This window comes from Salarias fasciatus, chromosome 4 (genome assembly GCF_902148845.1).
Source record: "Salarias fasciatus chromosome 4, fSalaFa1.1, whole genome shotgun sequence".
In the NCBI taxonomy this organism is placed as follows: domain Eukaryota; kingdom Metazoa; phylum Chordata; class Actinopteri; order Blenniiformes; family Blenniidae; genus Salarias; species Salarias fasciatus.
In genome coordinates this window covers 4023843-4095931 of record NC_043748.1, presented here as the reverse complement: position 1 = coordinate 4095931, position 72089 = coordinate 4023843, and the positions used below count along the sequence as shown (strand labels likewise).

Here is a 72089-nt window from a genome sequence, read left to right as displayed (position 1 = left end):
ACGAGTCGGATTGAAAGAGTGTAATCCATTGTGACCGGCGTGTAAATCTACTTCAGAGGAAGTGCATCCGCCTCCGAGGGGAGAGAGAAAGTTGAGTTCTGTACCTTGTTATTGGAGGTTCAAGCTTGACTAACTGTATCCTTTACTGTCTAATCTGATTTGCACAGCTAAATGCTTATGCCTAATGCTACGTGCCAGTGTCAACCTACTTTTAATTAGAAACAAACCTCTGGTCTTTCACTTTTCATTATTCTTGCTGTTTAAGGACTTTGGGTATTCCCAGTTGGGCTGATCTGATTACGGAGATTCGCGGCACATGTGAGACACCGAGCCCTCCCCGCTTCAAGAACAGGCAGCTTAAGTGCTCTCTCCACTTCACTTTGGCTTCTGAATGATTAGACAATGGAAATTAACATAGGCAGTGATGATAGTTTACACAATAAATCCCATAATCTTGTATGCGACACCTTACAGACGCCGCAACATGTGTGCGGCGGCGCCGTAATGAGACTTATCTAATGTGTGCATGCTCAAGTGGACTCACTTATTGGACTGTGTCACGGAATAAAGTTCAAAGCGTACTTATCTTTTCTTCAGTAATTACCTCACTGCGTTTGAAATCTGTTTGATGAATATGAGGGAGGGAATAAAAAAGGGACGTCTTATGTGGGCAGCGCTCAAAGCGCCGCCGCCGCTGCTTCTATACGTGGCGCAGTGGTTAAAAATGAAATATAAGTGGCCGCGTCAAGGCTTTTGAAAGTTTCCGTGTCTGAATGCATCGAGGCGCCGCGGTCGCTCTTGGCCGTCGTCCTCGCGGCTCGGACTGCAGCCAGGCCTTCGCTGAAGGCACCTTCTGAAAAGACGGATGCGGTTTTCAGCTTTCTATTCTACTGATTAAAAGTTGAAATTTTTAGGGAGAATAAGCTCCCTGATGCGGCGTGACTTTGACCTCCTGCCACAGCTTTCATCAAACGCTTTCTTAACTCGCCAAAGTGCATGAACCTGCGGCTTTGTTAAGCAGTCAATAAGAGAGAATAAATTGGATGAGTGATTAGGAGCAGGAGATCCTCGAGCTTCTCTTGGTTTCAGTGGAAGATGGCACAATGCGCTCGCTGGGAGCACGGTCCTGTTTTCAACCATTTTTGAGGAGGTCAGTAAGCATCACTTGGGCGAGATGCTTATCATGGAAACAGACTCAGTTCTGTCGCCTTTTATTGAGCTGCAAAGTAATGCAGACTCTTTTTTTCCAATATGATAATTAACAGGTTTCTGTAATCCCTTTCAAAGAAATTATAATAAGATTAAGTAGTTTGTTTAACCACCTTGAGCTCATTAAAACTCTTAGTTTCTCTATAATCTTTTCTTTTTTTCCCCCCCACAAAGCTCAACATTCACTATCAAAACATTAATCAGCTTAAAAATCACACCTCTGTGCTGCATTTTACTCCTTTTAAATCTGTGCATAATCTTTGTTTCATCTACCTTATTAGATTGTTTAAATAAAACCGTGGCTGTTCCTCTGTCTGGAGCTTCCTGTGGAAGCAGTCTGTTGGAACGCCGCTCGCTCTGCCACCGCTCATTTGCATTTCTATGCATCAAAACCCGTGCAAGCCCCGAACACATGGGACTTCCCGGCGACCCAGTGTTGGAAGACACACACCATGTAACCACCACGTAACTGTAGCTGAGGGGCGTCGCCACGTGTCACGTCCTGTTCTTTCCTCCCGCCTGCAGTGGAAAAACAGAAAGCTAAATACAACCAACTCATAATATTCATATTCAATATGATAAAAAGATTTTCCAATGTATTTCTCTCTAATTCATCTTATCTATGAGTGGTTTTAGTGCTCCAATCTATCCAAGCTTGCGCTTTAGGCCCAGTTTACATGACGTTTTTTACGGCGTATTGCTCTCTGTGGCCACCTAGTGGCCTGGCATGCTAACTACATCATTTTCAAAATGTCGAACTGTCAACTGTTTACTGGTTTCTGTTTGGCAGCACGAAACAAACGATGTCTGTTCTTAAAGAATCAACAAATTGATTTTTTTATTGCTTCAACCTCCCGAGAACATTACTCAGGAATTACAGGAGAGCGTAAAGAATCAAACAAGTTGCAGCAAGTTGACATCTTTTTTTTGGGGGGGGCTTTGAGAAATACAAAAACATTGTGGTGTTTCTTTTCTTTATTTTTTTCATAAGACTTCAAATTGATGCCCAGGGTAAAATACTGTGCATGTAGAATATTATTATGAAGGGCTCACTATCTCAGTGAATTATATGCGTCTGCTCAGCCCACATTCAAAACAAAACAATACAATTCATTTTCTGCAGCATTCAATATGCAAACGTGTCCTTCTTGTGAATTTATATTTCATTCAAGTTCAAATATTGTGTCCGATTATTTTCTTTATAATTTATTTCTCCACTCTGTTTTTCGTCTACCGACCAACAGAGAAGTATGAGAAAGGAGACTCTGAAGGAATTACATAAGAAGTCCTCACAAAAATGGAGGGATGCCAGTGGCAGCTTTGAGGGACCAGCGAGACAGAGCTTCTCTTCTTTTTTTAATGCGCTCTGGATACACAGCCATGAGCCATCACACTTCTCCTGCTACCCTACATACACACTTCTCTCTTTCTGCCCTTTGGATTTTGGCTTCTATATCTCACAGCATCTGACTTTCGCCCAAAACGCCAACATTTGTATTAAATGGGCACGTGGGAGGACAACTCGGCTTCATGCGTTGTTTTTATTGACCGAGACGGTTTGAGAGCACAGAGTGAGAGTCCTGGAGAGGAAACAGAGGTGTCTGGAGATCCTGTGCGAGAGCTGCTTTATGCTCTCAGCTTTGTCAACGGACGCTCTCATGCTCTGATCTTTTAGTGCTGTCAAGTAGAAGAAGAGAGGCAAAAATGTATGAAATGTTTGTTGAAATGGCATTTAAAAAAAGGAGAGAGATAGAGAAAGGCTAAAATCTGTATTCCAGAGACAGGAAGTACAATCTTGCGCCTTTATTTTCAATTCAATTTCCAACATTTCCTGAAGCATTTGGAGAACTTAGAAGCAGCAATTTGCTCATTTGTAGCTGAAATTTTAAAGACATCAAAACAACTTGCATGACTTTTTTTTTTTTTATTTTACAAAGGAACATTTCTGAAATTACCTCAGCAGGTCGGTCATTTGTGCAAGGATATATTGACTGTAATTTTGCAGACATTAAGAACAGGAGTGATTGCGACTTAACAAATGGTTACAGGAACTTATTTAACCAGAACTGTTGGTTATGAGCATCTTCTGGATGTTAACAGTCAGTCTGGGACGATCCACCTTTTGCTTGTAATTTGCACTTCTTGCAGATCATTTCCAGCACGGAGCAGGAATTTGCTTCTAATCATTTGGAGATCTTTCTCTTAATTCTTTTTCCAGATTCAAATGCATTTGCAGCCTTTACCCAGGGCCTCAGAGAGCTCTTTAGATCTTGGCTCAATGACCCCACACACACTTCAATAGCTGAGAGAACAGCAGAGTCTAAATGTCAGAGGTTTAAATAAGACAGATTCCCCCCATCGCTCCCTTATCTGGTTGTAATCATTTCCAATCATTCGGACTTAGAGGCGATATAATTGCAGGGCGAATGTTCTGTCACCTTAAGGCTTCCCTCCTTTCTGTCAAAAGCTTCAGAATACAAAATGTTAATGTCTTCATTATTTAACCACGTTGCTTTCATGTTAAATAATATAGATGCACCAATACTAAATTACTCAATCTGAGCTATGATATGAATCTATAATATTGCAAATATTCAAATGTTTATTACTGACAACTGAAATCTGTTTTTACGAAAGACTATCATATAACCAAACATGGCCAAAAAGAAGATCTTTAAAAAGATATTTTTCAAACCAAATGGTTTGCATTGTGGCCGCCTTACAGCATTCTTGTTTCCACAGAACAGAAGCAGAACAACTGTTGGATTTATTGATTGTGGTACTTTGTCCTTGACTTTAGTGCCTCTGACTTCTGGCCTGTTGTTATATTTTCAAATGAACAGATTTACTGTGGCTTTCTGGTGGAAACTTCATGTCTGGGTCGGATTTCTATGAGCAGCTCGAGGCGGCTGCTGTCAAAATTTACAATTATGAAATATAAGGCACAATACAAGAAAAAAAAAAAAAAGTATTGCTGCTCAACCTACCAGTTGAGAATATATGACCGGCTGGTCACAGTCCGAGTTGTTGTGGTTCTTCCTGAAAAAATGTCATCGTTGATCTGTAGGTGCTGAGAGGTTGCAGGTTGGTGGTTGCGAATGTATGAATAAGATACGCTCACAGTAACGTACAGAGACCAGACGCTGCGTTTCTTATTGGTGCATCCATATGTAATAAAGACTGTCTGGTTTTGACTCATCCCACCACTGTCCTCAGAAAAGATCTCCAGCATTGTCAGAGCGTCATTGCACTGATGAACAAATCACCGTCATGATTCTCTTTGTGGTTTCATTGTTTGCAGCAGGCCGAATCGGTTTCTGGCTCTGATAAAATAGGTGTTTATCTGGACACATATTACAACCGTCGGGCGCTCTGATTGCACGGCGTGCGGCGAGCGGGGGGGCCACACGGACGCCCTGCCACTCCCGCGGGCTGCGAGCTCTCCCCATGCACTCCTCTGAATTACCTGTCAGCATCGATTACAGAGAGTCTGTGTGGATGGGATCTTGGATTTTCTCTCCCTCAGAATTAAGATAAGCTCCTGCCTGCCTGTTTGAGATGCCCCTTGTTGACCCACCTGTTGAGTGTGATGCGAGATGTGTGTTCCGCCACCGTGGCCATATTATCCTTCCAGCCACACACATGCACTCACGCCGGGCTGGCAGCACTCACTGTCCTCATCTGTTCATTTTCTCCCCCCATCGCTCCGGCTCCTCGTCTCTCCTCTCACCTTTGTTTTCAGCCCCTTGTATTTATTTCCTCTCGCTCCCCTCTAACCTCCCCTCGCCGGAGCTATCTGTCTGCTTTTATTCAACCTCATCTCTCGCGCCACACCTCGTTGACAGCGAATTCCAAAGAGAATGTCCCATTTCTGCTGTTATCCAAGCAGAAATAAAGCATTGTGCTCATTTGCTTTGTGAAATTGGAGACGTATAAATATAAATTGGCCATTTCCAGGTAGTTTGGGTGCACAGCACTATTCCCCTCTCTTTTTGAACAAAAACACACGTCTGCATGTACAATGTTTTCCTTAAACGCTGAAGTGATAATCTCATTTCAAACGTTGAATACTTATCCCCTGCTGACCTGCAGCTCATGCTGGATCGGCTGTGTGTTCCTCCTGACACTGGTTAATGTGAGTCTCTGTGAGCTGAAGTGGTTTTTAGATCAGGTTTCAGTGCGTATTGGTAACACTGATCATCAGGACTAGCGAACAAGGTGAACAGTGTATTTATCGCACAGGCTTCTGTATCCATGTGCGTTTTCTGATGCACTGGTGGTGCAGTGGTTAAAAATCCCTGCTTGACTTCTGTGCTTTGAGGCTTTTTCTGTGTTTATGTTTTTTTTCTGAGCATGCAAAAGCAAAATATGAGAAAAGTTTTTATCCTAAAAGAGAAATTTAAGGTTGTTTCTGAGAGAAAAGCTCAGCAAATAGATCGATCACAGTATCTATTAAGCATGGAATTTAGATCAAGCAAAACATCAGAATATCCCACAGACTGTTTTTTTTTTTCATCCTATTTGTTTAAGTCATCAACTTTCTTTTCATCTGAACCGTTTGGAAAAGAAGCATCTCGGCTGTGTATTTATCCCCAGATAATGATTTGATGAAATCAGAGTTAGGGATGAAAACAAACTAAATCCTCGGTTTGGTGAAAATCCAGCTTCTAAACTCGCCGTTTGTGTTTCGCAGACGAGTCTTACCTCAACATATGCTGCTGTTCATTCCAAAACCACTCAGTCATTTTATTTATTTTTACTTTTTCCGGGGAAAGACTGGCTCGAACAGACAGTGCAACAACACGAATAACAATGCAGAAGCACTTTAGGAGGTTTTTGCTTGTCAAGAATTCAGCTTTTTATTCTCTTTAGGAGATGGGTGGCAAAATGTTTTTACCTGCAGCAGATGTCGAACAACATTTCTATCATATGTAGGCTGGCGCCGTGATATTCAACTGTTTTACATGACAGAAATATATTTCCAATTATGATAGAGCAGTGATGTTTAACCTCGGGCCCGGATTAAGGATGTGAGGTTGAAAAATTTAAACAGAAAAAAAAGATGTTTGAGATCAGACTCCATTTATGTGAAACTCACAATCAACAAGCGGTTAAAAAAGATGTTTTGATCGGGTTGTAGGTTCAAATCCCGCACTAAAATCTAACATAAGTATCGTCTCTTTTTTTAACCTGCAGCCTATTCATGCTGCACGTTATTGGATTTCTTTCCAGTGTTGATTGTCACAAAGTCAAGAGCCTCTCAGTTCCGTGCCGCACTATTTTGGGGAGCGGTGGAGTTATTTACCATTGTGAAGTCCTATCTTTCCTCCGTTTCCCCGCAGCCGCCCGTCTCTCAGCGTGACAGTGACTCAGGCCTTCGTGCTGCCGTCTTTATCAGCCCGTCTCAAACACGGCAGCGAGATTGTGTCTTCGTCAAGCCATTTTGTTATTGTACTCGCAGTCCCTAATCCCAAGGTAATCCCATCGACTTCACTACAGCCACAGCATCTCGGGGTAAGCTTTCCTGGACAGCTGTCATCTGCATCTATGCAACTGTCAAGATGTTCGTACGAATTCGAGTTTATTCGCGGGAGGTGATGTGGTCAGGAGTTTTATTTAATTTTTTCTTTTTTTTTTTGGACTGCCTGTCTAACTGTGCCCTTATGAAGACGTTAATACTTGTGAGGTATGAGAATAACAGGCCTATAATTGGATTCATTGGGAGACGATCATTGTCCCCATTAGTACCATTTGTGTACAGTGATGTAGACGCCATCTTTTATTGCCGTCCGTTGCCTCCCCCTCTCCCCTTGGAAATGAACAATTATCTTCTGCAAATTGATTTTCGCCACACACTGAGCAGCACATCACACACACACTTGAACATGGAGCCAATGTGTCCGAAACCTCACACTTCCCCTCACTTCAATGTCACGCTGCACACACGCAGGGAGCGCCGGGCTGTTTCTCCCCTTCCTTTTGTGCGAACATACATCTAGGTCACCGGGAAATTCGAAAACATACGACGCTTTTCATGTTTGCTTGCCTCTAATCCCACTAATAATATTTGTCATGCTCGGAGAAGCGCTCCCCGTGTTTGAACTCCGGCAGGATGGAGTGATAATGGTGAAGAGAAGGACTGGAGAAGTCTGCGGCTATCATTATCAGCTGACAGTCAACACCGCCTTGGGCACATCCAATCCCGCGCCTGACACCATTTCTTCGGTGCCATAGCCGATCTGATGTGTGTGAGCTGACTGGGAGGGCCAGTGGACGAGCCAAAACGCACAGACGGGATTCCATAGTGCAGCCTGGCTGAAACACAAAGTACTGAAATGCTCAAAATGTTATGAACTCAATATGCAACACTGTGGTGTTTGTTTAATTTGCACAACAGCCAAACATAAAAAACTCACACCTGAAGGCAAATGCATCTCAGCAAACTCACACTTTTATATTCTTGAAGATTTCTCGTTTCAATGAAACTGCAAGGACTTGCTCTAAAAACAACACGCCCCTCCCGAGTGATTTGGCTGCGTTGCGTCCTCCCAGCCGTCTCCCACATGAAGGTCGGTGGTCAGATTGATTCGGCCCCTCCCGACCACACCCCCACAACTCAGACGGTAGGATCTAGTTCTCCGTCACTTCTTAATCTTCATCGGTCCCGTCGTAGCGAACGTCTTAATTTGAGAAGATTGAACTGGCTAGCCTGTTTCTCTCCCTTTTCGTGTCTTTGTTTAAATCTCCTCCAGTTGACGACAGCCTGGAATCTATCACAGCAGAGTGGTTTCAATTTCATCCACTGGAACCCCCGCGAAGCGATAAGGTGCATTTCCCTAATGAAATGACATTTTCTGGATCACATCTGAGCTGAGTGAATGCTTCATTTTCTCTCTCTTTTTTTTTTTTTTTTTTTTGTGGGGGTGGGGGGGTGGGTGTTTTTCTATCATGAACACTGACATTCTGAAGCAAATATGTGTGTGTCTTGTTACCGTGGGAAGAGGATTAGAGCGAAAAGTCAAACGGAGCAAAGCTCAATCTCCGCCTTGTGTCTCCGTGATCTCAAACAGCTTGAGACGTCGCCGCGTCGCGAATGCTAACAAACGTCGTCCGCGCTTGGGAGGAGAGCCAGGCGTCAGAGCGAAGTGCTCGCGCACACGGCGGTGGCTTGCCGGGCCCCAGGAGGGCCGCCGCGCCCCTTCACGTGCCGCGGGGCTGCAGGTGTTCTGTGGACGCACACGCTCGCCAGGTGTTGTCTGAGATGCAGTTTAGACCTGGGTCTCCTCTGCTGCCGCTGCCTTCAGGCTGTCCTGCCTCGGCTCCGCAACACTCCGTCTCACTCTTTGTTTACCCTGAATGCCTCCACAGCCTCCCACCGCAGAGCGAGGGGGGGGGGTTACTGACCACCACTGACAGAAGGAATCTTTAATATAGTCTGTTACTTACAGGCAGTGAGCTGGAGCCTCTTAAGAAAAAGTCCTGGCTCGTTCTTGCGGCGCTTCCACCTCCTCACAGTGTTTACTGAGTTTATGGGCACTACAGACGATCCACAGCTTTATTTTTTTTTTTTGTCTTTGCACATTTTCGATTTGACTTCATCTCTATTTCCAACAAGTCCTGGAGAAGATTACCAAAAAGAATTGGTATTTTTGGGTTTGATGAAACTGGTCAAGTCAGGAGCCTTGAAGTATGTACTTGATTAGGTTGGAAAAGCAGCGTTTTCGGTTTTGCTCAAATAACAGGGCGGCCCAAAAGGTAGTAAATGATTTTCTGGTGTTTTTTTCTGATTCCTTCCACTGATTTTCTTTTTGGCTATTCTCTTGGGATTGGATTTCAGGGTTTTTTGTTTTTTTTTTATTGCACAAATCAAAACATCAAAATATGCTCTGTGTTTTTTTTTTCCCCCTTGAGTGTAATGTAATACCACAATCAAAACAGAGACATCAGCTTTACCACAGTAAACTACGCTCGTCCCACAGTGGGAAGTTCAGGTATGGTTAATTCGACACAGGAAGCTCTCAGTCAGAGAATGTCGGCTCTTCTTCATCATGGTTAGGGGCCGATTTCAGTCATTAAAACACCTACTGCAGGAGAAACAGACATAATATATAGTGGTTAAAGCCCAGTGCTGTGGTTACCCTTTGATTCAGCCGCTCTGCAGTAACGTCTCATGACCTCGGCTTTCGCCCTGACAGACAGGAGTTACAATTTCTTCGAGCTGCTGGAGGCCTTGTCACAAACAAATGACAGCTTTAGACATCTGTGATAACAACTCACGAAATCGCTTTTGCCACTAAGGACAGTTTCCTCCGCATGTGGACTTGCAACTATTGAAACCTTTTATTTTTTTTATTTTTTTCCAGAACCTTCCAGGGTAAAATAACATTTCTTTTGGCCTTTTGTTTGATAGCTGCAGTGGAGATAGACAGGAAATAGTGCAATGAATGCCGAAGTCGGGGAGGTTCAGCGAGCGAAGCGAAAACAGTGACTGCAGAGTTCACTTCGGAGCTGAAGATCTCCGCAGAAAGACCTGCCTTCTGCTCTCTATTCACAGAAACTCTATAGTCTTGCTGTCAATGGCAAGTAACCTCAACCCGCCCACCGCACCGGCATTACTTTGACTGTGTGTTGAAGTAATTGAAATTCAGGAAAATGATTTTAGCTCAGGCTCATGGAACCCATGACTCATTGTGTTAAAGGCATAAAGTGGGCTCGAGAAAATGCATTTGCATATTGCTAAATATGCAAATGCATTGTAAGAAAAGTCGCAGGATTTACCACAGAGTCACCAAATCCACCTTTAACTGTTCAGTCTGCAGATTTGAAAATCTTCCATAAACAGAAGCTGGCACAGCGAGCAGTGAACAATTCACTGAATCCAGTTACTGCAACTCTTTCAGAAAGTATGCATTCAACCTGAAAAGTTCAATAAACGTTACTTAAACTATAAAGAAGTAGTTACTGGTAAACACGACGAGAACAGGGAGACAGCAGCTCTGGTTTCATGTGGAACTAGCAAATAAGACGTATCTATCTGGGAATGACTTAAATAACATTCACGATAGTATTTCACTGGCATCACTAATCTGGAGAAGTAAATCTGTCTGATTCAGTGACACGTTTGTCGGCCTATAATTTCCAAGGATTTTAAACTTTCGCATTAAGCCGTGACCTGCAGTCTGTGATAACACAGCAGAACTCTGATGCTTGTTTGGGTCTGTGACAGCACACACACTCGACAGACCTAAGGTTGGAGTACTGTATGAGGGGGAAAAGAAAAAAAAAAAAATGCAATCTGTCATACAAAAGTGCTTCTTTTTTCTCAGCTCCTGACAGATGAGTCGCACCTCTCTGAGCACTGAGGCATGAGTCAATCACAACTGTAAGCACAGGACACGTCTGCAGGTCCCGTCTCCCCCGAGCTGCCTCCGATACATTACGGTGATGGGCGTGTGTCAGATGGGGAAGGAGTCAAGTGACTTACAGCGATCATTCGCTGCCTTACATCTTGGCAGTTCGGCGGCTCCGTATAAAACGACGGAGAGACAGAAGCAAAGTGTGGCTCGGCTTTTCTTGGCGGAGACGGACCTCTTCCTACAGATCAGCTGTTAAAATCGTGGAACTGACAGTCGGTGCCTTTCTTCCTCAAAGAGGCTGTAGTCAGCGTCTGCCTGGTGTGAAAATGTTCCATTTTTGAAACGCTGGTCCGCGTACAATATTCGTTTGAGTATTTTTTCTTTTTTTTTTTTTTTTGCCGACTGGGCCAGTTTTTGTCGGAAACGGCTGAGGTGCTATGACAATCTGTGCCGCCTCCCAGCTCAGTCCCACACTTCTCCAGGTGAGGCTGCGCCGGCTCGCGTCGGAGGCGCCGTCAAACACAAGCTAATGCGGCCATGTTGCGAAGGCGGCGCCGAACAACTGTGCACCGTGGAACCGCTGTGGGGGATTTCACAAGACCTGCGTTGGTAGTTTAGAGGCGATGGATGGTAACATTTAGCTGGCCCCTTATCCCACAGCCTGCCGTCCCCTCGATTTAATGTTCTGCCACGAAAATACTCTTGAACAGCATTCATAACACAGAGGAGGAACACTCAGGGGTTTACCGACCATCGCCGTGCCTAAAGGGAATGTGATACGATGCTTCAGCTGCTTTTGACATTTTCACTGTAAAAGTCAAAATGAGTTTTTTTCTTCTCTCGTGCGTGACTGCAGCTCCCTCAGCTTTTCTCCCCGAAAATCCAAATTTCCTGTAATCATCTCATCATGCTTCCCTCTGTTCTCTGCTCACAACAGACTCTGCCTCCTCTCTTACGGTTGATACTGAGAGTTGATGCGTTCTGCCCCAAGCGCACCTGGAGTTAGCTGAAAGGTATTTCCCTTCTTTATTTTCCCTGTCAATACAACTCTTTTTAAAGTTTCCTGAGGCCTCCCAGGGGACGGACACTCACACTTTAACAGAAGATTGTTGTATCAATACACAGCTATGTGTGTGTGTGTGTGTGAGATGTGAGGTGTTTACTCTCTTTCGTTTATTGCTATTATTTAAGGCTAATACCAATAACTACCAGCTTCCTAAAGAGTTTTCAGTGCTCGTCATTAGCTCTGTTGGAAAAGTTAAAGCTTATTTACGTATTACACAAATGGGACATCACAAAATGATAGTCACCAAATGTGTGTGTGTGAGTGCATGTGTGTGTGTGTGTGTGTGTGTTGGTCATTAAAGAAGCGAGCTGATTGCGGGAGCAGGAATCCTGCTGGTTTTGACAGCACTTGAGGATCCATTGTTCTAAAGCATCCATTAAGTGCAACTCCAGAGATTGAGCAGGCTGATTAAAAGTTGCCATGGCGATGAAAGTTACATGTTGTAAATCCGACTCCACAATCACAGACTGTGCCCGTTAATGGGCGCCTCTGCCACCTTTCCCTTAATACTTTGCACGGTGTAATTTGCATATGCTCAGCCGTGCGGGGTGATCCAGCTCCGTCCACGATTTCGCTTCGGTTTGAGTGACCTGGCTTTGACTTCATTATCGCTGAAGTTCGTCCACGGCGGCTCGCATTGGTTAAGCCTGACGCAACACGTCAGCAAGGGCTGTTTGCCAGTCCCCAGCTATTCTGAAAGATTAGTGCATCAAGCCTGAGCGACGCCAGTCTGAGAGGAACAAGCCAACACATCGCTCCTTCATTAAAGACCCTCTCCACGTGGGGATCAGGAGGCCTGTTTAGACACTAAATTCATGTTGGAATTATTCAAAATCGGGAATTTTTTGCAGCATATGGTCAGTCATCTCTTAAAACCATGATGGACTGTGGCTTTCCTGATATAGCTTCATTATCATTATACCTTGTTTCAAGGCTCCTCCATCACCACTAGCTTACACTGCTGGAATGTTTAGGATTTTTTGTCTTTAATCAAGAATATATTTATTTCATGATTTTATCGGTGGATTTAAGACCCTGAATTCAGGTTATGTATGTTCTGGACTATATAGTAGTGATAATTGAGCAGCGGCTTCTTTGCTGCCCCCCCCCAACTAGAGTAGAGAAAGTTCTTTACATCATTCTTTAATCGCTCCTCGTTATAAGACTCCCAGCATACCTCTGGAAATTGGTCGTACCTGAAGAATAGTCCACTTCGCATTGCGTAGCTCTAAAGCTGGACTGTAGGCAGGGCGGGATCGCAGCTGCTTCTCAGAGTGTTTTGCATATGCATGAAGGTTCCTCTAATCCTCCATATATGTCACACGCGCCGGGTAATGAGTCTGCAGCGCCGCCGTAACCCGGCCGGCGCCACGAGTCTTGTGAATCAGACGGTCGGGGACATTTCGGCGAGCGCCTCCCCGCCGTAGAACGGTGATGTAAGCACACGGGCTTTTAGCGTGCTGGTGTGCAGCCAGGTAGAATGACATATGGCAAGGAGGCATGAGCAATGTGCCGCAAATCACACTTAGGTGAACACAATCTCTGCCTCGACTTTCAGGTTCCATAAATAATGCAGCGCGGGCCAAGCAAAACATTTGGATTTCCCAGGAGTGAAGACAAATACCTTTTTAAATTCCACTTTTAAGTGCACTTGTTTTAGAAAAAAAAAACAGAAGACGAAGAGGGGTACACCCACCCCTCTCTGCACGACGGTGGAGGATTCTGTACAAGCTTTTTGTAGAGTCGTCTACAAATATCACTTGATATGTTTAGCTTTGACCTGGAAAAGGAATCATCTATTTAGAAACGCACCACAAATGCATCTGCGGCCACGTTGGCCGAGATATATTGAGAAAGCGCGGCGGCCGATTCAGTCAAAGTTGAAGCACGCCAATTATCACGCCAAAACTTATAATTGGGAATTTTGCTGAAAGTGCTATACATTTTCAGACGGTGTGCATAATTTCGTTTAACTACAAAAACGGAGAAAGTACATCGAGTTCCAGGTGTGAACAAAACTGTACAAGGCAGAGGATGCAGAGGAGGTCTGCGTACGTTTCATGAAAAATGGAGCGGCTTAACCGGTGCAGGAGGGCCGACTTCAGAGGGCGTCGACAGAGAAAGGACCCTCGTGTGACGTGTTCGGGCACAGAAACAGACGCCCCGCACTTCAAATAATCAAAGACAGCACAACAAAGAGCATCAGAGCAGCAGCGTCACTGCAGTGATTTTCGCTGTCTAGGGAGCTTCACCGTAATCACAGGTATCACTCTTTTTGGGGTGACTGTAGTTATTTCAGATATCCTCCCTAAAATGGCTCAAATGGGCCCAGATTGTGTGTATTAGGCTTGAAGAAGACTGTACACACACACACACACACACACGCACACACAGTCGTATTGGAAATAAATGAGAGCAAAAGTGAAAAGAAGAGGGAAGCAGAAAGGAAAAGAGAGAGAGAGAGAGAGAGAGAGAGAGAATTTAGGCTTTTCTGTTTCTGGCAGCTTGTGGGCTTTTTGTGTGATAGCTGCTGGCTGTAGGAGGCTGTGAAAAGATAAGGTTTGCTAATGGAGTGTTCAAAAGAATGTTTCATTTATTATGATACTTTACTAATGCGACCGTTGGAATAATATTGAGCGGGCGCACCATTCAGGCGGGCCCGGGGAGGTTTACGTCGGTGGGAATCGTTAGCGCCGCTTCCGAAAGCGTTCACCCCTGGAAGCTGCAGCCCGGGGAGGACGCTATGAAGTGTGGCTACGGCGCAGCCGTTGGAAACGTGAGCAGCCACTCGGCTGATTCACGAGCCTTATTCAGAGCTGTGAACATATTCCAGTACTGTAGATTTCACTGCAGCATTATTGTTCTTCCGCTGCACCTTGAACTCAACACTCTAATAAAACATTCTGCCGTGTTCTTGGCTGCCTTTGCTTTAGCTTTATACAGTTCGTTTTACAATTTCAAATGATTTCAAGCAAATAACAAGCACAATACCAAAACCCTTATGATTCCATTGATTCATAAAACTGGGATAGAATCACAGCGTTGAGGTAAAAGAACAGCGTTTACTCATAAAAGCAGAATTTGTAAAAATTGCAAAACATTTGTAAAAGCATTTTAACCAAGTCTCATTTCATCACGATCAGCATCTGACAGCCTAAAGAAATGCATTGAAAATAAAATCATATCAGAAAAAAGTGATTCTGTGGGCCAGCCGTCTCCAGAGAGTTATGAGAAACATTTCTGCATCTGTCAGCCATGTAAACAGGAAAGCCTTGTTTTGGTCTGGAGGTTAAAAATTGAAAGGCGTGATTGGAAATAAATATTACATTTGGGAAATAAAATGGAATTCAACAAAAATGCAAGTTTATTAGCTTCACATAATGAAATGAAATTAATATACATATTTCTGCACATATGAGTGCATATTCAAAAAATACAAAGATACAGCAAGATGAAATGAAAGAAAATGAAATAGGTACTATTATTATTAGCAGCAGTATAGTAGAGGCAGTGGTGCATCTTACATCCAGAATTTTCAGTACTGTCAAAGGAAGTTGTTAAAAGCACTTTAAGGGACTAAATGCTCCTTTTTACAGGTAACAAGACTTTTACAAGTTTTCCTGAACTCTACAGAAATCCTCCTGGGACCGCATCACTCCAGAAAATAAAAAAAAAGTAGAAAAGTTGATTATCAGAGACTTTGAGCTATCTTGATTGCTATGCTCGGTTTTCTTCTCACTCGTATTGAATCTTTTGCTCGCATTTTTCAAAATCCAATTTCTGATTTCATGTCGCAGCCTTCTAAATGAATGCTTTCCAATAAGTTTTGCTTCCTAACACAATTTCCACAACAATTCAATGAGCAACTTCGCCAGCTTTCCTGCCTCCGAGTTTTGATCGGAGGCCAAAAAGCAAATGAAGGAGCAGCATTGTTACTGCAGCATTTAGCATTGTGATATATTACCTCACATTTCTGTTGGCTCTCTGATGTATTTAGTGAGAACATATTATTTTTCCAAGCTGCCATCACTGGTATTGCTTGTGCCAGAGAGTCTGGAAGATTTTTTTGTCATTAACAAAAAAAAAAAAAACCTGAATTGTCCTTATACATTAAACAGAGTAATATTGATGTAGAAAAAAAGACACTCAGTGACTGTTAAGTCATGTTAGTCTGCAACAAACTGGCATTTACCTCCAGAACCTGTTATTATGCAGGTATGCAGTAAGAAATCAGATCGTCATGACATTTCCGTAAAATGCAAATTGTTCTGTAATCAGCACTATATATGCTGCAGACCTGCCTGCATTAAACTGCCCGCGAAAGAACAGCAATTTTAACCTTTAAAGAGTTGATCTTGAGTATTTAACATCAGATAATCAGGACATTAAAAGGGATTTGACTGCAGATGATCAACGGGAGCAGAAATATGCGACCGGCCTGGAAGGAGCTTCACAGGCGAAGAGCAGCGTCGAGGAAAGCAGCCAACGCAAACAGATGCTGGAAAATGTATCAAAATCCAATCCAAAGCCAGGTGCTGGATGACAAGGCGGCGGGGGGAAAAATAGCGAAAAGAGGCTAAAAAAGATCTTTGAGGAATAATCTGGCCTGCAGAGGGTCAAGTAAACCAGATTATAGTGAGAGAGTAATGGAGACATCGTGACAATATGAGCCGTAAAAACCGAGGGAAAATGAGATGCGTGTCAGGTCAAATCAAAATGAAAGCCACAAGACAACACAAACGCGACACAACTACACACAAAACTTGTTCGAGAAACTGAATTAAGCTTTACCACCAGACGGTCCAGAGAAATGTTTTCAAACTGAATTTATAAAGAGAAGAAAGTATGAAACATGTTTCAGGAAGAGGGTTTGATGAGAGACCTGACAAGCAGAAAGTGTTAATAATCCCATCAGCACCGTAACTTCAGCAGATTTCAACTTTTACATCATTTCTGATGTTTGTAACAGAAATTAACAGTGAGATATAGTTCCCAGCTGCAGACAATATTAAAACGAACTGCAATGCAACCGCAGTGTGCAAGACTAATGCAGGATTATGCAGAAAGTTACCAACAAAGGACACCGATCCGACATGCACAGATGCTTTCTGTGATGAATGTTTACCTGAAAAAGGTCATCAATAACCACAGAGGATGAAGTGCTTCTAGGGATATCGGTCTGGCTCTCTGCAGCAGCCGTCACGTCTCCTGTCGGATTTTGGCGAAATCCCACCGTGGTCAATCAGCCTGGAGAGCAAGCTGCTCGACAACGCTGCCTGACATGTGGTATTTTCATTATCGTCGCAATGTGAAGATGTTCAGTGGAGACATTACGAAACGCAAACCGGAGTGCAAGTAAATAAAAAGGAATGAAGACGTCCTCACCAATATTTCTAACAGTGCTACTGCAAGGCAGAAAGTCGGCATTGTTTGAGCATAATTTGTTGGCGTGTTCGAGGTCAAAGTTGGCCGTGAAACATCTCACTTCCTCCGCTCTCTTTTCCCACCACCGCTCAAGTCTCATTAGATAGGAAGCCCACTTGTGGGAAAACAGGATCAAAAAGTGAGGAGAGAACAAGGAAAAGGGAGCGGAGGGGAAGTGATTCTGTGCCTAAGCATTAATAATGAGACATTAGCCTGAATGTACAGGAAGCCCTCAGATAACCCCAGTAACTAACCCACTGATGGAGATTAAATAGACTGCGACATTAAGTCCTTGGGTTTTTCTTTTATTTTGGTGATAAAATACTGAAGCTGTTTCCAATATAAGACCACAGAACCTCATGAAGAGAAGAGATTTACTTTGATTATTTGCAGAACTGGAAATCAAGTTAAGCTGCGTCATTATTTATGGGCCTATTATTCACTCATGAGCCGAACAGCACCAGAAGGTCAAATCAAGAGTCAATAGCAGGAAAGAACATCTGTTTGGCGACGGCAGAGAATGTTTAGACCCATTTTTCAAGGGTGGAGCGAAGGCCTCTTATTCAACTCTGCTGCACATACCACAAATGCATGTTCCAAATACGAAACAGTCAATTCAAGGCAGTTTTAGTTGGGGTTAGGAAATAGAAAAAGAGAAACAGATAGGCTGTGCGCCTGGATTTTCAGATATGGTAGCATATAAAAGAGCTAATCTATATTTCTAGTGGTGTAAAAAGTGTTTCCAGGAAGCAAGAAATTATTTACCAAGCACAAGTTTTCTTCCTTTATGTGAAGATTGTCATGAATCAGAATCCACAGTGTTCAGTACAATGTAAAATAAGTGTATCATCAACATAAAAGCAAACCAGGCAGTGTATTCATGCAGCTGTTAGCTTAAAAAGTTTGTAGTTGGGAAACTTACATTTCAGAGTGCTGATGAAACAAGATATCCCGCTACATAATCTGTTTAGAAAAGACTCACATGTCATAAAGCAACACACGAATTATTAGATGATCCAAAAGTCAATGTTACCACCGTATGTCCATTTAAAAATCACTGCTGTTTTTAGTAGCGGGCCATCTAAAAAGGCGAGGCTAATGAAGTTTAGCTGTTTCCAAAGTGCATCATTAAGAAATGCGTTTTTTTCATGTACACCTGCGAATACCGCCATGTTAAGTGGTGTCAAATGTGCTTCCCTCAGCTCTCCGAGTCCTCACGCTGACAGGCTGCTATTCATCTGTATTTCAGGTGTCCATAAAGGATCTTAAACTTTTGGCTGGAGCCCAGCACCAGGCTTGGTCAGTCTTAATTTAATTACTCTGATCTTGGCACTCGATGCCCACGTTAGACCGGAGAGGAAGTGCAGCTACATTAATGACAGCCTCCTAATGACAAACCTAGAAAAAAGAAAAAAAAGAGCAACATGGGCAACATGTACTGGTGCAGCAGTCCAAAGTGTATTAATTTAATTTGCTATGATGAGCACTTGAAAAAAAGTTGTGACAGTTTAATGAAAACTGCAAGAGAATAATTCTGGGCATCGAGTTAGGTGCTGGCTCAGAAACTATATAGAATTTAAACTGGCAAAACTTCATTGCTTAATTATTTTGCCCTTTTTTATTTAATGTGAATGATCCATGTTCTTTAGCACGAAGCTATAAAGCTATAACTTGTCCTGTAGAAGACACACAGTTTGAAACAGCAAACTGTCTCTTTAAATATTTAAATCCATTCGTCTGTAATCACACAGTCAGCCGCAATGCAGCATATAGAATACAAAATACATTATTCTGTCTGAAACGGGAAGAAATAGCCTCGTGTCATTAATATTCCAGTGGAAAAGAGCGGCCATTGTCATCCCATCTAAACCCCGCTGTCTGTGTTCCTGTTTAATAATGTGTCGTGACTGTGTTAAAAAAAAAGAAAGAAAAAAAAAAAAGTAGATGCGAAGACCGGCGCTGACTGCCTGACTTCAATGTTGACACTGGAGCTTCATCAGACTTCAAAGTGCATTACCAGCTCCACTCAGAGCCTTTAATGAATCAACTCTGGCAAGAGCCATCAATATGAAGGCTCTGAATAATGCCTGTGGTGCAGACACTTAGCTTGTTACCGTACTCGCTCTATAAGTGCTGATTGAGCTAACTGAGGAACGCCATACAGCTGGAGCGCTCTCTCATGGTGTCAGCCGCAAAAACGCCTTGACGACGGACCCACACGTGGGATTATCTCTCTTTCACGTTGCAACACTTTGAAGCATGTTTCATTAAAGACCTAATAAAAGGAAATTTTTCAACCTCTGTCTCACACTGTAAACGGAACCATGAAAGGGAACACGGGACGTCTGGGCTGCTCGCTCTCAGACAGCAATACCTGTACATGCACGTATCTCAAGTTACTTTCTACTCTTTGTATTATAGATGATGTTCGGTCATTTTCCCTTTTTAATTATTCAATCCGTTCAGATGGAGCAGATGACATTAATCATCTCTACGCTTCCTGCCATTTGGTGGACTCTCAATTTAAAACACACATTTAACATCTGGATATATATTTTTTTCTGAATCCTTGAAATAAAAGCTCACCTCTTTCAGCCAGGAGCGTTGCTGAGTCATGACAATTTATCCTCGCAGCCGCTCACGCCGCTGTCTTGCCGGCTGCGGAGTAAAGGCAGCGCTTTGCACTGTGATTTATTGAGTGGGCCCACTGCAGTGGGAAGCAGCTAGAATAAAGTGCCTTCACCTGGAAAGTGAGCCTCGCTGTGGTCAGGAGAGATTTTATTTTATTTTTTTATTTTTTTTTCCTCCTTTTTCTTCGCTGCTCACATTACTGTAAAAAGAGCCAATGAGGTCTGAGCGATTCCATATTCATGAGCGGATTAATGAACGGTTGCGGGGAATGGTGTCTGCGGCAGCAAATTGATTCTTAACATTTATCAGTGCTGAATATATGAATGAGGAAGTGTGAGAGTGTGCAAGGAGGCTGGCGCTGCGTCCGCTCGCTCCGAGAAACGAACGCAGTCGGAATACGAGCAGCTGACTGAGTGGGATTTACCCCCCGTAAACGACTCGAACGCGTTCCGGTTGTGGAAGAACTCTGCTCGTTGTGTGTTTCAGGGTTCGCGGCCTCGCAGGTTTCGGCGCTCAGTCTCGCCTGTGCACGCTGAACCGTACGGAGCCAGATAACTCCTGCTTTACGTAAGATCATGTTCCAGATATACATTTCCTTCCCATATTGTGTGCCGCCCCTCTCAATCTTGGATTATTGTTATTTTTTCAATATTTCAGGCACTCAGCCTCAACCGAGTGAATCCTCAAATCTGTGCTGCTTTAGGAATAATAATAAACTTAAACACGGCGGTTTTTACAGCTCTCAGTCATCTTGACAACCTCGCAAACAACTCGAAGGCCTTAAGGGTGCTCGCAGGGGATGAGGCAACTCCGAGCTTTTTACATCTCACAGTCCTCTAAGTCTCCTCTGATCCCATCAATTAAACTGCAAGCTCCCCTTTATAGAGCGCTTATACCTTTTTGTCCTTTACACAGAAATGCCTGCTTTTAAAGATACCCACGTATCCCGGCTGCGACTTCGCCAGCCTCAGCAAAAACTCGCACCAGTGTGGCAGTTCAGACTTTATGATGTGGCAGTAATGTAAAAATCACTGGCAGGGAAGGTTAACTACACACCGGATCTGTCAGAATTAAAGAGGACATACATTTACACTGCCACTAATGTTATTTTTCTGATGTGGTTTGTTTTGTGCTGTTCTAAAATGGTGTTTTTCTTTTTTCATTGCCAGTAGATGTGTGGGCAAAGCAAGCTTAGTCGGTTGAATAAATTTTATTATCGGTAAGAAATACAGTTGTATGAAAGCGTCTTTTTTAAACTGAAAATTGCGCCGGGTGAAGTTCATCTGTACCCGCTGGCCTGTCGGGCTGCGTGTCGTCTCTGCCAGGCGGAGGCTACCGGTTTTCACCCCATCTGTCTGAAAACACCTGGGTCCAGCTAGAAACGCTGCCACCGTCCTCTCGGGGGAGGCTCTCCTCGTGCGGTTTGTTTGGTTGCTTTATTAATGTTTGCCCCCCCCACCACCACCTCCCCACCACCTCCCGTCGTGACCCTGTTGACAGCATCCATTCATCCACTTTTCTATGCCCATTTAATCCAGCTCCGGGTGGCTCAGCGCTGGAACCTGGAACGGCACGGATCAGCCGTCCATCACAGACCCAAAGCCTCTGGGCAGACTGAGTACCTCCCAGCAATGTGTGAACTGGACTTGATGAACTCGGGCGCCGCGGCCGGAGAGGTGGCGAGCGCGGCGGCGGTCCTGGTCGCGCCGCCGCCTCGGCTTCTGCTGCATTTGTGTGGGCTGCTAAGGAGCTTTAGGTCACGGCAGCCAGCCACACTGGGAGGTGTGGCAAGACGACTGTCCTTGATTTTTTGACGCCGTCAGGAGATTATCTCCGTCTATCTTTAGTCACAAGTCTGCGACATCAGCTGTAGGACGTAAGACCACCGCTTTGAAGACGCCGGGAACGGCAGCGCGTCATCCGCTCGTCTTAGACGGGTCAAAGTCACACGGTCTTTATCTGCCTTAAGGCTGGAAGGCAAACAATCACTTAGAAACACATCGACTCCCACCATCAAGTCCTAAAAATCCTCTATTTCATTATTATTATTATTGTTAAAGCTGCCATGTTAATTTTCCTCGACATCGTATCCAACTGTAAAGCAGAGTGAATCATGGTATGTGTTGTTGACTCTCCTTGCAGGTCTCTGGAGCACAGTTTGAATTCAGGCTTAATGGCGGCACTAATGACTGGAATCAGGTTAAATTAGCGCTGAAGTTGTAGGTTTACTTGCCTGTAGTTCTCCTCTGACTCCCCGACGCCGTAATGCAGGAAACGTTGTGCGGCGGCAATAAAGGAGGAGAGGAATCGCCGGACAGGAGTGTCAAACTCACCATCTGTCCTTTCCAGATGTCTTCAGCGATCAGTCATGGGAATATAGCAGAAAGCGTTCCACATGAAGAAACCTCTGTGCAGCCTTTCTGAGGGCGCCGTTATCAAATTCCAGCACGCTCAGTGGTTAGACTACACACCCAATTATTCCTTTCATAAAGGCTCCTCAGATTGTGGGTCTGGCATGAGTTCACCGGGGTGTTACAATTTAAACCATTAGGGGATATTATTATTATCACTGCTGAGGAGGAATATTATGTTCTTTAGCTGAGCTGCATCTTCAGTTATACAATGACACACGGATCCTTTCTTTGCCCTGAAAAGGAGCCGTGTACATTAGCGTCCACATGTTCTTCACTGTTCGTCTCAGGCAATCCTGGAATGCCAGAAAAAAATTTCCCTCTTCATCCGGCGCTGCCCTGCAGAAAATCTGCTAAAAGCAACGAAGGCAGCCGAGTAAAACCACCCGGCTCTCCTGTTCTTCTCCTCGTCTTCCTTATCATTCTACCCCACTTACTCCAGATAATAACAAATTACAAGCCATGTCACTCAAGAGATCTGACTTTGACCGAGAATAAAAGTCATTATCTTGCTTCACAAGATGAATAATCCTGGAGAGCGAAAACAGACACGGGAGTACATTAATGTCTTTGTCGAGCGCATGTGCGCCGGGCCACTCTGCGCCACACGCTGCCCCGCAAGCATAAAGGAAGAAACCACGAGGCCGGTATCAGACGTTAAATGAATGATTCCCTCAGCAAAACAAAACTGCCCCCGAGATGGTGCAACTTAATAGCTTTCCTCCGTCGGCACCCGGGGGTCCGGTCTGCTCACTGAGCGGAGAGATGGATTTAACAAAAGATTACGGATGCACCTCGGAAATTAAGTGTCAACAGCAGGGTTTCTTTCACTATGGCGAAAGGTTAAGTGCATGTTAAACAACATAAGAGGAATCACAGGGGTGTTTTTGCGGAAAATTACATGGTAAAGTACAGACGATGAGCGCCGGAGCACAATTAGACTGTTTGTGCTTATCTGGCTGTGCAGCGGAAGAGAAGAGCAAACACCTCCCCTCACACACATTTACATGAAGAAAAAAAAAAAGTTTTCCGTTCTCACTTGAAAACGTCGTGTGAAAACCTAAGATTGAGACACAATAATCCCCAGTCCCTCATTTCTGATTTCCAATTTTTATTCTTTTTCTATCCTTGCCCTGCCAGCTGGAGCCACTAAATGTCTTGCTATTCTTTCTAAACCACGATAATTCATTACATTCTGATCCCCACTTATGCAGCGTTGACTCAGATGAGCAACGCGTTGCAAAAAATAAGTCATGAGACTCCCTTTGAGCTCGACGTAGTCACACTTTGTGCGTGCCGCTACTGAATTCACTGAGCTGTTAATGTAATTAATAAAGTCAAGGACTGAACAATGAATCAGTGGACTGTGTGCCGTTAAAAGTTCTCAGTGCTGTCACCTCACAGCAGGGAGATCTCCAGTGCGAACCCGCCGAGTGAGTTTTATGTTTAGTTTGCGTTTTCTGCCCGCGTCTGCCACAAGCTGAAGGCATTTGTTGAGGTAACTGATGGCCTTTGCACCGTGGGATGCACTGGAGACCTGTGTAGGGTGGACCAGCTGGTGAGCAGCGGAGGTGTCAAACTCAATTTAGTCCAGGAACCACATACAGCCCAATTCCACCGTCAGTGGGCTGGACCGGTAAAATAGTGCTTTCATAACCTTTAAATTTCATTAAACAAAAACGACGTTTTTCTTGTTGTGGTGCTCAGTATACATGAAAACCGTGACTACAATCTCAACATAAAGCCAATTTTTAATGAAACCTTCTGGTGTGAAATACAGTGAAATATCCAAACAGCTTTTCCTATAGCTGCTGCATTTCACATGTTTTTACAAACTCACCCTGACAGCACGGCTTTGAGCACCGAGGTAGCTATCTTTCACGGCAGCATCACTGATATCTCAGCTCAGGTCTCAGCGGAGTGTTGTATCCTCCACCCTTAATGTGATTGCAAAAAAAAAAATCAAAGTTTTTTTTTTTTTTTTTTTTTAGTTTTCAAGATAAGATAAGAGGTTAGCCTCATAAAAAACACAAAACATTTCTTTTGAATAATGAATCCGGAGCTTTACAGTGCTTCACTTCATATATTTGACGCCGTTTAGCTCGGAGTTGTGCGTCCAGTTTTGTACAGAAGCGGCGAAGCCATGTCCCATTTTCAGACGAGCCATTACAGCATCATTACGCGTGCTCTGGAAGGCCTGCCACGCCACTTTAATATTGAATGAGTGAAGGAATAGCACACCAGTATCTTGCTTTCATGAAGCCATCAGGAAACCCATTCTCCCTCCAAATGTGTTTTTTACTGTAGATAGCATTTACTACGGCTGAGGGTACAGTAAGTATGCGTGTCTATTTTTAGTAAGGTAATTTCAAAGTTTACCGTCTGCATGCACACGGGCAAATGTTTAAATGGAGGGACTCGTGCGTGCGTGCATGTGTTTGTGTGTGTGTGTGTGTGTGTGTGTGTGCGCGCATGTGCAAAGCTTTGCTTAAGGCTTGTTTGTGAGTTCAACAGGCTGCACATACTTTCCCATTCTCCGCAGGGAGAGCTGGCTGTGCTGCTTTCCACTTCCTTACTTTAAGGCTTAACTGAGGCTGACTCACATATGAAATCACGGACTGGAGCACTGGCAAACAATGCATGAATCTAATAACTTTAGTCCCTATATTTCAGGCAGCTCGTGATACGTTGGGAAGCTTTACCATGGTAATATCACTAAATTAAATACCATGACAACCTGAGGGTGATGAATTCTTGCATTGGTTTTTTTTTTTTTTTTTTTTTTCCTGCTCCATGTGAGCCAGACTGTGTTGGAGCCCACTGATCGATCTCGACACGCGTCCTGACGCACTCGCTCTCCACATCTGAGCGGACCTTTGAAAGAGCGGCGAGTTTCAGCCGGCCTGCTGCTCACTCGGTGAACCCTGCCGCCTGTGACCGCAGGCTGCAGACTACAAAGATTTGCTGTGCCTGTTAAACGTCCTCCTTTTGTCACACAGAGACTTGATTCTACTCTTTGGACCCAGAGGTAGTTAATGCATTGTTTCACTTGATGATATAACCCCCATGTTGGCATGCGGGCCTTTGTGATTCAATTTTAACATAATGGAAGCCAGAAATAAGAAATCAGAGTGAATGATCACATTTTCCAAGCAGGCTGCCAGAAACTTTGCTCCCTCTAAAGAAGAATGATTTGAATTCGTTTTCAAGTGGGATGCTACAGGAAGCCGTCTGCAGCATACCGTCGCCCGTTGTAGCAAGGTCAATACATTTTTAAGGACACTTTCTCTAAATTGCGAATAGTTGTTGGTAACACCTGATGCCCACAGGGTTCTCTGAGGACTACAACACTCGAGATGACTCCCACTGGAAGCAGGGGGAGTGCTGGAGTCTTCTCTCTCTCTCTCTCTTTTGGCAGCACTCAGGATCTGCCTCAGAGTTCCTGCCAGCAAATTTAAACTGCTTTCATTTTCAGGATTGGTTTGACCAATGCAGGCTCAAAATGTTGTATTAAACAAAAAATGACTCGGCTTTCTTATCAAGAGCCGTGTTAGTGTACCAGTGCTTCTTTTAGCAGACAAATGTGTGTATGCTGTTTGTTTTTGTTGAAACGGACGGCAATTTTTGTATCTTTGGCCCCGTTTACACGACGATGTTTCAAGTGAAAACGCCCCGTTTTTTGCACAACATGAGAAAAGTAGATTAGATGTCTTGACAAAGACACAATAAAAAACTCCAATTAGTTATTTTCAATTGTGTAATACTAATATAATGTTATTTATCTTTTTTAAATAGTCTCAATCAAACGAGACAAATCCACTTTAACAGTCATTTAATGATTACTGGTGACAAGAAACCATTAAAGGTGGAAAAAGTACCTGAAATGTGGGGTGAAGGTATTGTAATCAAAGGGTAAAGTATTTTAAAAAGCAGTCAAGTAAAAATATTAAGCAATCTTTGAAAAATTCTTCAGCTATTTTCTAAGTATGAAGTCTCAAAAAGTGAACAATGGTCATAATTATGCAAGAATATTAAATCAGGATTCTTCTCATTCAAAAACAGTAAATAAAAACACAATGGTTATTAAAATGCAAATGAAAAGGTTGGAGTTGTGGGTGTATTCAATAGCAACTTGTGATTGCAATCAAAAGTGGCAAACTAGAAAACAAGGTCTAAATTGTACTTGAGAAAAAGTGTCTGACAAAAACGCTCCTACAAGTTCAGCGACCCTGCAACTGCAGCCAATAAAACAGGCTCCAACACTTTTGGATCTTTTCTCTCTTTCTTTCTTTTTTTTTTATCAGTGGGTACAAACCTCGGAGTTTTCAAAAACTGAATAAATTTCTGACTTTAATTTGCAGGATCAGTGTGAAAAACAGCTGGAGACCAGAATAGTGCACTCCTCCATCTAATTTTAGAGCATTATAACAACGAATCATAATTTATAAAGTCTCGGTTTGCACTATCGGTGTTTTATTACCTTCTTAATGTAACCACCTTTACTCTGCAAACCACTTAAGCACACCAATCTCTCAAATTAATGAATGGGCACAACAGGATGGTTTGGCTTTTTTATTCATGAAAAAAGGAAGAGGGCACCTGCAGTTTGACTTTGGGTCACTTATTTTCTGAATATATTAGCCTGAACACGATTAGCATTGACTACCAAATCTAACACATTCCCCATTATTTCTTCACATCTTTATTTTAATGCAATGAATGCGATAAATTGAAACAGTCCTTTACACACTTTCACTTAATACTGCTTGGAAAATCATTTCCGAGATGTTAATCGGGGGTTTGAATCAATTGACAGTGCTTTAAATTCTCAATAGTTGCATCGAGCTGTGGCCCAAAGCGAGCTATTTTTATCCTCATATCCATGAGCGTTCCTCTGCACTTTCGGCGGTTGAGCAGAATCAGTCACATCGGTGCCAGCGCTCAACCTCTCCGTGCTCCGGGTCAGCGTCCTGGAGATGTGCCAGAAACGCTGAGCTCCTGGAGACCGCACGGGGTCTGCCTCTGCAGCTCGACCCGTCCGCACCACCAAGGATGAAAGTCTTTGGAGGGATGCAGCGTTAAATATTCACCTTCAGTCACTATCGGTGTCAGTGCAGCAGGAAAACACTTGGATTTACAGCTTCATGCTGTGTTGCATCTGATTGCTTGCATTTACAGATTAACATTGAATAGGTTTGTGCTTGAAAAATACATGCACTGCTGCTACATCTTCTATCCCGGGTCACAGTGCAAATGTCCACCCTGAACAGGTCATCACTACCAAAAAAAAAAATCAGATGATAACAATCTAAATACGGCGAAAAACTGTCGGCGCACTGATAAAAGGGACCTGGACGATACCTGACAGGTCCGTGCCCAAGAGCAGAGAAGCTTTCTCTCCTTTTCACCTCCAAAAGCGAATGGCCGCATTGAATATAAACCAGCCAGTACATCCCCGATCAATAATGTTCAAGCATAACAAGTGAGCAGTCAAAACAGAAACTTGACCGCAAAAAAAAAAAAAAAAAAAATGTATTGTTGTTGCCGTGTCCTCATGGGAGCAACGTAATAACTTATTCTGCACGATGCGCGGACAGGTAATGAAAAACAATGTACAGTATCAGCAGCGGGGAGGACTTCACACTGGTCAATTATGCAAATATACTTGTTACTTGTTGGGAATTCTTTGCTTGTTATATTTCTTCCTCCAGCTGTTGCTTGGATATCCCTTTATTAAATTTGACACATTTCCTTGATAAAAAAAAAACAAACACATTTTCGCTTCAATATTTACACATATGTGTGTGAATTTGTAAGAACTACAGATATTGACAGTTAAAGCAATTATAGCAACGTGCAGATCGTGGAAGAGTCTGTCGGCTGTTTGGAACAATGGGTCGAATCGGTGATTCACACGTCGGCTGCTCTGCATTCTGAACAAGTCAAGACCCGGCCACGGGCAAGGGCCAGTGCCGCATCTCCATACATTCGGTTCAAAACACAAACTTTAATCACAGAAATGTAAATCTGCTGTTATATCCTCAGGGGAGAAACGTAATTCTGCACAGCACACGTGCAGGTAAACACACATTTTCTGCTCTTGGAAAGACTTCAAACTGGTCAATTATGTGTCCGTATGTGTGAATTTCAAAGATGATGACATGATGGCAGGTTCATGTAGACTGTGTTTGTGTTGACTTATATATATTTTTTTACATGTTGTTTACCAGTGGTTTACCTGAAAGTCATGCTGCTGCACCTTGATCACACGCTGAGCAAATCAAGGCCAGGCCTGGGGGCATAGCAGACGACCAAACCCCTTCTCCCATTCACAGCTGGAACCGCCGCGAGGCTGCTCCGGAGCTAACACCCGAAACGCATTCAGGGAACTTTAATTTAAGATATGCACATACACTTTGAGCCTAGAAATACACCGGCCACTTGTGCAGGAGAGCGTTTCGATATCAACAAGAGTCGTGTTATTGCTTTGACAATAGCTCGGGTAAGATATAGACTCCTGGTCAGCCTCCATCGTTGTATCCATACATTTGGTTATGTAAAATCAATATCAATTAGGATACACATCCCACAAACTCTCTGAAGCGTCGCTCCTGAACCTGATTTAGCACACCCTGTTCAGTGGACCTTCATACAAACACAGTCCCAGCGTCCTCCGCACAACTACAGGCAGAAGATTTGTATGCACTGCTACATTATGACTGACCATAATCTAGTCAGCAAAACAATTACAGCAATGCACAGCAGAATTCATGAAGACCCTTTATTTAATTTTATATTATGAGCTCCGACTAAAAGTAAATTCCCGAGCGAGGCGGCATTTGGGCCTTGCCCCGGCGTGCAGTGATGACGCCGATGCGAATGTGTGAAAGGGTTTTGCAGGGGAAATTCTCGAGCATCCAGCCTTTAAGACCCCCAGTGTCGGGGAGAAAAAAAATGTTCCCTCTTGGTTGAAACATGGCAGCAGGGGCAGCTGCAGGACTGACCCTGCCAAGGACGGAGAGCTTCCCATGCCCGCTCAATGCCGTAAAATGGGTCATTGAACGGCTAAATGGAGTCATTATGATGAGTAATTAAAAGAATACGGCTGAGGACTCCCCAACTCCCCTTTTCTCCTGGTTCCGCTGCTTTTTGAGTTGTCACGGGCCTTTGCTGAAAGGCAGCTGCCTCGGGCCACTTTAAATATCACCCCTTTGACTGGAATGCAAATAGAAGCTAATTGAGTCACATTATCTATTGTCCTCTCGTTTACCAAAACTCAAGCCGTTTTGCAGATTTTCCATAACGAGTCGCTGAGGGATTGCCTTTCGCCTGCCTTCCTTCATCTTATACAACATGTTACACGCTCGCGAGGCTCCAGAACACAGCATTGTTTCATTAAAGCCAAAAGAAGTTATACGAATCCCGAATGTTTACTAAACTGGAGCGTTGCCTTTTTGCAGTCATTAATATGCATGTAGATGGGAAAATTGCAGCCTTGCGCGGCTGCTTTCGGAGACACTCTGTAAACAGAATCACAACAGCAAGGATGAAGCGCGGACAAAAGGGGAGGAAATCGTGCTTCATTTCTTTCTCGCTTATTGTCGGGAACACAAAACATCCATCTCTCTCCAGTGTGAAGCGGCCCTCTTTTTCTTTTGCTTTAACTTCCAATAAAAATGCATGAAGATGTTCCCAAGAAGCTTCCCCCCCCTCTGGGCAGTGTGTGCAGCACATTCTCATTCAATATATAGGCAGTCATTAAGATGATGGGGGGGGGGGGGGGGTGGACCAATGTTTGATTAATTAGTAAAACTAACTTAGGCAACACCGGAAACTGAAACAGAGGATCCCATTAGCTCGTGCTTGTTAGATAAGGTTAATGAGGTGGTTCCAATTCTGTAAGAAAGAAAGAGAGGAACAAAAAAAAAAAAAAAAAAAAAAAGTTCATGCTGCTGAATTCATATTGGAGACCGCAAAGCTGGAAGAAGGTTATCCTCTGAACAAGCTGCTTTTCAGTTCACACAGATTTATCAGAACAGGCTGGCTGGCACTTGTACACTACAAGGGAAGGTTAGGTTCTCTATATATTCTTCAACATGCAAAAACAATTTGTCGTTCCGAGGTGCTTGGAAATAAGCCTCTTCACAGCAGATCAAGCATTTACATATCTTTCACTGATTGCTCCACAGAGTTCAACGGGAGACGTCAGCGAACGTTCGTACGGCTGGAGGACAACGGGGATGCTTTCTCACACGGGAGGTTTCAACGGTACGTGAACGCAGCGCACGGCGCCCGAGTCAACTCCAGCTCTGCATGAGCAAACGCCCCCTAAGAGGATCACCGAGAATCCATCACTAATCCAGTGGTCAATACACAAGACAAGAACAGGACAGAGTCACTCAAAGGACATGTCATCCCGAGACTGGACGCCATAAATATCCCCGCCAGTGTTTATGTTGTGTTCAGGGAACAGTTTCACTTTATTTTTTTTACACTGATTTAATATTAAAAGTTACACATAAATACTTGGAAATTATCTAAAACTGATGTTCTCATGGACGTAGAAAAGAAGCGACCGAGTAACTCAATCATTATTGACAGTTGGACCAACCGACGTCGCTCATTAGTTTAAGTGCCCAGAGCTGCGCTACACGCTACATGCTAAAGAGTTTCGGGGCCCACACATCAATGATGCTACATGCTAAATGTGATTAAAGTATGACTGATACGCTCATCAGCAGCGAGCTGCGGCACACAGAAGGCTCGCTCCCTCAGTCTACAGTACGCATTAGTGCATAATGTCTTTGCACTCAGGCTGTTGATGCACGTAGCTTCAGTGCGCTAAAGGCTAGTACTCGTACTCGTCCTTTGAAAAAGTGGCATCGGTTCATCCCTAAAACATACCATAACTTCAGCTTTTGAAAGATTCAAAATCATAATTGTAAAGTTTATCAATAATTCACCCAACTTGTTTGCAGAAACGAAAACCAATACACTGCAATACAGCAACTGATTAAAGTCTTTTCTTCCTTATATGGTCTGATAGGTACCTGTTAGACCGTATCGTCTGCTGTTTATCAAGATTCTTGTGAAAAGTCTGTTTTTTTTAGATAATAGGAGCTCCTAATGCACCTTGCTGAGAAAGCTTTTTAGCTATCAATCACAACACAGCAATGCAAACCGAAATGTAAGCTTCTTTATTTTTAATGAAAGAATCATTTCCCCCTCTCCTCCTAATGCACAACTCATTTGAATGTCTTCCCGGCGACACAAAAAGTTTGCTTTGTTCTCTGCCCTCTCTTTCTTCACGCCGGTGACCGAACAACAAAGTGCTTGGGCAGGCAGGCAGACGTGGGCACGGTGACAGGATGAGTGTGTGCCTGCTGAACAATTAGTGCTAATTGGTTGGCCCCCACTTCACAAAAGGGACGCGGCAACCCTTGAATCATCACTGACTCACTTTCTCGCAATCTGATTTTCATAACCTGCGCAACCTTTCAACATAACTGAGTCGGCGGTTACTCGGCTGGTCTGTCGTGTAGTGCCGAGCGGGAGGGGGGCTGCCCTGTGGCTTCATTAAGGCGTGTGTCATGTGGTTCAGCGGCAGCCACAGAGGTTGTCGGAATCTGACACTTCCCTTTTGCCCTTTACTTATGCAGTAATTAAGGCTGAAGGGGAACGCCGTAAAATGTCCATACAATGGAAGATGGGTGAGAAATAGCAATAAATTGCTCACAGAAACCACAGAATAGATAGCGTTTGCCTAAATATGAAAATAAATGAATGAATGAATCCATAGTGGTGGAAAATGTTCCCGGGATATGAAAGGTAGACTGCAGTGAGCAGGTTAGAAGGTTGCTATTATTAAAGTGAAAGCCTGGCTGTGACTAAGTGTTACCAACGCTATGACCAGCTGTGATATTCTGATGGTTTGGCTCAGATTGTCTTCATAATGTCAAGCTGTAACACTGCAATCACAAGTTCAGAATGCAACAGATGCAAGCATTCGATACCAACAAACTATTGAGAAACGCAGCGACTGTCCACAAGGCTCCACAACACAGATGTCAAATGGCAGAAAGCAGTAAAAATGTAGTGGGCGTGGTGTGTGTGTGTGTGTGTGTGTGTGTGTGTGTGTGTGTGTGTGATGTACAGTGCCGCAGAATCTACAGCTACAGTTCATTGTCTCTGTTTGTGAGGTGCTGACTGGAGGTCAGAGTTCACAGCTCGAGGGAAAAAAGCTCCTTCTCAGTCTGTTTTTGATGAGGTGAAGGCGGCGGCCGGAGCGCAGTAACTCAAACAAGTCCGCCGTGAGGGTGTTGAGAATCCTCCTTGATCCTCTTGGCCCTGGCCAAGCTCCTTTTGTCGTGGAGGATGGGGAGTGTTGCAGCCCTGGCACGCTCTGCTGACTTCAGGTCTTCTCCACGTGCACGAGTTGTTGCACAACGACAACAATGGCTTTCAGTCCATATTCTCCTGGGACTTGTTAAGTCTTATAAATGGAGAGTTACCCGTCGCAGGAATCCCTCTTCGTCGTCTGTCCATCCGGAATGTCCGTGTAAATCCATATCCTTTTCAAAATTCCTTAAATGCAAACCTTTTCTGAAGGAAAAAAAATAAAAAATTTCAAACGTTGTTGTGTAAATTGGGGCCTCAATGTTGTAACTGCAGCTGAACTTTCCGAGTGAGTCACTCATTAATCTGACCCACACGGCGCTGACAGCTCAGCCGAACAGCCACACGCTCACTGTTTAGACATCCTCATTAAGAGAGACACAGTAGAATATACCGCCTTATAGACACTTTTCCAAATAACTAAGCATCTCTACTTCAAATACAAAATGAAGTGTGTCCCACTAATTTCCAGCGATTTGCCCCGAAGCTACTAAAATGTGCTTCTTAGTCCCAGTAATCTGTTCATAGGTTCATGGTTCATAAAGCACCATGTCTTCCACCGTCTCCACGTACAGTGGTTGAGCTTGACAGTGCTTAAGAAGATATTCAATCAGCTCTTTTTAGTACCCAAAACACCCTCTCTATTGCATTGTGATGCGTTTCCTCCAAAGGGCTTACTGCAATTGATTTTTCAGCTTTAATGTTTCACTCCCATTGAGAGCAGTCATTTATGTAATTTTATTGATGTTGGAGACAATGAGCCTTTGTATATTTATCCTTTGTATTTGTTCTTGTCAGTCACATCTGGAGCCATATTTGGAAAGACTTCAAGTATCAAATCCCTATTGGACACATCAAATATGTGTGTGTTTGAGCACTCGATCAATTGGATGACTTTAATTTAATCCTTGCTGCCTTTCAAGTGCATCTGCAGGGATTTCTTCCCACACTGATCTGTGCGTACGTATATTTTTTGAAAAAAAAAAAAACCCACATCATGCAACGCGCATTATAAACCAACATACATACAATTTACTGCCTTAGTACGGCAAATTTGGCAGCACATGAGAGCACAGAGCGGCTGTGATTTAAAGCAGAGACGCCGCGGAGCTTAAATGACATGTCTGAGGGTCCAGTGCTCACGAGAGACCGAAAAACTCCCAGTTTAATTATTTCATTTCGAAAATAAGTGTCCAGAGCAACATTCTTCAAGGGAACCCATATTTCCAATTTCCCCTGAAGAGGTGTGTGCGCCTTAACTTCACTGATTTCTGCAAAGCGTGCGCTCAAACACAGCAGAATCATAAAAGCCTGCTTTGACGGGCAATATCTCATTATGGCTGCGTTACAGCGGCGACCGGGCGCCGGGTTTCAGCTTTTGTCATCATCATCATTACAGAACGCTGTATGCATTGGTGAAATCTGGCTAACAAACATCGCCGTGTATTTTATTGATCATTCTCGCACAGAGGTCACGGCAGATTGAGCCCTGCAGAGCTGCGCAGTGCCAGCTCCTCCATCAACCCAGATTCCTAATTGATGGCACTCGAGTAGAGATATTTGAATGGATTACCGTAAAGAGCATCATGGATTAGCCTGCGAGAGACATGGATCCCTAGGGAGTCTTAAATTGGTCACATAAAGTGATTATAAAACATCCGTATGGTTGGCAATTATTGGGCTGCCTCCTCATCAAAGCAATTTAACCCTTCCTCATCATTGGCTTGGCGCGTCAATATCACTTTGGCCTATTAAACCTGGTGTTGGCCGCAGTGGCGTTCGCTGCTGCCCACGCCGTGTGAACATTGTCTCCAGGATGGAAACACAGCTGGCGGTAAATATGGCTTCTGGAGATGTGGCTGTCGTCGATGATGAGTTTGCTATGGCGACATCAAGCCAGGAACACACGGAGAGCGGAAAACCTGTCCGCCATTACGGTCTTTGAGGCATGATTGATGGAACATACAACAACCTCCTTGGCAGCGCTGTTCATTCTCAAAAGATTAAATGGCTGGTTACACTTGGTGATTAATCATTCATGTGATTACAGTTTTACTTGGGATGACAGTGTTAAATCAGAATAATAGAACGTAACACAGATCTGCCTCCTCAGTGGGGCTTTGTGTTGATGCATTACCCAAAATGTATCTTGTCCTCGTGCTTTGCCCGGACTGCAGTGGCCTCTGATGGTCTGAAAGCTACTCAATGCAAGCTGAAAGCTGGGGGAGTCCAAACTATCTGTTCTTTGACAAAGACACATTTAAGTCATGTTATGTGTTCTAATGTTCAGAGGGAAAACCTTAAAACTAATGTTTAAAAAAACAGGATTAAAGGTGGATTAACTCTTTTTGGGCTTTATTTGGTGACAATCATTGTCTGCATTGCTTCCAAAGTAATAAATACATGATGAAATAGTTATGCTTTATAATGAGATCAATGGGTTTGAAAATCTTTGACAATCTCTTTTATTCACATTTATAAAGTATCCTTTACTGAACTCATAATAAGCAAATAATCCATTATATTTGTGGACCTTAGCACTCATTAACCTCTCTCAATTTTATTTAACATGTATGGCATAAATCCATCAAATAAGTTTGCTTTTGGTCTGATTGAAGTTCATTGTTCAAAGAAAAAAGTCTAATACTATTGTTTTGTGTGGAATATACATATTTGTTCTGCACAATAAGAACATCTCTGGCATATTACCAATCAAAACCATCGTTACTCATTTAAGAATTCTGTATTTAACAGATTTTTTTCTAACATACACTATAGTTCAAATTCTCTTGCTGCTGTTCTACTTGCTGTCCCTATTGAGGTACAAGTCTTGTACTTAATTGTCCCATCAACCAAAAGAGCTGAGCGTTTCAACAAGTGTCCCTGTAAAGGTTAACGTCTGTGTCTGGAAGTCTAAAAGCCTGAAATCGTGTCTGGAGTCTGTCTAGGTTTCCCGTGAAAGCAGCGCCGCTCGTGGCGCCCCAAAACGATTCGGGGAAACTGGGTCAGCTTTGTTCAAAGCACGATTAGAGAATCCGAAAGCGGCCACACCATCAAAAGATCGATACGTCAAGCTGTGTTCTCTGAGTGATAGAAAAGCAACTTCATCACAGACGCGGAATTTGATAAATAAAGACGGCGAGGCTGTAATCAGCCAAAGTACTGTCAAAAGGAGGCCGTCTGGAGTGAGTGTCGGCCCGCGGGCCACTTGTCAGGAGGGCGGGCTTGTTGTGGGCTGAGGCGCAGCATCATGTTACAGTTTTTTACTGGGAAAAAAAAAAAACATATTCACTGATTCATCCGATTTGAGAGATTTCTGGCAAAAAAAAACGGAGGTGTGAGGAGACAAACAGGAGACAAAGGCAGATAACGCTGCGCATCAAACCCTGAGTCAGACATCATGGAGGGAATGTACACGTCTGAGGATCTGCCTTCATCACTCCGGGAGGAACTATGAAAGTTTTAGCTACTGTTGTTGTAAGAGTCCACTTTATCTTAAGACTACCGGTGTGTCTAAATCAGGGATGTCCAACATAAGGCTTGTGGGCCTCAACTGGACAGCAAAAAAACAGTTTTGGGGCATTTCACTGTATTTTGGGTAAAATTGGCTTCATCTTGAGAATGTAGTCAAACAATCTTAGATCAAAAGTATATAAAATACCTAAATTTAAAACTAACAGTCATGCCTTTAAAAAATAAAAGGTAACTCAAGGTTCATTGAAACAGTGAGGGAAAGAGGGATGAATTTGATAACAGTCAACTTAGACCAGTGGTCTTCGTGAATATCAAACACCAGGTGTGTGAACCAGATCACACAAAGTACTTTACTTTATCATAATACATTAATTAGTGACAGAAAGTGTTTGCTTTGTTTATGATGGTATCTGTTTTTATCATTCCCTCAGCTGGCTCTCCACTTTTATTCATGGATTTTATTATCAAATACAGTGTTCCGTGATTTTTTTTTTTTTTTTAAATCTCTTCCGTTGTTCTTATTCCCACAGGTTTGTCTTTGTGATAGATCATCTCTTGTATCCCAAATAGTGTTTTTGTTATTGTTGTTGCTCAGCTCAGATTAATTCTCCACTATGTTTGACGCACTTGTCTATCAACACACCCGAATGCTTCAAACAATCACAAGGCAAATGTCTGTGCGTCGCTCCTGCTGCTATTTCGAGTTGATCGACTGCAAAACACATGCAAACTGAAGGCGCGGTCTGTTTGAGCCGGCGTGCAATTCAGCCGGCTTCGTGCAGCGTCTCGGTAAATCCGGCCCTCGGCGTCTTAACGAAGCAAGGGGAACACCCGGCTGTAACCCGTCTAATGACGGGGCCAATCACGGAGAAGATGAATCCAGGTTAAAATACGACGAGACAGATTTGATAGACAGCTGTCATCCCGTCGCCGCACGTTCTGTAAAGATTTTTTTATTTATTTATTTTTTTCCTTTTTTCACATCTCTGATAAAACACGGCGACACCTTTCTCAGCCTGACAGGGGACTTTTCTCAAATCATGACACCTCAGTTCTTCCCTCTTATTACATGTCATTCACTTGGCGAGGTGGCAGAAGATAAAGCCGCTCCTGTCTATACGTCTATATTGGAGCCCGGGAAGTGAAAGTAGAGCGAAGCACAAAGGGGCGGCATGTTTGATGCAATGACTGTTTGGAAACATGGAGACGGGTATGTGAGAAAAAAAAAAGGAGATAAGTGAGGCTTTGGTTTATCGCCTGCACAGTAAGCTGGAAAAGCCGAGGCCACTCACCTTTAAAGAAGGATCTCTGACCATCTGCTTTGTTTCCCGCCTTGAAAAGCTGTCCTCCATTTTCAGCATGTTTTTTTTTTTTTTTTTTATTTGGAAATTTCCTGTGAATTTCTTCTGTTGGACTGTCAGACACCTGTCTGCTTTATCTGCATGCTGTATCTGCATAAGCAGTGAGTTTGTACACAGTTTGTGCACATCTAACAGAGATTAATGGGATAAAGGAAAATATGGTGGCAAGTCAGTCATTAGAGAAATACATTTTCTGTACTTAGCAATGGTTCATTGACTTGAAAACATATTAAATAATTTGTCTCAGAAAGCTGATAATTGATACGATAATTACCACTAGTATCTACACTCCTATGGCACAACCGTTTGCATGACGTTTCAAGTGAAAAGGTATTGTTTTTGCACCTTTCCATTATCGTGGAAACAGTGTTGTCATGTTGGACCACTAGTGGGTGTTTCAGAAAAATTTAATTTCCCCCGTTTACATGGCGACAGAGAGAATTTTTTTTTTTTTTTTTTTTTTTAAGAAAAGTTATGTTTTCCTCCTAGATGAGTTTTTTTTAAAGTTCCACCATGTGAAGAGACGCCCAAAATGAAACCAACATGTTCTACTTTCACTTGTAAATGGAACCTAGAGGTACAAATTACTTGAACAACATATTTTTGCTTGTTTCTCATTTGTCTAAACATTTCTTGCTGTTGTGAGATGCGGACGGATTTTCAACCAGCAGCCAAAGGTCGGACATTTCTCCAGCCGTGGCTTCTCTTCATTGGCTGCCAATAAACTTAATCTTAACTTTAAAGGTCCTGCATGGTCAAGCTCCCAATGCATAAGCCACATTCTTCTTCCCATCCTTGGGAGGTCAACGGATCAGAAGTTGCTGTTAATCCCACGCACTGTTTAAAACTGGTGTGGATCCTGCGTTTCAGGCACCAAGGCTGTGGGAGGACCTGCTTTTCTCTCTATAGGGAGATGCTGGAGTAGCTGGCTGCACCATCTCTAAGGATGTCCACTTTTACCAAGACATGTCCACTTTTCATCGGTTCTGTTTTCATAATTTCGTTTTTACAGGCTCTTCTTGTAAATTAACACTTTGGCACTTTGCACAGAATTTTTATCATGTGCAAACACTCAAAAAATAAAGAAAACCGCTTTGCATCTAATCTGCCCACGACATGCGAAAAGTGAGAAGAACTAAAGAGCAGAAAATCCCCGTTCACTCAGCTGGGGGCAAACAGGAGGCGGAGTGCATGGTGTGCAAACTTGGCACGTGTGTTTCAGTGTTGAACTGAATGAAAGGTGCTGGAGACCTCGGAGCTCACCTGGAAGCAGAAAAACAAAAAAATAAACTCTTCCAGCTGAGAGCTCCTCTGCATAGTTGAGTGATTTCTTTGTGAGACAGAAAACAGAAGCTCAGGTTCATAAACTTCACTAAATGCCATTAAAGAGACAAAAAAGTTTCTCTGTCAGTAAGAGTAGAGATTTTAGACTAAATGAAATATTGAGTCACCTCAGTAAAATAAATATTACTGCATTATTTTAGTCTGGTTTTCTTCTGAGGTTTGTTTTGCTCCAGAAGACACTGAGATGACATTTTGGGTCGACTCAAATTAAAAAAACAAAACTAACACTATTTTGCCGCGGCATCATTTGCAAAGCAATTAGCGAGTATTTTGTTCCATTACATTTTAATCTGCCTTTCTTGAATCCTGTGTTTGTTTTCTCCATTCTCTTGTTTTGCCAATCAGATTCTGGTATTAGTAAAATATGTATATAGTATCTGTGCAATTCATCGAACCCTGCAATGTTTCTATTTAAAAAGAACCAACCTCACCATTTCAGGATTGATGTGTTTTTCATCATTATTGTGTTCCTTTCCTCCCTTTTCCCTTTGGGAGATAGCACTAAAGCTGAAAATTGCATCTCTAAAGGATTATAGATTAGTATCAGTGTCTGACTGTCTAACTTGGGTGGTAATATGTTTGGACTGTGGCAGAGAATTGACAAAGAATAAGTCATCTGGTGTGTTTCCAAAACAAAGTGGAAGCGATAATTAACCCACAGCGGAAAAAGAACATTGGTGGATATGAGTTATATGACTAATGAACTCAATATCACTGCTTCAGGTTTCATTACCAGCGACATCAGACATCAGCAGCTCTGTGTACTTATTGCTCCGTCTTCAAATGGGAGGGAATAAAGTGGTAAAGTCAACAGCTGTAATGGTTGACTGCCACTGTACTTGTGTAGTCGAGTGTGTGCGCGTGCGTGCCTGTGTGTGTGTGTGTGTGTGTGTGTGTGTGTGTGTGTGTGTGTGTGTGTGTGTGTGTGTGTGTGTGTGTGTGCGCGTGCGAACGTCTCAAGAATATGAATCTAACCGCACAAAGAAAAGCAGCATTTTTGCAAGGGCAAAACTGAGTATTGGGAAACGGCGGTCAATGAGAAGGACATGAATCCCAAAGGGCAGACGCAAGAAAAATGGATACTTAAAGCAAAAAAAAAAAAGAAAGACTTGGTTGTGCTTAACATCATGTAACTTCCTTTAATTGACCCAAAACGCAATGGAATTTTGACAGTTTCACTTGAAAACGTCTTGTAAACAGGAGCTATTACACTTGACTTCAGTAATGTGATTTCACGAAACTCTGTGAAAACCCTCTTGGAGAACATGCAAACGTTACAGATCCAAGCTAAACACGCCGTAATTCGGCCTCTCATCATCCAGATTCTTTCCACCAGGTTGTGCTATGTGTGCGTTGGCTTTATGGCTTTGTCCTTTTTGCCTTTGCTGAAGACTCGGTGGTGATAAAACATCAGGTCCCGTTGGCCCTATTTAACACTCCACGCTAATCAATAATCCATGCTTTTAGCCGTTCTTTTTTTTTTTTTAATTCAAATTGGAAATAGCTATTTAAAGCTTACACCTTCCACAGCGCCGTGCGTTTATTCATTATCGTACACGGTGCCTTGTTAAAAATAGTACTTCTGCCATCTGACTGAAAGCAGTCACTTCAGCAAGGCGGCGAGGAAAATCTTTCGCTGGTGAAATGATTAATCACGTCACACACACAGAGCATCTGTCCAGTGTGTAATATATCTTGTCATGTGACCTTTCGACTTTGTTGTAGGATGATAATTGCCTCTGCCTCATCTTCTTAGTAGGTTATGACACAGATGACATTTATTGACTGCGCACCCCTGCGCGAGCATTTTAAAAGGGTCGCGCGAGAGGCGATGAAGAGGAGGCGCATCTGTGGAGGAGATTCTCGGCACGGAACATTTGAATTGTCGTCCATGTCGTCGATGGAGGCTGCTATTAAAGACCTCGTTGCGGTGTTCGCCTCTTTAAATAGAGAGTGATGTAGTCCAGTAAAATACCTGTCAGACAGGAGGCGTGTGTGCAGCCAGCAGTGATGGTATTGTTATGACTGTGACAACCGCAGCATCACTTCTGAAAGCTACTCAAGCACAAAGGGGATTTTGAAGATTATTAGATTTAAAAATTAGCAAATAAAAAAAAAAAGTTAATATAAATGTTAGGTTTAGCTCGAAATATAATCAGTGTGTGTGTGTGTGTGTGTCCGTTTATCTTCAACAAAGGCCCCCGGTGCCTCGAGCCGTTTATTCAAGGCACACTCGACTCCAACAGGAAGAAAAGTCTTCACAGCAGTGCACCTGTCATCTCACGTCGACATCTCCGAGTCGACACGGGGCTTTCTGTGGTGGTCCTGAAAAAAACTTTGAGTCCTCCGATAGCGGAGTTCCAGCTCTCCGGTGCGTCCTCCTGCCCTCTTAGCGAGCCTGAGAGAATCGGCCCTGTCAGAAACAATAACTTCCTTCTCAGAGCGGAGACGGTTTTACTTCTCGGCGTAGCTATCACACGAGGTGGTTGTTTTCCATTTGCCGTGCCGGTGTTCCCTTTCATTCCCGCGCTCATCACAGATGGATCAAATCGCAGCAAAAGTCAGCTTTTCCTTTACATCCGCGGTAGCACTCGATTGATTTCATTCTCTGTCACCTTGTGTAACTGGAATCGCTCTTTGGATTTGGTAAAAAAAAAAAAAAAAAAAAGAGGAGTGAGTGCTGTAGTTTCACGAAGAGAACTGAAGTCATTCAAGAAATCAATTTACCTCCCGCTGTACATCATAAAATATACCGACGTCTGTCTAATGAACGTGCCGCTGCAGGTCGTGTTTGTTGTCACTTCCCACCACGTGCTGAATCCGCCATGCGGGACGGATTATTGGACGGGCCGACTTGGCACAGCCATCAGAGCCTCTCTTAAGTGACTTATCGTTTGTTGTTGAAAAGTCCATTTGGCCGCGCCGATTCAAATGTGGGCAGGAAAGGTGACATTGCGCGAATTTACATGGAAACTGAACTACCGCTTGAATCCCTTCAAGTTGAACTTGTCTCACGGCGTCCTCTTATCAAAGGTGTCAGCCGGTCTTACCGGGTCGGGCTGATCGAGACACTGCGGAGAGGGACTGGCTGCTCCTGTTCACAGCTTGTCAATCAGAGCGACGAGGCAGGTTGAGCTGTCACTCAGGAGCACGGTCCTGCCGTCCAGTATAATTGAATTAGCGGCGGTCTCTTTCTGAAGGTTAATTGGTGGGGAAACCTTGGCTGAGCATGGCAAAGTAATTGACAAAGATAAGGACGGCTGGCTTATCGCAGATTTTGTCAGCATATGTGAACTTTATCATTCCTCAAAAAAAAAAAGAAGAACTTTTATCATTCCTCTAAACATCAGATATCAAGACTATAAAGAAGTTAACACAGAGCGGCTCGGTTCAATCCGGCGGATGTGTGAATAACTTTCCGTCACGCTCAGGGTGGCGCAGGAGCTTCCAGTTCGGCTCGATATGTCATGAGTCAGCAGCGGGAGGCATTTGCTGGCAGACGCTTTGGCTTGGAGGGCAAAATAACGTGGCGAGTTGATGGTCAGTTGATGGCCTGGAAAATTGCATTTAAACCTTCAGGTGTTATTCCAAGTTGTATCTCACTCTCAAACATACAGAATTAAATTAAGCTCTACTTTGCTCCTGTCCCTTTGATAAATGCTCTCTGTAGTCCGGCTTCTCTCCGCTGCCTGTTCGGTATGCGTCCTGCACTGTGCTGCTGTTATGGTTTCGTAGCGGAAAGGTCCGCGACGCACGGCTAATGCTAAGAAAAAGCCGTGGAAAGTTGACCAGGATAGACTTCATTCCTCTGGCGTTCAGCAAACTATTACTCTCAGTCCTCTGCTGCATCTGTTTCCCTCCGTGCAGCGTGATTCCACGCCATTCTCCATGGCTTATCATCTTTACAAGAGGTGTCGCCCAAAGTAGAGCTTTTAGTTTGTAATGAGATTTTTTTGCCTCTCGTCTAAGCTTGAAACGCGCTAGGTCATGAGCCTGCTGAAGGACTCTTGATACGCTGAAGAACAATAGAGTGAGATATTGGGAATTTACAAGAGATGGCGGGGCAGTAAGTCATTTAAAGTTTTACAAAGTATGACACCTGTGTGGAATACCAAGTGGCGAGCCAGCCGAATGTAACTTTTGAATAGAACAAGAGACACTTCCCGAGCCCGGGTGCCAGAGCATGTCTGTGTCCGCCCAACCTCTGACCTCCGCCAAGTCATTATCCAAAAAGGAATCTGTTATCTGACATTTAGCCCTAATGCTTCATCACCATTAATTGAGATCTACCAACTCTTCAGCAGTTCTTGTTATCTTGATGCTAATTTGGAGCTAATTAGCGAGGACCAGTGCTAATTGGCAGCGGTGTGATTAGGTGTCTTGTAATAATCAGCATAAAACATAATGGGGCCTGGGCTGAGAGATTACAGCAAAATATATTGGAAAAAATTCACCTTAAATCAGTTCAGAATATTAAACTAAAAAACAAAAACTTATAAATTAAAAATATATTTTTTTAAAGCGAATAATTGTGTGATTGTTGAAGTTTCTGTAATTCAATTTTACCCCGATAGTTCCAAATACAACAAGGTAATCTGAAGGCACTTTTACAGAGAAAAATCTAACATTTTCAAATAATAATAGTAAAACACAGGAAACAAATGTTAATAGTGAAGACTAGCATTTTTCTTTTTTTTTTTTCACATTTCCCTTATAGGTTCTTGAGAGCTCCTACCAGGCCTGGCATGAGAGTTTGAACACCAAACCTCATCAAAATAATCAACAACCTCAGAGAGCTTTTGACATGAAAAAGAAAGCGAGAGAGAGAGAGAGAAAAAAAAGACTAGAGACAGGACATTTGTTTGTCAGCGATTTTCTGATCAAAGCCATGACTGAAGAAGTACACTTCAAGAGATGAAGCAAAAAACACACCTGGTGGAGTCTCGTAAACAAACCAAAGCTGATTCAGAAAAAGTCCACTCCATAGTTCCTCTTCGAGGTCAAAAAAGAAGCTTTTTTTTCCTATTGATGGGAGTGCAAAAGCACAATAAACAAAGCACTTCAGAAATTCAGTCATAACAGATGTATGTATATTCAAAACAAGACGTCCTATAAATCACATTCATCATACATCATCATATATCATCATATATAACATATTTCCAGTTTAGCCTGAAGAGGACAAATTCATGCACCTTGCAGGAAAAGCTTCTCCTACCAGCAGCTATGATTTTTATGAAGGAATAAAAGGCTTTTGCCTTTTAGAAGAAATTGGACTTGTACTCATCCTCAGAAGAAATTATATTTTCCAACTCATATCCTGCTAAACAAAAAAAAAAAAAAAAAAAAAAAAAATACATCCAATGTCCAATGAGTGAGTCGCTGAGGCCACAGGAGGGTCCAGACTTCAGCGAAGACAAAACCATCAATTCCTTCCCAAGCAATATCCCCCCCGAGTAATTAATGTATGACTTTCAGATCTTTCGATATAACTCAAAAATATGTGGCCTTGTTCAAACTCTCTCCGAAGCAATCGGGCACCTCGATGAGCACAATGTTTTCCTTCCCCAAGAGAAGTAGTTCTATTTCAACTCAATTGATTCGCCACTTCTGATTCCCTGTTTTTACTCTCTTTTTTTCATCCCCAGCAAGAGGCGCATGCATTTCCAATGACATCAAATAAAGGGCAGTCATTGGTATGGATGAGGACGGCCCTCGGAGATTGAGGCACCTTCACGCAGCACCAGATAGAAAGCAAAGGGAGAAAAGTAGGGAAAAAAACCCCCAGATCTTCTGATATCTTGTTTTTGTAGATACAGGAAGGTATTAGTTTGCCATGCATAGTGAATTTGTTTGGACGGGCAGGCTGACAAACAGAAAGCAAGTGACAGGCAGAGATAGCCAAAAGGGTTAGCGAGGCGTTGTGCCGTTGCTTTGCATACAATAAACTGTTTGTGGGGACGGATTCTGCCATATTTTCAGGATCTGTTCCCCCCTTTCCTCGCTTGTGCTGGAGCTTCTGTCAGATTTTGGCTCGGAGCGCCGACTCTGGTGGCAGAGCAGCACTCCCGAGGCTCTGCGTGAGAGGGAGAGGGAGGACGACACTCCTGCTGCACGTTTAAGGAGTCCAGCCAGGCACAAAGAGCCACTGCAGCTGAAAAATTTCCCCTATGGAGCCACCCAACCTGTCACTGGTGCCCGCTTCAGCCCCCTCCACAACATTTCACCTGTCGTCTGACGTTTCACAGGACAACTGCATGAAGTCGGCTCTGAATGCCCTCGAAAAATACCTCTGTGTGAGAGAGACCTCCATCTGGTCTGCATTCTCTCTCTCTCGCTCCTGTAATGTTTGCTAACCTTTCTCTTATGAAGAAGGAGCCACTGCATTATGAAGTAGGAAGGGACCGTGAGCAGCTGGCACGGAAATTTAAAAAGCTGCGCTTCAAGAGCGGGATTTCAATAGGTTATCCACAGAAGAGAGAGAGAGAGAGAGAAAGAAAGACCTTCATTACCCGGCGCATAGAGCCTAAATGGAAAAGAGGCTGTGCGATGGCTGCCTGTGTCTGATATGGGAATACTCAGCTCTGATGCCTTAGGTGTTCTGGCCTGCCACACTCAGGGCTCGCACTGGACCATACAGATTGCTGCCATTATGGAAAGTGGGTCTACGGTGGCAAATAGACGTAAGCTCTCACAAGGCAACTGAGACTGTTTGCCGCCCCGGGCTCGTTTGGAGATCTAAATATACAGTATGGTGTGATTTGCATGAAACTAAAGCTGGAAAAATTAATTTTAATGTCGCCGGTTGCTTTGTTTGTCCCTGAACAACTTAGCTCTGCAGGCTGCTGGGTTTGTGGGCATATGGCTGCGAAAGTGCTGCCACACAAGAGCAGGAGTTGAATGTTATACAATATTTAAATTGAGAGTCTGTGTTTTGCCAGGCAGCAGTTATGGCAGTGTCCTGGCCACGCCGGCATGCTTGTGTATTTGTGTTTAACCTTACGAGGAGAGCCGCAGCTTGGCTCTGAATGGCGCCGCAGCTTCGGCGGGGAGGAAGTGAATCAGTCGGAGGCTCATACGGTGAGTCACTGTGGACAAACAAAACAGTCAGTGCAATGGAAATGAAGGGGAGACTTCTCAGATTCGGCTTAAACTTCCGCTTAGCGGCCAGAAGGAGCTGGCCGCCGCCCCGCGCCGCGGGTGCGTGGCGGCCGCCGGCCGGGCCGGACGAGCTCAGTCTCTGTCGTGTGGTATTTGCGATAAAGGTCACAGATTGAGAAATAATAACAAGATACCATTTTTCTTTTAACAGATCGCTTGCCTTGCCAGATACTCTACAGAGCTGTATTTTTCATATTCATTTCATGGAACATTTGATTTGGAAGCTCTCTCCTCCCGGGGGCTTCCGGAGTGTTCTCTTCTTCAATGCCCCTCTGCCAGTGCTCTTTTGTCATCATGAAGGTGGTTTTGTAATGGCAGCCTTTGGCATTCAGAAGCAGTGTCCCCTCCCAAAGCATTTATTCTGCTCTTTATCTGTGCTTGAATAGCTGACCGGTGCTTTTTACTTAATTATCTCAGCTTCACTGCAGACAGTTTCTCTGTACCCTGTGAACAAAGGAGAATGGCAATTGCAAACTCTTCCGATGCCCCGAAATTGCTGTTCATTTGTGTTTGTTTGTTTTTTTGTTCACTTTTGGGTTGAATCTGGGGAGAGCACGTTTAAAGTGAGTGTGAAGTCTGCAAGAACCACAGTTCAGAACTTCAATGAAATCTTCATGTTGGCTTTAACTGAAAAGAATAAGTTTAGAATTTGTTGAAAGTGCGTGGTTTTGTCTTCCCCTTTGTTACTGCAGTGTGAGACAGCTGGCCGCATAATGCTTTTGTCTACCAGTTTTAGTGGGAAAGGGAAATTGGAGTCGAAATGGGAGATATACCATCTTCTCCACTAACAGTGTATTAATAGACAACAGTGTACTGAAAAGCGGGTCTATAAGCTTCCGAATGACATAATCTCACTCTCTGGGTCAAATGTGTGTAAACCATGCAAAGCTTCAGATTATCGTGCCAATATTCCAGTGTCACCGTATCAGCATGTTGTGCCTGTTTGCTGGCTGTGATTCAGTGCAGGAATTCATGATAACGCGCTGTGGATGGTGTGCTGGGGAGTCAGTCTTTCACTGCGTTTCATTATGGCGAATTCCGATGGTTATTATAATGCGGCATGCAGCTTTTGTGCAGCGTGGGTTTTTCGGTTGGTGGCTAATATAGGACAGACACAAGAAGTGTGTGGTTAGCAAAGAGGTGATAAGACAGATGCTCTAGGCAGAGATTTCAGCAAGACTGATATTTTCCCATGATCATAACTTCTCCAAACTGAGTACTTTCACTCCTGATAGTTTGCATCAGTTAAACTGGTGTTCATTTCACCTGATTTTAATTATTACACATCCATCAAGTCTTTCAAAATACACTAGTTTTACAATCACAAAGTGAAAAAAAGAGGTAAAAGGTATGCTTTGGTATCGCAAAAATCACATGATTGGTCTTCCAACATTGATGAAAGTATCTTGAATCCAAGCTATGCAATCTTCTAGATCGGGGGTGTCAAGAGGCTGCAATTCAGCTTCAATTGTTTTGTTTCTTTTAGCAGTTTTCTTAAGCGTGGCGGATACAACACAACACTGGGGCGCGAGCTGTGATATCGATTATGCTGCCATGAAAGCTAGCTAGCTCATTGCAAAACTGCAAACTAGCAATAGTCTCCAAGCCATGCTGTCAGTGTGGGTTTGTAAAAACATGCATAATGCAACAGCTATAGGAGACGATGTTTAGTCTTTTCACTGTATTTTGCACCAGAAGGTTTCATTAAAATGGACTCTACATTGAGATTGTTGTCATTTTCATTATAGCAGTCTTTTACCAGTCCGGCCCACTCGAGCTGATATTGGGCTGCATGTGGGCCCTAAACCGAGACGTGTTTGACACCCCTGCTGTAGATACAGAATCTGATCTCTTCTGTAACAGTGAGAGTTTTACACCCACTTCCCACTCGACTCGTCTATCTCCAGCATGCACACAATGCAGAAACGGTGATGCTTCCTCCAGCTGAAAAACATCATCACTGAAGATAATTTCACATCAAATCACATGTGATTACCCTCTTTCAAAACAAGTGGCCGTTCCAGGGTTACATCTGTCCTCTTTCAAAGACAGCAGGTTAGGGTTCATTATTAACTCCGCAGACACTTCGTTCAACCAGACGAATAAACAAGGCCGCACGTATGAGTGTGACAGAAGCATGATAAACTCCCACAAAGGTCCCATGATAGCAGGAGTGGTCTTTAAGGTCACAGTGGCAAGTAGGTTATCAATTTGAAGTATATCCTCTCTGCCATAAAGTGTCGCCTCCACTCTCCTCTAACAGTGCCATTATTCCTGTTGTGCAGAGCCACACATACACACACACACAAAGCACCTTTTCACTTCCAGTGTGCAAACATCCATGATGGTGGGTCTTCTTTTCGATATACACATGAGTCCTGCAGAAGACGTCCTTCCTGCAGCATTGCAACAGTGAGAAAATCAATTTTCCACAAAGACATCATTCTGTCTGCTTTTGAGCATAAACCTCCCCGTGCTGCATGCTAAAATCAATCCGTCAAATTATTTCAAATGACACACCATTATTGATGATTGCAGTCTTTTAACTCCAATTGCATACCTGTGCGGCAGGCAGCTATTTTTTTTCCGGAATTCCTTGTCAACAGCAGTACGTTGAACCTTGAGTAATTAACCAGTGTAAGGAAGGCTGTAATAATGAGCACTTTGGTGACGTAACGGAGAACGGCTGTGTCCCGAATTCAGCCTGACTGAATCTCTGAAACGTTACGGTGTCGCTGCGAAGTGGAAAAACAAAACAACATGTTCAACAATGGGCTCATTCTTCTAACAAATGAGCTAAAAATACAACCATCTATACACTCTGGGCTCTAATTAGTACAACTTCACACTTTGGGTTGATAGTGTTAACGTGAATTTGCTACACACTGAGTTCAGCTGTTGGATTCTTTGGCTCCTTTATACTATATTTAAGCTGCACTTATAGCTGTTTAAAAAAACAACTTGGACAAGTTTTTTTTTCTCACAAAAGTGTACAGAAAAGTCAGTTTAAATATGGCTTTAAACTGAGTGGAAAAAAGTCTTCTAAAGTTGTCAAACATATGAAAAAAATTATTGCTGCATTGCAGAAATTCTGATAAAACAAACACCTCCACCAGTATCATTAGGATAACATTTAATGACTGTATTGCACAGTATTTTTTATAACCCTAACACAGTAGCAGGAATTAACAAAAAATACTTTGCATTCATGCACATTGACTTTTGGTGGAAAATACTAAATACATTGATTCAGACAGTCACTTGCAGTGCTGTACAATTGATTTAAAGCAGCTTCTTAAGACTGGCCTTCCTCAGTTGCATCTGACAGTCCTCAGGTTAATGGTGTGAAAAAGGGACCCTGTTTTTCCCTAACCTGTCAAGTGGTAATTGGCCAACAGCTTCTTTTAATAGCGCTTTACCACAGGGACTGAAAACATCTCCTAACTCGTGTACAAAATACTTTTTTCAGAGCATAAACAAGGAGGGCCTGACTCAACACGCCATCTCTGCTTTAATGGAAACATTCAGATCAATATGGGAGTTTTCTATGTTGAAACTGATCGCAAATTTTTGTTCTTTTCTTTTTATGTTTCAGGTTATTCATCCATATACATGAGAGCAACAGAAGAAGGAGGACTGTGGCAGAAACAAGATGAGACCATTTAATGATGGTAGCCTCTAAGGAAAAAAGCACAATCCAAGCTGTGGTGGCGAAATCTCTTTTAAGCTTTTCCACGCATTCACTGCAGGTGAACCCCGATGAAAGAAATTCACTATAAAGGACTGCACTCAACGTTTTTTTTGATCGGTACATGGCGACAATATCCATCATCGTACATCCATCAATGAAGAGGAGAGAAATAAAAGGACTGCTTCTGGCCTCGAGAACAGTTCGGCATCCAGCTGATTCCCAGACAGGATCGCCTCGGCTGTACTGAAACCGCAGCGGTTTTCATCCTTTTACTTTTCTTGGCCCTGCACATGACTCTCAGAGAAGCACCAATGGCCTGCAGCTTAGGCATGGTGACGAGTGCCTTGTTTTGGTCTGTAGCCATTGTATATTTGACTCATATTGGCAGGGTCAATGGAGACTGCTGGTTAATTGAGGGTGAAAAGGGCTTTGTATGGCTTGCAATCTGTAGCCAAAACCAGCCACCTTATGAGGCCATCCCACAGCATATCAACAGCACCATAGTGGACCTTCGCCTGAACGAAAACAAAATCAAAAGCATCCATTATTCTGCCCTAAGTCGCTTTGCCAACTTGACCTACCTGAACCTGACCAAGAATGAAATCTCCTACATTGAGGATGGGGCCTTTTCTGCTCAATTTAACTTGCAAGTTCTCCAAATGGGCTTCAACAAGTTGCGAAACCTGACAGAAGGTATCCTCAGGGGTTTAGGAAAGCTGCAGTACCTCTACCTCCAGGCAAACCTGATTGAGACTGTGACACCTAATGCCTTTTGGGAATGCCCCAACATAGAAAATATTGACCTCTCCATGAACCGAATACAGCAGTTAGACGGGTCCACTTTCACCAGTTTAACTAAATTAACCACCTGTGAGCTGTACACCAACCCCTTCAACTGCTCCTGTGAATTGTTTGGTTTTGTCAAATGGCTTTCGGTGTTTCCGAACCGGACGAACGAGCGGATGGTTTGCGACTCCCCGCCTGGCGTATCTGGCTACAGTTTGCTGAGCCAGAATCCAAACAACCCAACGTATCGAAACGCCCTCCACATGCTCACCACGGTGTGCACCGACGACTACGTGACACCGTTTATTTCCATATCCATCGAGCCTACGACGGTACCACCAGACACAACCCTTTGCGGGCTGGATGACTGCCCATCAGGCACCGAACCGGAAGAAATAACAATCAGCACCACTGAGAATGCGGTGCAAATGGCTCCTGTGATGCAAGTGAAGCAAGTGTCAAACACGGGCGTTACCATTTCGGTCGAGATCCCCAACCCCTTCAAGAAGATGTACATCCTGGTTCTCTATAACAACAGTTTTTTCACTGTCATCCAAAACCTAAGAGGTGTAAAAGAGGACATTCATCTGAAAGATCTTAAACCCCACACTAACTACACCTACTGTGTTGCTTCAATTCGCAATTCTCTGAGACAAAACCATACTTGTCTGGTTGTGACCCCCGGCCCTAAGGCTGGAATGGACAGAGCTGTGAACAACGCAACAGCTACTCACTATATCATGACAATTTTAGGCTGCCTCTTCAGCATGGTCATTTTTCTCGGGGTTGTTTACTACTGCTTGCGGAGGAAGCGTCAGCAGGATGAAAAGCACAAAAAATCAGGTAGTTTAAAGAAGAATATAATGGAACTCAAGTACGGACAGGAACTGGAGGGTGGGACTATATCCCGGATGTCGCAGAAGCAGTTGTTAGCGGGAGAGAGCATGTCGCGAATGCCATACCTTCCATCTGCGGCCGAGATGGAGCAGTACAAATTTCAAGAAATGACTGATACGCCAAAAATGTTGAAGGGAAATTATATGGAGGTGCGGAGCATGGATCACCATGAGCGCAGGGAGTGCGACATGGGAATGCCTGGCAACAGTCAGGGGTCGGTGGCAGAGATTTCTACCATTGCAAAAGAGGTGGATAAAGTCAACCAGATCATTAACAACTGCATTGATGCTCTCAAGTCAGAATCCACTTCTTTTCAAGGGGTCAAATCTGGGGCGGTGTCCACCGCAGAGCCACAGCTTGTGTTGATATCGGAGCACCCGCAGAGTAAATCTGGTCTCCTGTCTCCTGTGTATAAGGACAGCTATCACCACTCTCTGCAGAGGCATCGGTCCTCTGATGCTTCACCAAAGAGGCCCAGCACTGCCACAGGAGGGCCCATGCGAAGCCCCAGGCCTTATCGCTCCGAATCCAAGTACATTGAGAAAACCTCCCCGACCGGAGAGACCATCCTCACTGTAACACCTGCCGCCGCCATCCTGAGGGCAGAGGCGGAAAAGATCCGTCAGTACAGCGATCACCGGCACTCCTACCCCGACGCCCAGATCGAGGAGCTTGAGGGACTCGACGGCCACAAGTCCTCCATGCTGGAGCCCCTCACTCACTCCCGCTCCAGAGACTTGGCATACTCCCAGATGTCTTCTCAGTACCACAATCTAAGCTACTCCTCCAGTCCCGAATACTACTGCAAACCTTCACACAGCATCTGGGAGCGATTCAAACTCCACCGGAAGCGACACAAAGATGAGGAGTACATGGCTGCTGGGCACGCACTGCGGAAGAAAGTCCAGTTTGCAAAGGATGAGGACCTGCATGATATTTTAGACTACTGGAAAGGCGTTTCATCCCAACAAAAATCCTAACCTATGAAAGCATTTTTACAATGAACCATACATTGCAGAAATGACACAAGGACTTCGTCTGAATGAATCAATGGATACTTCCATATTATAATCAAGTATTCAATTACATCATCTTCTATTTTGACTGCGAGGGAAATGGGGTAAAGATTTGTCATATTATGTAAAGCATTCATTGGGGAAAAAAATTGCAGATTAATAATATATATGTTACAATGGATAATAGGTTTTTGGGTATCGCATGGCCAAGTCCTGTGACAGTGGATTTGCTGTTGTGTAATATGAAACTACTATATGAAGATATGTCTACTGAAACCTCAATATTTTTTTGAAGAACTGTCTGGAACGTTCATTCAAAGAGAACATTGTTTTTCTTCCTTCCCTGAATATATTTAAAGTATTTGAAAACTGTGTACAGATATCGGTTTCTATATTTGCAATGTTTGCTGTGTAAATGGGGATAAAGTATTTAGTGAATGAATCAGGTTTATCAAGCGGAGTTCTGTTCATTTAGACCCTTTTGTTGCTAAAGAACAGCGCCACGCATTTTGAACCTGTCGAAGCAGTTGTCCTTTTTAACTTCCACCGCCTCGTTTGTTTGTTTCAAACTTTTACATGATTCAGACGGACTCTGTTTCCAGTCCCCCTGAATCACACTGTGCAGTATTCACCGGAAGGATCCCGAAAGACTTCACGCCGGCCAAGGTGCGGAACAGATCGCGCCACGATGACGGTCCTTATCATCGGTTTCATGAACCACCATTTGTATTTTTAGTACCAAAGTAGAAAAAGCTGAAATGTTTACAATACATGGGGGATCATCTGAACATAAAGCAGTAGGTTCATGGAGGTTTTTATTTTTTTAATGTTTCTTTTTTTTTTGTTTGTTTCTTTTTCTAAATTTATGAGTTACTCCTTGAGACACAATAATATCCACAGGAAAGATACAGTGTGAAAGCCTACTATTAATCACTAATACTGCAGAAGGGAGGGCAGCTGTGCTTTGTCACCTGTGGTTGAGGTACATGGACAGCCGTTCTGCCTTACAGGAGCGCCCGATGGATGAATGTAACAGATATATATTCTGATCTGTCTATGGCAGCTTTTCTGTATATTTTCAAGGAAATATTTATTTGATGCTATTAACTATTGTGTTTTTGTTTCAGTTTGTTTTTGTTTTTTTTAATTTGCTTTAATATTTCTTCCAGTGTATTATAATGTATAATGTCCAATCTAATAAATGGAGGACGGTAGTTTGTTATTCAGATGGGCCTTGTTGCTTGCTGAGAGTTTAATTTGATTTTTACCTGCTAGGCTGATCAATCCTTTTTGTATATTATGAAAATATACCAGGCGAATATCACCATGCTAGAGTAAAATTTGAGAATGTGAAACTGAATCCTCTGACTTACTGGCTGTGAATTTGTATATTAATTTTCTTTTTAAGGGTAAATACTTTACTTCTCCTTTGTAAGATGTTTATATAATTTATTCCAAACAGGCTCATGATGATTCATCGGATATTTATAAACGAGTAATAAATACGTGCTTACGCATCTGAAGAATAGTTTTATGTCGCTCTAAAATGGATCATCTCTAGATGTTGGCTCTTACAGCTGCAAAGTAACTCCTGCGTACATGTGGTGAGTAGTGTGTTTATCTTGATATTTGTGTGTTCGTCATGTGATTTGAGCAAACGGAGGTTTTTATGTGCGTATCAAAAATTTTAGTTGTACTTACATTTGTGTTTGTGTGTAATGTTTAAAATCTGTGCGTGGCCACTAGGACTTGTAAATGTCTCCGTCTTCCTGATAGGAGCATTTCAGTCTCTAAACCGCTGGATTTTGTAGATTATCTATAACTCTGAGGTTTTACTGACTCCTGACGGGGACCGGCAGGCTCACTCTCGTCTTGCCTTTTGGTCTTTTCAGCTACTTACTCATCCTTCATAACAATAAGTAGCACTGCAGTGAGAGTCATGAACGTGATATTACACAAACTTAATAAGTGGCTTGACAAAAGTGATCCTGCAAGTCTTGATTGACCTGACCTGAAAATTCAGGAGAAGAACTCAGTCCACATTGCAGACATTTACAGATCCTGTTCACATGTAGAAGTTGTAAAATACGTGCACACATGCTTTGATATGCACATATAAAACTGCACAAATCTCATCCAGACAGAAATATCATTGCACGCACACTAATATACAGGCGCTGAAGGCTGTGTGCACACTGCAGCACAAGTCAATTTGCTTCTATAATAGCCTCATGAACTTTTCGTTTTGATAGCGGTTAATATTTGTATGTTCATGAATGCAAATTGTAATGATTAGTCTCAGGAAATAAGGGGGAAGTGTTTCCCTAAATTGTCCTTGTCTTCTTTTCCTGAGTGTAAATTCAAGCCTAATGCAAATTTTTGATGGGTTTCTATGGAAATGACAAAAAAATCAAATTAATGTACATTTATTCTATAGTAATGTGACGACTGGAATTGGTTTATTATAGTTGATGGAGCCAATTTCCCGGTGCAGAAGAAGAGGACTTGACAAGGTGACGTAATTAGAGGAGCGCCGGTGAAATCTGAATTAAAACGGGCGATTATTTGCGGTCATGTGCGCGGGTCGCCTGTGTTTGCATCATGTTGTCATTGGTGTCATATTATTCATCCCTCCATATGGATCAGATGCTCCGCTGCTCTCTTTTAATTAACGTCTTCATTTGACGCAATTGACTGAACTCTTTATTTCCCACTAATTGTTTGACTTCGATTAACCCTTCCCACTTCAGCCATGTGAAAACCGTCTTGCTCGCTACATCCATTCATTAAAAACTGCAGTTTAAGAATCCAGTGGAACGCCAGCTGATCTTAAAAACATCCTGGATTTTACTTCCTGCTGTCAATTTACCTGAACTGATGATTGTAATTTTCTAATACTCACCCTTTAGTTGTAAATTAATCATAAATAATTCAGTAATCTAATACAATATAATAAAAACAGGTGAGAGCAGGAGAGACGTGAAGTGGGGCTGCTTTGTATGCAGCGTGAGTCAAGGTGAGGACCACATCGTCTGCAATCTGATAGCAGAGCTGACCTGAGGAAATTAATTTATCGGGAGATAATGAGGCTTTTTTTCTTTCTTCCATTTTCTGTTTTTGCTCTGACACTGATGTTTATGGGAGGATAAAGACGGGTATTTAACGGCCCCGTCTTTACTTCTCACTGGTGATTTCCATCCATGTGAAAAGAAGAATCCATGAGCCTGATGTGAATGTTTTATGTAAGCACCTTGTAAAGAGATATCCGGGTCGTCCTACTCAATATTTCAACCGCCTTAAGATTTTGGGATACGTGTAAAAGTGTAAATTTCCTTTCAATTCTTTTTTTCTTTTCCAATGTCGATGCTGTTGTTGAGTCTCCATTTGTTATTTTTTATATAAAAAAGAAAAGCATTTCAGCATCTTTCTGAGAGCTGTCAGGTTTCTAGTTCATTTAGCTATTTAGCGACCTGTTTTTTATACTGCATATTGTAGCACTTCTGTGTCTAATAAGAGTTTCAAGTGGTGAGAAAAACCTTTAGAGAGATCAACAGTTGTTGTTTAAGTGCATCAAAACAAACAAGAGCACAATAATGTGTTTGTTTTTGTTCTTTTTTTTTTTTTTTTGGTTTTCATTTCTTAATACTATGTTATCTGCTTTCAGACAAAGTACTGTGAAATAAAGTTAAGGGTGCACATACAGCATACACTCAGCATGTTTATTCAAGCTAAACCTGTCCTGGTAGGGCTTAAACAGGGCCTAAAAGATTCCTGAAACGACGTCTCATCAAAACGGACTTTTCTGGACTGCGGAGAGTTTCTAATCAGTTTACCAGTCTGATAAATTTACTCGTCTCCTTAAAACGTTTGCTGCTGTATATGGATATGCGCAATAATGAAGACAACAGTTTCATTAGGCTTTAATTCTATTAAAAAAAAGTGGAATTGGACAAATATTTGTTTGATTAAAACCTACAGTTTCACAATCTGAAAGTGAAGACTCGAGCTGCAGTTCAAAACCAACCAATTAATTACGGCATGCAGAAACAACAGCTGTTAACAATAACACTTTTTTATGTTTCTTTAGAAGTACAACATCAACTGGTGTTTGCTACTTGAGGAGATGTTCTGCTTTACTGGAATTTGTTAATACAAACGGATTGAATGCGTTCAATAATAACACATTCATTAGATCCAGGGGTTCGGGGGCAGGAAACATGTAAAACATGCAGAATAGTTCCCCTCCAGGACCCAGACTGGACAGCCTTGCTGCCTGCTTCAAAAAAGGAAAAACAAAACAAAAACATTTTCTTCATATTTATGGAAGACAGTAAAAATGTGCAAGAAAAACAGAGGAAGCACCAGAGTCTTAATATGGGGCTGAATTGATTTAAATCCACAACATCGCTGTAAATTTGCATATTATACATATTTTCCGGCGCCGTTGTCAGAACACGGAGCATGTGTGAAATCTGATCAGCGCTGATGATTACAGAGCTGACCGGGAGTCGTTACCAAGCCGCCGCACTGCAGCGAGATGATTATTTTATGAGCGCAATCACGTCAGAGAAAACAAAAACAATATGTAGGTTAATGACAACATCTGGGTTATGTGATCGGCTACACTGCTAATTAAAGTGAGTAATGACACTGGGAAGTGGAGCTGACGAAAAAACATCCACGTTGATTTGCTTCTTTTTTCCTTTTTTTCTTTTAAATAAACAGTGTTTTCAATGGACAGAGCAACCCCTAAGCCAAAAAAGTCTTCCTGTCCAATTTTTTTTCAGCATCATAACAAATCTTGAGCAGTCCTGCCTTCTCACTTCATCAATACACCAATGGATGCTGCAAATCGCCTTCTGATCTGATAAGTGCATCCAATCTATCAATCAAAGGTGCGGTGGAGGGACACATTGTGATCTGCTGCACACATTAAGAATGATAAAATGCAAATAAATTGCAAAATTCATCCTACTGTGCTGTGTTTCAGCGTGAGTTAACATGTGTGTTTACAGTTTGAATGGGATTAAAGCAGGGGCTTCAAACACACGGCCCACCAGAATCAACCTTGACCTTACTTATAGTAAAACTGACAAAACATACAATCTCTCTATAAACTCAGCCAGAATTTGAAAATGTCCTTTCATCTAACTTTTTCTTTTTGCTGCTTTGACTTTTTCTAAATCAAACTGAGCTTAAAAATAATATAAACAGTAAACTTAATGTACTTAACAACTGTCTTGCATTCTCTAAACTCAGATTTCTCCTCGGTCTTCCTCTGCAGTGAGTAATTGCACCAACAGATGGGGTTTTGCAATGTCATGTTTGTTTTTTTTGGGGGGGGATTTCCCTCAGCATCAGGAGTAACATTGTATTCTAATGCAGCGTTGGAGGAGAACACTTCCCTGCCATTTTAAATCAATCATATGAGACAAAGCGCGTTTCGCTCCTCCAATTTAATCAGCTCCGTTGGACTAAAAGTACTCTCATGTTCCAGGAGCTCTGCCATCTTCATGGCTGCGCAGTAGCTGGAACAGATGGCAAAAGGCTACAATGTGTAACAAAGAAAGAAGCAAGGCTTACTCAAGTCAAAATAAATCTTTTAAAGCAAAAGTCCAATATAAGGTGTAAATGAGTCATTTCCTGCAGGGGTTAGAAAAGAAAAAGTAATCAATCAGCATGTTAGGCGCTTCATGCAGAATATGCACATTACTCCATTGTTTTTTTTTCCCCTCTAAATAGCATCGAAGTTCAGCAAGTTGACTGCACAGACGTGCTGTGCATCAGACACCGAAAACTTAGTGTTTCCATTGCTGCTTCTTCAACACTGTTTTCTTGTTTCTCTTGCCTGGAGGTAAATAGAAGGTGCTTCTTTCCTTTTCCTGTTTGCTAACATCACAGAGGTTAACAATAAGGGTGGAATGAATTAAATCCCAATAACTCATTGTATTAGAGGAGCACTGCTGGCCAAAATCTTCAAGGTCGAGCTGCTTATTTGTTTCCGATGGGTCTTTGATTAGAATTTAAATTGCGATCATGAAAGCAGTGATAGAGCAGTGGAAGATTATTGGTTCTTCCTCTCTTTTGCGAGTTCCAACTCTGTGCAGGTCAAGTTTTCTAATCTAAACAATTAGAGACAACAAGTAGTGTCACTTTTAATTGATGTCAAAACTACTGTTGCGCAACTCGACACCTGTCCACGCTGAATCAAGAACATGGTGATTAGTCAGTGTCGAAGTCTTAATTTGCTCCTCTCCACTGTATAATCTATTCAGTGTTTACTATTCATGGAGTAAGTGAAGAGAGGGAGCGATCCGAGAGACAGTCACATTCTTCAGATGAACGGGAAGCGACACGTGAGGCTGCGCTAGCTGAATGCTAACATCAGCACGTCAACATACCTCTCAGTGTCTCATGTTAATGTTTGCTAATTGTTAGTAAATACAGGTCATTCGTGAGACATTTCAGCTGAGACTACAGTGGGTACATCGACTGACCGATGATCGGATCGATAGATCTGCAGGGGAATATCCCAGAAATGCACTGCTGGCATGACTAAAGAAATGGATGGGCCATTTTGAAGAAGGGAAGGTTTGCAACAAGCACAAAACTTTCTTTACAGAAGACTAAAGCAGAAACAGGACTCACCGTGTGGTGACACTGCTTTGATGTCGGTTATGAAGCTTTGACTGGTCTGCCCATAATAATTATCCATTAACTTTTTTTTCTGCAATCCTAATCTACAACTCGGATGATAAAAAATGCATCTCATGAAGCAGAATATATGCCAAGAACCAGTAAATCCAGAGTCCACACAGGAACCTTGAAGACCAGTCGCACACACAATGAACTGTTTCTCAGTCCTTCTCCAGCAGAGGCCACATCAGAAACATCTTTCTCTTAGTTCATTCAAAGACACTGACCTCTGCTCTGCGCGCCAACATCCTGCAGCCATATCAATGTCAGTGCTGCATTTTATATGAAAACTGGAGCCTCGGAGTGGCAAATAACAGTGAAGCTGCTTCAAGAAAATGCGACTTTTTGAAAGCGGCTTCCAATGTTCCAAACTTTTAAAAAAATTCCAGTCTCTTGGAATCTCTCTCTCTCTGCCACGCAGGTCGTGAACCTATGAAGCAATCGGTTCTTTTGTGTGTTCAGTCCTCCATCAAGCCGTCTTTTGCACGAGTCCGCAGAAGCTTGTTCAGATTCACTGAAACATTCTGATGGGTCAAGATTCTGAATCGTTGATTTCTACAAGCTTCGAATCAGAGTCAGAATTCCATGTGTAATAAATCTCCAGTAAATGAAACTTTCCAGTCTGATTCGACAGAGGTAAGAATGAAATTTACTTCAATAAATTTCAAGGGTAATTGAGGATGATTCATGAATGAACAGAACTGCCGGCTCCTCATTAAATAACTTATCAATTTTTAATTCTGAAGGGAATAATTAACCACTGACTGGTTTCTGACGCGGCGCAGACTGATCTGAGAGCAACAGAATCCATCACAGGGAACGAGGACGCAGCGCACTGCTCACAGAACCGGGGATTTACCCGAGGGTTTATGTTGATCCCGAACAAACAAATATTTCAGGGGACACAGCATAGCGGCTGGATAATAACGGGGAATAAAGGTCTACCTAATCCCCAAACACATTTGTTTACGATGTTTGGGGTTTTCTCTCCTGGAAGAGCAACATTGTGAAAACACAAAACATCATGCCCGTAGCTTAGGAGACATCGCGAAGCGTAAACCACAGAAATGGGGAGAAAGAAAAAAAAAACAGCACTAAATCTGTCCGCTGTGCTCATGAGCGTCCTCCCTTTTTCTTCAACAGAGGAGACCCTCCATCCCTGGACATGGCAGAGTGCATTAATCAGCTGTCAGCAGAGCTCTGTGGCTCCGACTTTAAAGTATTTGAAGAGGAGGAAACGGCAAAGTTCCACAGCTTGTCAGATTCAATGTCTAATTGGATATGGATGATCAGCTAAGAAGAACAGAGGCATCTACAGTGGCTCCGAGATGAGATCTGCACAAAGATCAAAGATCAAATAGCTGGCATAATTAACAGATTGAGCTGGTGTAAAGCTGCATTGGAGGCTGATGAAATGAACTAATGGCATTTCCAGGCAGGACCAGCATGGCCTCTGGAAAAAAAAAAAGAAAAAAAAAAAGAAAAAAGAGTTTTGAAAATACAGATTGAAATAGGGATATTAATTTTTTACAAATCTGCATGTAGCAGCGGCTGCTTAACCAGTCTAGGAACATATGGCAACGGAGGGGAAGGCTTACTGGCATTCCCTGTTTATTTTTCTAAATTATGATTTTACAACATTATTGGTAATTATCACATATGTACATGTCAGAAACATGACGGGGTCTCTCATCATGTTTAAACTCTCTCGTGAACCTGCAGTTCCCAACAGCCCCGTTTACACGATTCAAGTGAAAATGCATCATTTTTGCATTTTTTTTTTTTTTTTTGTTTCAGAAAACTTTTGCATTGGGACAATCTGAAGCTACTTTTATTCAGAATTTTCCAGATTACACATGACAAATTAAGTTTTGCTTCCCTGAAATGCTTTTGCAGGAATAGACGTGGTTTGGAACAACGGATAAAAATGACTGAACATCAGACGTCTTATTCAAGCTCTCACTCACAGAGAGAAAAGCCACGGTTTGATCTTGCTGTGTAAATTCTGTTATCTCTGCTCCTGGTTCTCTGCTTTCCTAAAACACATGCACGCCAGGCCAACTGCTGACTGTAAATTGATCGTGTGAAAGCAAATGTCTACGATTGTCTGCCTCTCTGTGACAGAGCGGCGACCCGTCCAGGGTGCACGCTGCCTTTCATACCAGGTAAGCCGTAATTGATTCACTCCCTCCACCTCCACAACCTAAAGGTGCTTTAAGGCGCTTAGAAGATGAACGGTTATGGGAATTTTTACCTTTGTACAGAACACTGCAGATTCCTCACATCCATCCTACAGAGGACAAACAAAATGGACTTTATGGTACTACTTTTGAGACATTTTCCTTTTTTTTTGTGTGTGTCCATTTAGCAAAGACTTTTCCAGCAGCCAAACCTGCAGCTGACCTAACATCAGGAGTTACAGTCCCACGTATCAGCAGTAACAATCTCCTAATGGAAAGTGTGTGTTTCTGTGTATATCACAGTGAATTACAGGAGGCTCTTTTCTTGGAATGGAGTCGACGTGCAGTGTGGTCGAGGATGTGAGCGCCGCCACCGCCGCCGCCGCCGCCGCTCCCCCAGCAGCATTTTCGCATGCAGCCCCGGTGACTGATACACTCACCGCTGTGGCTTGTTGCCCAAGAAAGAACATTATGAATGGATCCATCATGTTTTTTTGACCAAAGGGTGTAGAAACCTTGTGATCTATGACCACCTTCATGTTGATGGGCTGAAACTCTTCACTCTTGTTAAAGGAGATTTATGCTGATGGATGGCTGCGGAGCCGAGGAAACCCGAGACCCCGCTCATTAATACACAGCGCAGCAGCTGGAGACGAAAGCGCCGGTGATCGGCGAGCAGAACAAGTGAATGATCCTTCAAATGAGCGCTGTGCGGAGGCAGGTCACGGGGACCAGTAGTCAACATTACTGGCAGCGAGGAGAGGAGGAACTGCTGAGCGTACTACCGCAGGAGCAGGAGAGACCGAAAGGCTCATTATGACATGAAAGTGAGAGCAAATCAAAGAGTCTTCACACACTAGAAAATATAAGACGTGTGCCCACACAGGTCACATGACTTTTGTTCCCAGAACTTTTGCTTCTGGCGATAATGAGCCAGCCTGTCTCTTCCCCACATCTTTGGTCCTCCCTTTTTTTTTTTTTTTCCTTCTTCTTCTTCTTGTGCCAAACAAAGACGCCTCTGATCACAGCGGAGTACAAATGGGAGGAGGGTGTGAAAAAGAAAAATCAATGGTTTCATTCTTGTGGGGGATAAAATGCTTTTAGGCTTTAATTATTTCCCCCTCATAGCTTCATGAATTTGCTTACGACAAAACTGAGAGCTGAGGATACGCTTGAACTCGCTTGATAGGCTGGATCAGAATATCCTGTTACTTAGACTGAATTTATCTGTGTTCAAGTGACCAACAGAATTCCAATCAATTTTCTTCATAAGCAGCCTCCAACTTCAATTACAATATAGAATGATTATTAATTATTTACAATATCAGAACATAAGAAGCCAGTGGGAAGAGTTAAGATGTGTATTACATGAAATATATCAAACATGTATGGAATGGGAAGATAAATATAACCTAACCATTTAAACATGCAGCTGAATGGAATTGAAGAGAATACAGTGCTGCATGTGTGCAGTCTGCATGTTCTCTCCGTGCAGGCTTTTTCTACAATCCAAGGACAACGTGTGTTTCCGGTATAGGCTTGTGTATAATGTTAGCTGCAACAGGGGGGAAATTTGCCAACAGCAAAAATGACAATCGAGGCTGCAAGTCAAATTGAGGTTTGAATTTGCTGCTATGAAGAATATACATAGCATGTAAATGAATAGATTTGATTGATTACATTGGTATCATTACCATTGCTCTTAGACGCTATTTACATAACGTTTTCAGGTGAACTCTCTAATCTTTTGTTGCATTTTTGTCCACTTGGAGCCACTGAAAGTGTAACTTTTTCAAACTGAATCCTAAGGTGGAACTTCTAAAAACACTCAATTTCTGTCTCGGATCATGTTCTCTCTGTATTTCACACCTTTTATCATTTCCAGGAAGGATCCATCATTAGCATCGCCTCTTGCTTCCACATCTGTCCTTCGCAGGACTCTCAGCTCGTCACGCTGAAGCTCTTTTGTTTTGCACTAAACTTCAAAAAGGCTGACAAAGGCCCCCTCGCAAGGAGCTCCATGCAACATGCTTCCTGTTCAATCTGGTTTGTTGCAGCTAACTTTCTCCCATCACACGAGCCATTTCAGCCCATTTCTGGGGCGCCATCAGGCCACAATCACAGGTCAGAGTGTGCCGATCTGGCCTGATGTTTTCTTTTCGCCCTCCTTCTTCGTCCCCCGGTCGAACAATAATGGCGTGGAGGTGTGGGTGGCCACTAACAACCCTCTTCAGCTCCATCTCTCTCCACAGCTCCAGACTGCTTCGCATTCGTATGTCACATGAGAAAGAAAAAAAAAAAAAAGACAAAACAGAGGTGCTTCTCTAGTTTTCGACAGTTTTTTAAATGAAAGTACGAGACATGGTCCACCTACACACGTGGACTGGCAGGTTCCCCGGTCTGAACGCAACAGATGGAGCTTGATAGAGATCCATCTGATCCCTCCCATCAGGAGTGAGGGCGAATCGACACCTTCGGCAGATCAGGGATGAGTGGAGCCGCTGCAGTTAACTCATAACTCATTTAGATGATCATTAAGAAGTAATCACGAAACAACTCAATTAATCGTCATTTACACACGGACATGCCGAACACTCGGCGCTCCCAGCTCTTTAAATATGCATATTTTAAGCTTTTCTTTGCAAGTGCTGCAAAGATGAGCAAAAACCTATTTTACATTAATAACAAAAGAAAACTCTTCCTTTTTTGGGGGGGGGCCTGGTTTATTACACAGAAAATGATATAAAGTGCCCAAAGATTGTGATGCAGCTCCGTCTCAGGCTTTATTGACGGAGTGAATCATTTTGCCCGAGGACAGAGTTTGCTGAGCGGTAGTTTAGATGCATTTTCATCCTCGCCGTGTTTTGTGGGATGATGTCCCGCTGCTGCCGCCGCCGCCGCCGCCTTTCGTCTGTGTGTCACTACAGCATCTCGAGTAATGATGCCACAATGTGAGATTTTCGTTCTGTCACACTTTGTTGGTGCTTTTGTTCCCAGCTGGGAATTTACCACGGCGATGTCCTCAGTGTGACGTCTTTTAATCTCAAAGCACTGCAATCACTACTTTTTCTTTTTCTTTGTTTTTTGTTTTTTTTTTTTGCCGCCTCCTCTCAGCTTTTTTTTTTTTCCTCTTTCTCTCTCTTTCCCTCCTCTCTCTCTCTCTCAGAGCACACGCTTCTGATTGCTGAGGCACTTACTTCCTGGATGAGGCTGCGACGCATGCTACATTCATCTAATCTGTTCCACAATCATAAAGTCACTGGAAGCCGTCTCTGATTGCTCTTGATAGTGACACGATTCCTGAAAACACGCCGAAGCCGAAATTATTCACCGAGATAAAGACACGACTGCCAATCCCTTCACGTCCAACATTCATTCACTCAGTGGAAAAAAAAAAAAACAAAAACAACTAAATATTTATGGTACAAATTTATTTCCGGTGCTTTTTAAGAAATGGTTTGAAAACAGAGTCGGTGTTGACATGTTGCATAACTCAGTCAGTACATAGAAATTCAACTTTTAACTGTTTAAGCTGCACTGAATACTTTCTTCTTCTTTTTTTTTTTTTTAGAACTCAGGAAATGACTTTGTGGTGCAGAAAAGAATCCAATTAGGCAGAACCGTCATGACTTCAAATGGTTAAGATTACAGTCCATTAAGGAACCACAATTCCCATGACAGGCAAAAGACTTTTTTTTTTATTTCCCTGAATACTTGGCACTTCTCCTCCGTCTTTTTGTACGAAACAATTCTTTATTATGCCAATTGTGACTGGTAACGGTACAGAAGAGGCAGGAAGCTCTCAGTGTGGAGGCCGCCGCTGAGACGACGCTTCTTCCCCCCCCCCTGCCTCTGTTTTTAACACGTGAATCCGGATGTTAATGTGTGACGACAACGAGTTCCGAATTATTAGGAGATAAAGGAAGAGATGATGAGCGTGAATAGAACATCTGCACAGAGGCAAAGTGAAGGAGACACGCTCTTTGCACCAGGCGTGATGCAGCAAACGGCGCCGAGTCAATGGCGCCACTTTCGGGTCAAAATTAGGGAGTCTAGAATGACTTGATTGGTGTGCGTCTATCTCCAGGATGCCTTATTTATATTTCTAGAGGACTCAATGGAAAAGTAATGAGTGGAGGATGGAAGTACTATACAGTATATAAACTATTTTTTGAGGACTGAATCTATCTTTAATGCTGGTTTATCCAATTCAAGGTTGCAGGCAGGAGCGTCTCCCAAATAACAATGGGTGAAGGAAAGGTTGCATTACAGGTCAAACAAATCAACACACACACACACGCAAGCAAGTTAGGCTCCATTTACATGATGTTTCAAATAAAAACGTGTCATTTTTGTGTTTCTTCAGCATGTTTATAATAATTGTGCTTCTCCACAGATCATTTTCACTCCTCGCAGAAGTGACTCCTGATTTGAAGATTAGCATGTGGCAAACGTATCCTCACTGGTTCTCTGTCAGCAGCAACATGCACAGTCACATGTGTTCTCCCACGGTGATCGCTTTAAAAGCGTTGCTAGTTAATTATTCACTCGTTCATAATATTTTCTGCACCTATGTTACCCAGCCTTGTGGGAGTCGTCCGCATTCAACCTGCCAATCAATCCGTCCTTTCCCAGCGGGCAGAAACCCAGAAATCCTGACTTAGCGCTTTGGCTTTTACAAAAGAAACAACTGGAATATTATCATTTCACATGGCAAGCATTAGTCTCTGAATGGCTCCATCACAGGAATAAAGGCTTCGCTTTGTCACAGCATCAGAATCTGCTTTTCAAGGATAATGTGCTTAAAAAAAAAAAAAGAGGGGGAAAAAGGAGAGTGACAATTTGGACTGAGCCTCCTCTGCATTCTTCTTCACAACAACACTCATGCTGAATAGAAAATGAGATGCATCAGACCAGGGAATGGCGTGTTAGTATGCGCTGTGACTGAAATTAAGCTTTGTTCTTCAATTTACATCCCAGGCATGCGCCGATATGTGAATTCCTACGGCTCTTGTAGGTGGTTGTGAATAAATTCATTACTCCTAGTAGAAGTGTTCTGTTTTGAATAAGAAAGGGTCAGAGTTTCAATCTACTAATGATGCTGAAAAAAAAAAAAAACATCTTTCAGAAAAAAACTTGTCGCGACAAAAGTGTAATTATCTAAAGGCCTTCCAGGTCTCTGTGAATCAATACGTAACAGAACGGATGCCAAGGTTTACAGTGAGGCTATTTTGTGTCTCGGTATGAATCAGGACTCTTTTCTTTTTATGTTCTCTGAAGCCTCGGATTTCCACCCACAGTCCAAAAACCTGGAGGTCAGGTTAAGGAAACTCTAAATTGCTTGTGGGTGTGAATGTGGGTGTGAAGGTGTTCGTCTCCCTGGATGTATTAACCCTGTCATGTTCCGGTGACCTGAGCGGCAGTCGACACCCCGCCTCCCCCTGAGTGACCACAGCCTGACGCCAGGAGCCGTTTAAACTTCAGATCAATGCTTCAGAGGGTTTTAAACTGATATTCTCTTTTCCAAATAAGTCTGTCTGGTGAGCACGTTCATCCATCTTCTATGAAGATTAATCCTGTGCAGGTCGCTGGAGGCGATCCCAGTTTAGTGTGGACAAATGCAGGATACACCCTGGACACGTCTCCAGTCCATCACACACACTCACATCCTACACTGAAAGGCAATTTAAGGTCACCGGCCAACCTCACATGCACGTTTTTGGACTGTGGAATAACATGCAAACTCCATACAGAAAGGCTTGGCTGATATTTGAACCTTCACCTTTTCACTGTGAGGCAAGAGAGCTGACCAAAAATGATATTATAACTTCAGTAATCATTAAACTATACAGGAAATTGTCGATCCAAAAATGAGTCTACTGTGAGTTCAAATGTTTCGTCAGAGCAACACTGCAATGACCAAAAGTCAAGGATACGTGACTTTTCAGGTAACATGTTGATTTTTCAGTAAATCTGCTTCTTTTTTAAGTAATTAGCAGCAATAACTGATACAGCACACTTATTCTGAGTTAATTGCACAACTCTCAATAAAATATATAATTATAAGAATAATAGCTCTGTATATTATAGATTCATCACAAACTACGGTTCTGAAAGCTCAAACAGACAGAACATAAAATGAGAAAGGAAACGAGAAATTTCAGCAAATGAAATTAATCCATTTCATTAACAACAAAAGCTGAGCTATCAAAGTAACATGAGCCTTAAGAACAGATACTACAAAGCACCGCAGGCTAATCACCTCCACAATACACTGTAGGGATGCAGAAAAAGAAGGTAAAACAATCCTCAAGTGCATTTACTTTTCAAACATCAAAACTCCCAAATATTTAATATTTTGAAAAAATTGATTTTTATTTTAAGAATTTAAACTAACTAAACTTACATTATGTACGATCAACCTAAAAAAAAAACCCAAACAAACACACACACACTGCACTGGCAGGATGAATGTGTGTAAATAAAGTCCAAGGCCAAATATAAAAGCAACACTTGTTGAATTCCTGAAGAGTGTAAAGCTATCTAAATAGTTTCACTGTCATTCCTGGAAGCTCGGTTCTTGGCGTTTCAGCACAAAGTTCACTTCAGATAAACGACGTAGAGCCGTTTGTTTGTCAGTGAATACCTGAGCTGATTCATGTCGAAGCCATGCAGTAATATCACTGTATTGTCTGGCAGCCGCGGGCTACACGTCTCCTGGCGCTACCTGATGCTAACAAACAAGTCACTCATCAAAAGATTCCATAAACATCTGCAGCGCGGCGTTATTGAATCACTGCTTCAGCGCCTTTTTCATTAAAGACGTTTTAACACGTCGCAGCAGAAAAAGCAGAGGTGTAAATAACAAAGGTAATGAAGGCTGAACTCCAGTTTCAGGGTCCCGGCGTCGTGCGCTCCGACTCGTCAGATCAATCGTTCCATGAGCGCGACACTTTTCAGATTTTGGACACTGAATCATCTCTCACACCATCATCATCAGCATCATCATCACCACTGACACGTCAAATGTGGCGTTATGGTCGCTTTTTTGCATCGATAAAACGCATTGTACTGGATCGTGGGGTGAGAGAATCGCAAGAACTGCACATCGACCAACAACAGAAAAATGTTCCTCGAATGACTAAATGTTTTTGTGGCAGTTTGTTCCAATATTGCATTTTCAGCTCCAGTCAGTGAATAGTCCTCAGGCTGTGACTGCTCATAATTCACACTGCCATAAAAAATTGGGAGCTCTGAAAATATGCCTTCCGTGCCACTTCACACAGGATCCAAAAACATTTTTCAGGGCCCCATTTCAGAGCAGCTCAAACGTTTTACTGCGGCACATTCAGGAAGCTGGAGTGTTCTTCTGTGCAGGAGAAGGTTTTCTCACCACATTTTTTTTTTCTCTTGGTCACTCTGACGTTTACACGACAGTGTTTCAAATGAGAACGCCATGGAAATGGACATTGTTTCATTAGAAACATTGCCATGTAAACAGAGCTTGAGTGAATAAAGAGAGTCTGGAGCTCATGAACGATACGGATCAGCTGAGATTCAGGAGTTCAGGTAATACTCACACAAATGAGAATACTGCAAACGACAAAAAAATAGACAACAGATAAGATTCCATCCATCATTTTCACTTCTCAGATCAATTTGGATACTGTGTGGGCTTTGATTTTCTCCCAACACCGCTAATAATCCAACGAGAAGAGTCCGTTCAAGATGCATTCAATGTAAATGAGATGAAGTGATTAATTCATTCGTCATGGCAAAGTTAATTTCAGGTTTAATAAGTGACTAATCTCTCACGTCATTTATCAAGCACAAATGGTATAGTAGTTCTATTGTGTAATGAGTCAGTGCTTCTGTAATAAATATCATTTTCAAGTGGGAAGCTTTAAGTAACAGATTGCTCAAAATGGGTTTAGACTGGAATTAACTGATAAAATCAGCCGTGACGAGAGCTGGCAGTTACAGTCCTATGGTACTGCAATTTTGATTTTCATCATGAAGTAACGCATTCCTCCGACTGCCGACACAAAATCATGAGCAGCCAATTATGATACTGAAAATACAGTAACTGATGTTTGTGTAGGTTTGTTATCAACGAACAGTTAATGAGCAGTCATGCTGCTGTCTCTCTGCTCCCTGACGGTGCTGTTAGCTTTAGCATTAGATAGCGGAAGACTTTCTCCTCAGTGAAAGATGTATTTAGCAGAACTGATGAACTGATACCAGTACTGGATCACATGCTTCAAGGAGTACTCGTACAAATTAAGCTTTATATTCAGTTTTTTTTTTTTTCAAGACATAGTACGATTTGACAGCAGCAGTGAAATCTCAAAGCAGCTCATCTTAAAGCCTCTACTTTTTTTTTTTATTTATTGATTCCCTTAGGAAATATTTCCTCTGTATTTAATCCATCCTATTTATACTTAACCTTAAGTACACACACTGCAGCGCTGAAGCCCCCCTACTCCACGTGTCTGGGAGCGACTGATGAATCCACATCATCCCGTCAGGAGTGGGATTCAAACCAACAGTCAGTGACAAGCTTCGTTCTTTCACCGTAATTGTTCATTGTTCCGTCCTTCACGAGGCGTATTCTCTGTCTCAAGTATTCTTTTAGTCAAAACTGTACCCCAGACAGCTTTATTCCAATTGGCCCCATTTACACAACATTCCAAGAGAAAATGGTTTGTTTTTGTGTTGTTCGATGTGTTGTCTTTGCATTAACATTGTAACATTTTGAGAACAATGTTCGTTCACACAAAAATGGTGGAAACGCTCAACGCAATGTAGTGTGTTAAGGTCAAGACAAGTAAAGTATGAATACTTTTAAACATTTTTTTTTTTTAAATCTGTCTGCATCTATCAGAAACAGCCATGGGAATCACTGAATATAGATCAGGAGTTTTTCTGCTTTAGAAGAAGGCGACAAAAATCATCATTAAAATATCAAAAATATGATCAGAAATGCAAAAGCTCAAACACTCTCCAGCCACTTGCCCTGCATTAACACATCTGACTGCATGATTAGATGAACATGCAATAATTCTTCCTGCTGTTTAAGTAGAAACTTCCAAAGTGAGAAACGAACGAAGACTGTCCTTGCTTATTCCTGTTTTCCTCACCCGAACACTCGCAAACAGCTGACATATGCTTATTAGCAAAGCAAAAGAAGAGGGTGAATCCATTGTCAGTAGTCATTAAAGTCAAAGCCGCTCCGTTTCCCCCAGAGAGTGCCTCACAAACGCCGCAACATCATAAAACACACTTGTTCTTCCACTCGTGTGCTTCAACATGAATTGAGGTACTACTTTAAGTGGATGTTTGCTAATGTGCACAATGTTTTAACCTTGAAGTTGTCAAAAAAAAAAAAGCCTCCTTGATGTGTTCTTTTCCCTCTCCAAATGATTAATTTTAGCAACATGGTGCTGGAAAACACTGATAAAATGTGTGAACAGATTTTTAAGTACCTTAAGTTTTAAAGCCTGTATGTAGATGCACAGACTGCATTAGCACCTGGTCATTCGTCTTCATCTATCATTTGGTATTCAGGAAAACAGAACAACTCCAAAAGCCCCTCAAACACACACTGACAGTCTGTGACAGAGCCGCCGAAGACAAACACCTCACTCTAACATCTGCGGACATGAGGAGGAATTAGGGTCTGTGTCTCCAGCTCCAAAACTTCATTCCTTCACTTTGTTGAACTCGCTTCCGTTCGACATAGTTGGGCATCGCATTTATAACATTTCAAAGCTGTTTACAGTAATTACAGGGAATAATTAGCGAGGGGAATTGTGCCCGGTTCCCACTCTGACAAGGGATATCACGTCGAGTCTAAAACCATTAATAGGAGCTACAGATCAAGCGCCGCGCAGCATTTTAACAAGATGCACCACAAAGTGCAACGTGACTTCAATAACGTGAGCGGACACATCCAAGCGCAGCCCCGGTCAGCACGCTGGTAGAGCTAATTAACGACAACAACGCGGAGCGCCGGGACCTCTTGCTAATATGATACGCAGTTATTGACTAAATCCTTCTTATTAATGTCGGCTGTCTCCAAAACAGAACCATGTAAAACCAATTTGCCATTAATTCATTGTTGGGGTTAGCGTATCAGTCACTAAGGAGCTTTGACTCTGACAGCTTACTCGTCTCTGTCTGTCAGCTCTCTCAACACAATAGTTCAATGTTTTGGCTCCTGGCAACGGTCCTTCGAGTGTAGGTGGACTACGACGAGAAATGTGTCGGTTATATAATGCTCCCCCAAATGTTTCTGTCTGCATTTCATGGCAGGTTTTCCTGTGTGTGTTATATCTGTTTACACACGTCGTAGGGATTTGTGAGGACAGAAAGTAGGGAGAATGATGGGAAAATAAGATCTTGAGAGACATGTCTGCTAGTGGTTAGCACTCTCATCTCACAGCAACTTTGGAGTTTGCATGATCTTCACATGTTTGCATGCAGGCAAAAGAGTTTAAAAGTAATCTGAGTAGCTCCAATCCACCAGAATTGCATAAAAACTGATGGGGGCTTCACAATGAAGTTTCCATGTTCTCCCCGTGTGTGTGGGGTTTTCGTCCCACAGCCCCAAATAATGTATGAGATGTTAATTGGTGACCCTCAATTGCCCCGGAATCTGAATGTGAGAGTCGTAGTCTGTCTCTGTGTGTTTCGTAGCTCCGTTAGCTTCGAGTGGCTCCTGCACAACGTGAACCTGAGCACGATGTAACCGGCATGGAGGATGGATGGATCAGTGTGTGTGTGTTCTTCTGCACTGTTGAGGAAACTGATTGCATACAGACATATATCACAATCAGGACGAACATTTAATTCCATTGCATCGTTGGATGGAGACCTATTTCCACATTGGACTGCTGTCATGACTGGATTGAGGTGGATGTAAGTCTTTCCTGGATTACATGCTGAGGAAGTAATTAGAATGAATGCAATGTCCCCAAAAGGCATGAAAA

At 42.8% G+C, this 72089-nt stretch overlaps 1 protein-coding gene and 1 long non-coding RNA gene across 2 annotated transcripts; one reads left to right on the top strand and one right to left on the bottom strand.

Annotated features, from left to right (window-relative positions):
- The first annotated feature begins 30334 nt into the window (after positions 1-30334).
- Positions 30335-52641, top strand: elfn1a (extracellular leucine-rich repeat and fibronectin type III domain containing 1a). Its single transcript, XM_030089982.1, has 2 exons — positions 30335-30365; positions 49428-52641. The coding sequence occupies exon 2, from the start codon at positions 49814-49816 to the stop codon at positions 52184-52186; it is 2373 nt and encodes a 790-aa protein (XP_029945842.1). The 5' UTR covers positions 30335-30365; positions 49428-49813; the 3' UTR covers positions 52187-52641.
- A 2139-nt stretch (positions 52642-54780) lies between these two features.
- LOC115387307 (uncharacterized) lies at positions 54781-68940 on the bottom strand. The gene is made up of 3 exons (XR_003931359.1): positions 68930-68940; positions 68430-68435; positions 54781-54995 (listed from the first exon to the last, which is right to left on the bottom strand). It is a non-coding gene; the product is annotated as an uncharacterized LOC115387307 (long non-coding RNA).
- Positions 68941-72089: the final 3149 nt, after the last annotated feature.

Coding starts and splice junctions, on each gene's coding strand:
- elfn1a (XM_030089982.1), top strand. CDS start 49,814: ATGACTCTCAGAGAAGCACCAATGGCCTGCAGCTTAGGCATGGTGACG.